This window comes from Triticum urartu, chromosome 7A, assembly GCF_056163025.1.
Source record: "Triticum urartu cultivar PI428250 chromosome 7A, HENAU_Tu73, whole genome shotgun sequence".
Classification (NCBI taxonomy): Eukaryota; Viridiplantae; Streptophyta; class Magnoliopsida; order Poales; family Poaceae; genus Triticum; species Triticum urartu.
The window spans coordinates 57,091,891-57,163,979 of NC_141879.1; the positions used below are offsets into that span (position 1 = coordinate 57,091,891).

A 72,089-nucleotide genomic window follows, 5' to 3' on the forward strand; every position below is an offset into this window, starting at 1 on the left:
TTTCTCTTCTTTCTTTTTTCTCAAGGAAAGGAAGGTTCCCCTCGCTCACAAGTTTTCCGGGGGGAAAGAAGAAGATAATGGTATGGACCAGGCGTCGTTCAAGAAAGTTTTGCATTACCGGGAAGCAGACAACAGAAAAGCTAAGTTGCCAAAGTTTGAGCAATTAGATTTTTTAAAAATTTTAAAGTTATCACCCTTGAACGACCGCACTTTGTATGGAAAACCTGTGTGCGGAGGAACCAACTCGTAGCTAGTTGCGCCCTTACTTTGTTTCGAGTCCGCTCAACAACTTAAGTGAGCTGCAACTAGTTGCGACAAGGTTTCTTGTCGGTAGCGGCACCGCCAGCAGGCTGCTGACGTCCCGCACTCAGCGCTCGCGGCTCAGGTGCCTGCACCGACAAGTTCCCTAAAAGCATAGGGTAAAAAGACATACAAAGGGAGGAATCAAGTAAAGGGAATGACATTGCAATCATTACCCAGAATAAAGTTATATTACAAAGATAGCTTGTCGCAGCTCTAACAGATTGTTTTCATAACATGATAAACAGCGACAAGGAAATAAGAAATGGGCGGCCTAATCTACGCGATCGCCCTCGATCCTCTTGATCCCGCTCACCTTGTCCACAATGGGTGCGACAAGGGCCTTGAGCGCCTCCAGATCAGCATCCGGCGGCAGGGTCTTGAGGACGTTGGTGAGGTTGAGGCCCGGGTTGCGAAAGACCACCTTCACCAGCACCTTCTGGAGGGCTCCCGCGCAGATCTTGCGCGACTCGTCGGCCAGCTGCTTTGGGATCCTCTCCCGGAGTCGCTGGAGGGCCGTCACCACGCCCTTGAAGAATAAGACGAGCTTGGTGCTGGGTTGGAGGTTCTCGTCGGAGGGATACCCGAGGTCCTCCATCCCCAGCTGCGCCAGCTCCTTGTCAATATCTGCGGCAGCACTCACGAGGCTCTCCGTCCAGTGCTCCATATTCTCCCTGAAGGCATTCTGGGTGGCGGCAACGCTTTCCAACAGCGCCTTGTCGGCCTTGATCTCTTCTTTCAAGGCCGCCTCCTGCTTCTTGGCGCCGTCCAGTGTCTTGGTCAAAGTGGTCAGCTTCAACTCAAGATTCGCGTTGGAGTCCTTGGCGGCACTGAGCTCTTTGCCCTTCTCGGCGAGATCGGCCTCTAGCTGCGCCACCTTTGTCTCCAACTCCTTCTTGGCGGCCTCGGCGGCTGCGGCAGCATCCTCCGCCTGCTTAAGGGCTCCGCCGAGTTTTTCCTCGCGCACGGCAAGCTCCTCCTCGTGGGCGTCAAGATTGACCTTCCGCTGCGCCAGCTCGCCCTCCTCCGCGGATAGCTTCACAGCGGCAAGCCGCTGCTGCTCTTCGACTTCGGCCTTCTCGAGGAGGAAGGCCTTCTGCGCTTCGTCGAGTTGCTCCCACTCCTCTACCAAGGACCGACGAGCTTCCTGGTGGAAGCCCCCGAGCTCTTTCGCGCGCTTCTCGATATCTGCTCCCGCCTTCGCGACAAGTGCCTCGCGGGATTCCAGCTTGGCTTGCCGCGCGCGGTAGAGCGACACTAACTTCCGCAGCAGCCGCTCTTCTTCGGGCTCGTTGCTGCTGCTGCTTGGCGCGTCAACCAGCGTCAGCCCCGCGGAGGCGAGCACCTCCCCGTCGAAGATCTCCCCCTCGACCGGCGCCCTGGAGCTTGACACCCAGGGGAGGTTGATGAAGACGCCTTCGCCGGCCTTCAGGTAGACGCCTGGCTGGGGCTCTTCGGAGCCTGGCGCTGCGGCAGCGGCGGACGGGTCGGCGGTCGGTGTAGCGCCTGGCGCTCCTGCGGCCTCAGGGCCGTCAGTGCGATCGCCAAACTCCTCGCCAGTTGCTGCGGCGGCAGCCTTGGCGGCCTCTGCGCCGGCGGGATCGTCAGCGCCGGCCGCTTCTTCGGCGGCAACCTCGGTCTCCATCGGCTCCACAGCAGATGGGTCTGGCAGCCGGAAAGGGGAGAAGAGTCAAGCAAATATTCAACAAGAAGAACCCAAGGAAAGTTTCGAAGCAAGAGGAGTACCTGTGCCGGGTTCTGCAGTCGTGGTCTCCACCGTCGGGGGGCCGCAGGCGCTCTCCCTTGCCGGAGACTTCTCCCTTACCGGGAAGCCCTCCCTTGCCGGAGAATTCTCCCTTGTCAGGGGATTCTCCCTTGGCTCCTGGTGGGGCTGCTCTGCTCCTACACAAATCAGCAATCAAATATCAGCAAAGACAGAGTATCCATGCGCACCTCACAAGCGGAAAGCAAACCATATACTTACGCTGGGGGCTGCTCTGGAGAAAAGTTGCCGGGTCCGGCAAGGTTGTCTCGGGCACACTTCCTGCTGTCACAGTTGGTTCGTCCTCGATGACAATCACCGGGACCTTGGCCCTCTTCGCTGCTCTCTGGGCCAAAGTCCTAAAGAGGAACAAGTTCAGAGAAAAGCAAATGAGATACCAGACAAACGTCAAGAATTGAAGAACAGCAAGTACAGCAAGAGAAGCTTACTCTTCTTCTTCTTCCTCGTCGGAGCTGAACGCGGAGAAGTCGAAGTCCGGCGCGCGCCCGGCGCGAGGAGGCAGAGGAGAAGCTTCCCTTGGCCGCTTGGCGGGAGCAGTGGCGGCGGTCTGAGATGACCCCGCTCCAGCTATCGTCGTGGCATGAGAAGCGGCAGGAACAGAAGCGGTGGTCCGGGAGGGCCCCGCTCCAGTTTTCGTCGCAGTGTGAGATGCTCCCGTGGCAACAGTGTTTGCCGCGGTGGAGCGTGTCACGCGGCGCGGCGACTGTTGACCCGCTTGCCGCTCCGCTACATCCCCGGCCTTGCGGAGACGCCTTCTTGGTGGAGATGGAGGCTCTGCTTGCGGCGAGCTGTCCGAAGATGAAGTGGAAGACGAGTTGATCTCCAGCGAGCCGCTCGTATCCTTGGCGGGCTCGCTCGACTCGACGTTCTGCCTGGCAAGCTCTTTCTCGCCGGCAGGCTCCCTTTGCTCGGCACGGCTTGCCGCCTCTGCTGCATCTGCCTCCTCCACGGTGAATCCAAATTCGCCCGCGGCTGCGGCTGCCGCCGCCTCTTCCAGCCTAGTGGCGATGAGTGCCATCTCCGCATCGGTGGTGTTGCGGGTGAGGCCGTCCTTCTCGTCGGAGCGGATCAGCACTTCTACCAAGTCATCGAAGAACTGCTGCACGACGTCGTCTGCAGGCTCCTGCCAAGTTGGCAAAATTCCATGCGAGTCGCACTCCGGCATCATTGCACGGATGCGGTCGAGAGAGGAATTGTTGCACAACGGAACGACACCCCCCGGCAACCTGAACACTTCGGGATGTTGGGGGTCATACTTGAACAGTTCTTGGAGCATCGCGTTGAGCTCCAGAACAATAAAGTTGTAGTTGAGGCCCGGCCGCAGCCTCATGATATCCGCCGCATTCTTGAACTCCCAAGTGGGTCTCCCCCGTTCCTGCAGGGGGGCGATGCGGCGGCGAAGAAAATCTGCGCCAACGGCGCCTACAGTGAGCCCGGCAAGCCTGAGGCGCAGGATCCGGGTGACAGCAATCTTCAGCCTGTCGTCTTCCGGGGCAACGTCACTCCAATCGCTGCCGCGTGCTACTGGGGTTTGGCGCCGGGTGGTGAATGGCTGCGGGTTCTCCTCGTCAATCCAGCACCAGTCTGCCCTCCACTCCTCCCACTTGCCGCGGAATTCTCCCTCCAGATAAGTTTCCTTCTTGCCGGCCCTTGAGATCCAGGCGATTCCGCCGAATAGAGGCTCTCCTCTCTCTACTCGGGGTATGAAGAAGTGGCGAAAGAGGGCTACATTGGGATGGACTCCGACAAAGTTTTCGCAGAGATGTGCGAAAACTGCCATGGTCAGAACGGCATTGGGGGTGAAGTCAAGGAGGTGGAATCCATAGGTATTCATGATGTCGCAAAAGAATTCAGAGAAAGGCGGGCAGAGCCCGCAGTAGAAGAACAAAGCGAAGAAAGGGTATCCATTTGGAGCCTTCTTCCAAGCGGCGGCGGGGAGTACCTTCATGCGCGGATGCGCTCGTGTCTCCGCCGACCAGAAGAGGTAGTAGTTCTCCCTCAGCTCCTTCGCGGCAAGCTTGGGGGGGAGACTGCCCGCTCCTTCCGCAGCGCCGCAAGCCGCTGCGCCTCGGTCGACTTCACGACCTTCCCCTTGTCGGCTTTTGGAGCCATGGCGAAAGTAGTGGAGGAGGTCGGCGGCGTTGGTGATGCTGGTGGCGATGGGGGGCGGAGCGCTGCTCTCTTTCGGCTTTGGGAAGACGAGGGAGCGGCGGAGATTTCTGAGATTGGAAGCAGCAACGGGCGAATGGGCGGACTGCCCCTGTTTCCCCTGCTTATAAAGAGGGAGGGGGCGGACGTTCCGCATTTCCGAATAAAGTAACCACCCACCATCCCTCCCACGACGCCGCATTCAACGCGTGCCGTTCGGGGAGGGCGCGGTGGATACGGAGAAAGATATGGCGTAACCTAGGCCGCGCGTGCCCATGCCCTATTTTGGGCCTGGCCCAACAGCGCTCGGCACCGTGTATGGCCCAGGCCCGGGGGCTCCTGTCGGTGTACTAGAGTAGGGGTACCCTAGTATCCCGAACTTGTGCACGGGCAGTCGCAGCATCCCGCGGCAAGGCTTGCCGGGTGACCGCCAAGGTCCTCCGTGGTTCCTTTGGAGCCGTTCAAGAACAAAGTATCCAAGTCAAGACCCCGGCAAGAGGAGCTTGCCGGGAAGGCTAACCAAGGCACTTCAAGACCCCGGCAAGAGGAGCTTGCCGGGAAGGCCACCCAAGGCATCTCAAGGAACTTGCCGCGGCGCGCCATGCGTCCCGGCAAGGCCCGGTGAGCGACAAGCTCCCGGACGCGACAAGACAACGACCGCAGCAAGGCGCTTGCCACGGCAAGTCACCACTCCGTGCCCGCGCTCCAGCACATCCACAAACGTGTCGCTCTGGGACCCTTCCCAGCGTACGTGGCGGGAGGCTGTGCAGCCAGCGGTGAGCAGTGGCAAGCGGCGCTGACAAGATTGCCGTCGTGGCGAGCGGTGGCGTCCCTGACGGTCCCTTTTACACTGTTTAGGCGAGGCAGACGGGCATTTAAGGCCCTTGTCCCCTGCCGTCAGGGTTAGGTATGATACACTGTAGCAGGTAGCTGTACCAACCGCATCACCTTTCCCTTTTTGCCCTTGTCTACGTTGCCACCTGTCGGTGACCCCTTGAGCATATAAAAGGAGGCCCATGCGCAACATAGAGGGGGGTTTGAACACTCACGCTCGGTCTCGTTAACTGCTGGTGTGTACTGTAGCACTCCGCGCTCCCGAGCAAGAACTCAATACAAACCACAAAGTAGGAGTAGGGTTTTACGCATCCGTGCGGCCCGAACCTGGGTAACTGCTCGTGTGTTTCACCTCGATCCGCTCTTTGCACGACCTCCGCCCCCGCCGAACCGAAAGGGACTCGGCCCGCCGGTCCCATAGGTGTTCGTGGATCAGTCCCCCGACACTCATTGATATCATGCTTAGGTGGAATAGATCTAAGTTTCAAAGAATCAACATCAAGAGCAATTCTATCAACGTTCCTAGAAAAATCATCAATCTTAAGCAATTTTTCTTCAATCATAGCATTAAAATTCTTTTGCGAAGAAATAAATTCTTTAATATTAGATTCAAAATCAGAGGGCATCTTATTATAATTTCCATAAGAATTGTTGTAGGAATTACCATAATTATTAGAGGGATTACTAGGATAAGGCCTAGGATTGAAATTTCCTCTATACGCGTTGTTACCAAAATTGTTCCTACCAACAAAATTCACATCCATAGATTCATTATTATTCTCAATCAAAGTAGACAAGGGCACATCATTAGGATCAGAAGAAACACTCTTATTAGCAAATAATTTCATAAGTTCATCCATCTTTCCACTCAAAACATTAATTTCTTCTATCGCATGCACCTTTTTAGTAGTAGATCTTTCAGTATGCCATTGAGAATAATTAACCATAATATTATCTAGGAGTTTAGTAGCTTCTCCTAAAGTGATTTCCATAAAAGTGCCTCCCGCGGCCGAATCTAAAAGATTTCTAGAAGGAAAATTCAATCCGGCATAAATTTTTTGTATAATCATCCACAAATTTAAAACATGAGTAGGGCAATTACGTATCATTAATTTCATTCTCTCCCAAGCTTGTGCAACATGTTCATGATCAATTTGTTTAAAATTCATAATATCGTTTCTAAGAGAGATGATCTTAGCGAGAGGAAAATACTTAGAGATGAAAGCATCTTTGCACTTGTTCCATGAATCAATACTATTTTTAGGCAAAGATGAAAACCAAACTTTAGCACGATCTCTAAGTGAAAAAGGAAATAGCTTCAATTTAACAATATCATTATCGACATCTTTTTTCTTTTGCATGTCACACAAATCAACGAAGCTATTAAGATGGGTAGCGGCATCTTCACTAGGAAGGCCGGAGAACGGATCTTTCATGACAAGATTCAACAAAGCAGTATTAATTTCACAAGATTCAGCATCGGTAAGAGGAGAAATCGGAGTGCTATGGAAATCATTGTTGTTGGTATTGGTGAAGTCACACAATTTAGTATTATCTTGAGCCATCGTGACAAACAAGCAATCCAAAACACAAGCAAACAAAAAGCAAACGGGCAAAAGAGGCAAATAGAGAGAGATAGGATAGAGAGAGAGAGAGGGCGAATAAAACGGCAAGGCTGAAGTGGGGGAGAGGAAAACGAGAGGCAAATGGCAAATAATGTAATGCGGGAGATAGGGATTGTGATGGGTACTTGGTATGTTGACTTTTGCGCAGACTCCCCGGCAACGGCGCCAGAAATTCTTCTTGCTACCTCTTGAGCACTGCATTGGATTTCCCCGAAGAGGAAGGGATGATGCAACAAATTAGCGTAAGTATTTCCCTCAGTTTTTGAGAACCAAGGTATCAATCTAGTAGGAGGCTACGCTCGAGTCCCTCGTACCTACACAAAAACAATAGCTCAACACAACCAACGCGCTTAGGGGTTGTCAATCCCTCCATGGTCACTTACGAAAGTGAGATCTGATAGAGATGATAAATAATATTTTTAGTATTTTTGGTATAGAGATGCAAAGTAAGAAGTAAAAGCAAAGTAAAAGCAAAGCAATAATAAAGTGATGGAGATTGATATGATGAGAAAGAGACCCGGGGGCCATAGGTTTCACTAGTGGCTTCTCTCAAGAGCATAAGTATTCTACGGTGGGTGAACAAATTACTGTTGAGCAATTGACAGAATTGAGCATAGTTATGAGAATATCTAGGTATGATCATGTATATAGGCATCACGTCCAAGACAAGTAGGCCGAAACGATTCTGCATCTACTACTATTACTCCACTCATCGACCGCTATCCAGCATGCATCTAGAGTATTAAGTTAAAAGCAGAGTAACGCCTTAAGCAAGATGACATGATGTAGAGGGATAGTTTCATGCAATATGATAAAAACCCCATCTTGTTATCCTCGATGGCAACAATACAATGCATGCCTTGCTGCCCCTTTTGTCACTGGGAAAGGACACCGCAAGATTGAACCCAAAGCTAAGCACTTCTCCCATGGCAAGAAAAACCAATCTAGTAGGCCAAACCAAATTGATAATTCGAAGAGACTTGCAAAGATAACCAATCATACATAAAAGAATTCAGAGAAGATTCAAATATTATTCATAGATAGACTGGATCATAAACCCACAATTCATCGGTCTCAACAAACACACCGCAAAAAGAAGATTACATCGAATAGATCTCCATGAGAGAGGGGGAGAACATTGTATTGAAATCCAAAAAGAGAGAAGAAGCCATCTAGCTACTAACTATGGACCCGTAGGTCTGAAGTAAACTACTCACACTTCATCGGAGGGGCTTGGATGATGATGTAGAAGCCCTCCGTGATCGATGCCCCCTCCGGCGGAGCTCCGGAACATGCCCCAAGATGGGATCTCGTGGATACAGAAAGTTGCGGCGGTGGAATTAGGTTTTTGGCTCCATCCCCGATCGTTTGTGGGTACGTGGATATATATAGGAGGAAGAAGTACGTCGGTGGAGCTTCGAGGGGCCCACGAGGCAGGGGGCGCGCCCTAGGGGGGGCGCCCTCCACCCTCTTGACCACCTCGTTGCTTTCTTGACGGAGGGTTCAAGTCTCCTGGATCTTATCTGATGAGAAAATCACGTTTCCGAAGGTTTCATTCCATTTGGACTCCGTTTGATATTCCTTTTCTTCGAAACCCTAAAACAGGCAAAAAATAGCAATTCTGGGCTGGGCCTCCGGTTAATAGGTTAGTCCCAAAAATAATATAAAAGTGGAAAATAAAGCCCAATAATGTCTAAAACAGTAGATAATATAGCATGGAGCAATCAAAAATTATAGATACGTTGGAGACGTATCAAACCTTCATATATATATATGTCCGAATCTAGTGACCCGTAAAGGTATGCGGTCACGACGTCCATCAATTGCATAGATAGACGATTTTGCACTGCCAAGGATATAAGATATCGAAAAGTGGTTGCACTCATTACTGGAGAATATGTTTCAGTGAAATCAATGCCGGGTTTCTGCGTGAAACCTTGTGCTACGAGCCTTGCTTTATATCTCACCACCTCATTGTTCTCATTCCGTTTCCGGAGAAAAACCCATTTGAATCCCACAGGGAAAACACTGGGAGGTGTAGGTATTGCTTCAGTGAATACCTTTCTTTTGTTAAGCGAGGCAATTTCTGCTTGGACTGCATCCTTCCATTTAGGCCAGTCAGAGCGCTTTTGGCACTCAACGATAGACCTTGGATCATGATCAGTGAGAAGGGTATCTGCAATCTTTTCAGCAAAAAATATGTCAATAGTCATAGTCTTATGGTCAAATTAGGTTTTTGGCTCTGTCCCCGATCGTTTGGGGGTACGTGGATATATATAGGAGGAAGAAGTACGTCGGTGGAGCTTCGAGGGGCCCACGAGGCATGGGGCACGCCCTAGGGGGGCGCCCTCCACCCTCATGACCACCTCGTGGCTTTCTTGACGGAGGGTCCAAGTCTCCTGGATCTTATCTGATGAGAAAATCATGTTTCCGAAGGTTTCATTCCGTTTGGACTCCGTTTGATATTCCTTTTCTTCGAAACCCTAAAACAGGCAAAAAAACAGCAATTCTGGGATGGACCTCCGGTTAAAAGGTTAGTCCCAAAAATAATATAAAAGTGGAAAATAAAGCCCAATAATGTCTAAAGCAGTAGATAATATAGCATGGAGCAATCAAAAATTATAGATACGTTGGAGACGTATCAAGCATCTCCAAGCTTAATTCCTGCTCGTCCTCGAGTAGGTAAATGATAAAAACAGAATTTTTGATGCGGAGTGCTACTTGGCATAATTTTAATGTAATTCTTCTTAATTGTGGTATGAATATTCAGATCCGAAAGATTGAAGACAAAAGTTCACATTGACATAAAAATGATAATACTTCAAGCATACTAACTAAGCAATTATGTCTTCTCAAAATAACATGGCCAAAGAAAGTTCATCCCTGCAAAATCATATAGTTTAGTCATGTTTCATTTTTGTCACACAAGAATGCTCTCATCATGCACAGCCCCAATGACAAGCCAAGCAATTGTTTCATACTTTAGTAATCTCAAACCTATAAACTTTCACGCAATATATGAGCGCGAGCCATGGACATAGCACTATGGGTGGAATAGAATATAATGAGGGGGGTTATGTGGAGAAGACAAAAAAGGAGAAAGTCTCACATCAACGAGGCTAATCGATGGGCTATGGAGATGCCCACCGATTGATGTTAATGCAAGGAGTAGGGATTGCCATGCAACGGATGCACTAGAGCTATAAATGTATGAAAGCTCAACAAAAGAAACTAGTGGATGTGCATCCAACTTGCTTGCTCACGAAGACCTAGGGCATTTGAGGAGGCCTGTTGTTGGAATATACAAGCCAAGTTCTATAATGAAAAATTCTCAGTAGTATATGAAAGTGATAATATGAGAGACTCTCTACTGTGAAGATCATGGTGCTACTTTGAAGCACAAGTGTGGTAAAAGGATAGTAATAGTGTCCCTTCTCTCTTTTTCTCTCATTTTTTTGGCCTTCTCTTTTTTTATGGCCTTTCCTTTTTGGGGGCCTTCTCTTTTTTTATGGCCTTTTTTATACCTCACTTGGGACAATGCTCTAATAATGATGATCATCACACTTCTATTTATTTACAACTCAATTATTACAACTCGATACTAGAACAAAGATGACTCTATATGAATGCCTCCGGCGGTGTACCGGGATATGCAATGAATCAAGAGTGACATGTATGAAAGAATTATGAACGGTGGCTTTGCCACAAATACTATGTCAACTACATGATCATGCTAAGCAATATGACAATGATGAATGTGTCATGATAAACGGAATGATGGAAAGTTGCATGGCAATATATCTCGGAATGGCTATGGAAATGCCATAATAGGTAGGTATGGTGGCTGTTTTGAGGAAGATATAAGGAGGTTTATGTGTGAAAGAGCATATCATATCACGGGGTTTGGATGCACCGGCGAAGTTTGCGCCAACTCTCAATGTGAGAAAGGGCAATGCACGGTACCGAAGAGGCTAGCAAGGATGGAAGGGTGAGAGTGCGTATAATCCATGGACTCAACATTAGTCATAAAGAACTCACATACTTATTGAAAAAATCTACAAGTCATCAAAAACCTCGGCACTACGCGCATGCTCCTAGGGGGGTAGATTGGTAGGAAAAGACCATCGCTCGTCCCAGACCGCCACTCATAAGGAAGACAATCAAATAACACCTCATGCTTCAAATTTGTTGCATAACGTTTACCATACGTGCATGCTACGGGACTTGCAAACTTCAACACAAGTACTTCTCAATTTCACAACTACTCAACTAGCATGACTTTGATATTATTACCTCCATATCTCAAAACAATCATCAAGCATCAAACTTTTCTTAGTATTCAACACACTCATACGAAAGTTTTATTATTAATCTTGCATACCAAGCATATTAGGATTTTAAGCAAATTACCATGCTATTAAGACTCTCAAAATAATCTAAGTGAAGCATGAGAGATCAATAGTTTCTATAAAAACAAATCCACCACCGTGCTCTAAAAGATATAAGTGAAGTACTAGAGCAAAACTATAAACCTCAAAAGATATAAGTGAAGCACATAGAGTATTCTATCAAATTCCAAATCATGTATGGTTCTCTCAAAAGGTGTGTACAGCAAGGATGATTGTGGCAAACTAATAAGCAAAGACTCAAATCATAAAAGACGCTCCAAGCAAAACACATATCATGTGGTGAATAAAAATATAGCTCCAAGTAAAGTTACCGATAGAAGTAGACGAAAGAGGGGATGCCTTCCGGGGCATCCCCTAGCTTTGGCTTTTAGGTGTCCTTGGATTATCTTGGGGGTGCCATGGGAATCCCCAAGCTTAGGCTCTTGCCACTTCTTGTTCCATAATCCATCAAATCTTTACCCAAAACTTGAAAACTTCACAACACAAAACTTAAAGTAGAAAATCTCGTGAGCTCCGTTAGCGAAAGAAAACAAAATACCACTTCAAGGTACTGTAATGAAATCATTCTTTATTTATATTGGTGTTATACCTACTGTATTCCAACTTCTCTATGGATTATAAACTATTTTACCATCCATAGATTCATAAAAATAAGCAAACAACACACAAAAACAGAATCTGTCAAAAACAGAACAGTCTGTAGTAATCTGTAGCTAGCGCAAGATATGGAACCCTAAAAATTCTAAAATAAATTGCTGGACGTGTTGAATTTATCTATTAATCATCTGAAAAAATAATTAACTAAATAACACTTTCCAAATAAAAATGACAGCAGTTCTCGTGAGCGCTAAAGTTTCTATTTTTTACAGCAAGTTCAACAAGACTTTCCCCAAGTCTTCCCAACGGTTCTACTTGGCACAAACACTAATTAAACACAAAAAACACAACCAAAACAGAGGATAAATAATTTATTTATTACTAAACAGGAACAAAAATCAAGGAATAAAAATAAAATTGGGTTGCCTCCCAACAAGCGCTATCGTTTAACGCCCCTAGCTAGGCATAACAAGCAAGAATAGATCTAGGTATTGCCATCTTTGGTAGGCAATCCATAAGTGGCTCTCATGATAGATTCATATGGTAATTTTATTTTATTTCTTGGGAATTGTTCCATGCCCTTTTTAATGGAAATTGAAATCTAGTATTCCCTTCCTTCATATCAATAATTGGACCAACCGTTCTAAGGAAAGGTCTACCAAGAATAATAGGGCAAGAAGGATTGCAATCTATATCAAGAACGATAAAATCTACGGGCACATAATTACTATTAGCAACAATAAGAACATCATTAATTCTTCCCATAGGTTCCTTAATAGTGGAATCCGCAAGATGCAAGTTTAGAGAGCAATCATCAAAATCACGGAAATCTAGCAAATCACACAAAGTTTTGGGAATAGTAGAGACACTAGCACCCAAATCACACAAAGCATAAAAATCATAATTTTTATTTTTAATTTTAATAGTAGGTTCCCACTCATCATAAAGTTTTCTAGGGATAGAAACTTCCAATTCAAGTTTTTCTTCATAAGATTGCATCAACGATATGTTTAGTGAACGCTTTATTTTGACTATAAGCGTGAGGAGAATTTAGCACGGATTGCAACAAGGAAATACAATCAATCAAGGAGCAATTTTCATAGTTAAATTCCTTGAAATCCATAATAGTGGGTTTAGCAACATCTAGGGTTTTAATTTCTTCAATCCCACTTTTATCAAATTTAGCATCAAGATAAACAAATTCCGAATTCTTAGAACGCTTTCTAGGTAAAGGTGGATCATATTCAGTCCCATCATTATCATAATTAATATTGCAAAACAAAGATTTAATAGGGGACACATCAATAACTTTTAGATCTTCATCATTATTTTCATAGTAACTAGAAGAACACGCTTTTATAAAGGCATCTTTCTTAGCACGCATCCTAGCGGTTCTTTCTTTGCACTCGTCAATGGAAATTCTCATGGCTTTGAGAGACTCATTGATATCATGCTTAGGTGGAATAGCTCTAAGTTTCAAAGAATCAACATCAAGAGCAATTCTATCAACGTTCCTAGCCAAATCATCAATCTTAAGCAATTTTTCTTCAATCATAGCATTAAAATTCTTTTGCAAAGAAATAAATTCTTTAATATTAGATTCAAAATCAGAGGGCATCTTATTATAATTTCCATAAGAATTGTTGTAGGAATTACCATAATTATTAGAGGGATTACTAGGATAAGGCCTAGGATTGAAATTTCCTCTATACGCGTTGTTACCAAAATTGTTCCTACCAACAAAATTCACATCCATAGATTCATTATTATTCTCAATCAAAGTAGACAAGGGCACATCATTAGGATCAGAAGAAACACTCTTATTAGCAAATAATTTCATAAGTTCATCCATCTTTCCACTCAAAACATTAATCTCTTCTATCGCATGCACCTTTTTAGTAGTAGATCTTTCAGTATGCCATTGAGAATAATTAACCATAATATTATCTAGGAGTTTAGTAGCTTCTCCTAAAGTGATTTCCATAAAAGTGCCTCCCGCGGCCGAATCTAAAAGATTTCTAGAAGGAAAATTCAATCCGGCATAAATTTTTTGTATAATCATCCACAAATTTAAAACATGAGTAGGGAAATTACGTATCATTAATTTCATTCTCTCCCAAGCTTGTGCAACATGTTCATGATCAAGTTGTTTAAAATTCATAATATCGTTTCTAAGAGAGATGATCTTAGCGGGAGGAAAATACTTAGAGATGAAAGCATCTTTGCACTTGTTCCATGAATCAATACTATTTTTAGGCAAAGATGAAAACCAAACTTTAGCACGATCTCTAAGTGAAAAAGGAAATAGCTTCAATTTAACAATATCATTATCGACATCTTTTTTCTTCTGCATGTCACACAAATCAACGAAGCTATTAAGATGGGTAGCGGCATCTTCACTAGGAAGGCCGGAGAACGGATCTTTCATGACAAGATTCAACAAAGCAGTATTAATTTCACAAGATTCAGCATCGGTAAGAGGAGCAATCCGAGTGCTATGGAAATCATTGTTGTTGGTATTGGTGAAGTCACACAATTTAGTATTATCTTGAGCCATCATGACAAACAAGCAATCCAACACACGAGCAAACAAAAAGCAAACGGGCAAAAGAGGCAAATAGAGAGAGAGGGCGAATAAAACGGCAAGGCTGAAGTGGGGGAGAGGAAAACGAGAGGCAAATGGCAAATAATGTAATGTGGGAGATAGGGATTGTGATGGGTACTTGGTATGTTGACTTTTGCGCAGACTCCCCAGCAACGGCACCAGAAATTCTTCTTGCTACCTCTTGAGCACTGCATTGGATTTCCCCGAAGAGGAAGGGATGATGCAGCAAATTAGCGTAAGTATTTCCCTCAGTTTTTTAGAACCAAGGTATCAATCCAGTAGGAGGCTACGCTCGAGTCCCTCGTACCTACACAAAAACAACAGCTCAATACAACCAACGCGCTTAGGGGTTGTCAATCCCTTCACGGTCACTTACGAAAGTGAGATCTGATAGAGATGATAAATAATATTTTTAGTATTTTTGGTATAGAGATGCAAAGTAAGAAGTAAAAGCAAAGTAAAAGCAAAGCAATAATAAAGTGATGGAGATTGATATGATGAGAAAGAGACCCGGGGGCCATAGGTTTCACTAGTGGCTTCTCTCAAGAGCATAAGTATTCTACAGTGGGTGAACAAATTACTGTTGAGCAATTGACAGAATTGAGCATAGTTATGAGAATATCTAGGTATGATCATGTATATAGGCATCATGTCCGAGACAAGTAGACCGAAACGATTCTGCATCTACTACTATTACTCCACTCATCGACCGCTATCCAGCATGCATCTAGAGTATTAAGTTAAAAACAGAGTAACGCCTTAAGCAAGATGACATGATGTAGAGGGATAGTTTCATGCAATATGATAAAAACCCCATCTTGTTATCCTCGATGGCAACAATACAATGCATGCCTTGCTGCCCCTTTTGTCACTGGGAAAGGACACCGCAAGATTGAACCCAAAGCTAAGCACTTCTCCCATGGCAAGAAAAACCAATCTAGTAGGCCAAACCAAACTGATAATTCGAAGAGACTTGCAAAGATAAGCAATCATACATAAAAGAATTCAGAGAAGATTCAAATATTATTCATAGATAGACTGGATCATAAACCCACAATTCATCGATCTCAACAAACACACCGCAAAAAGAAGATTACATCGAATAGATCTCCATGAGAGAGGGGGAGAACATTGTATTGAAATCCAAAAAGAGAGAAGAAGCCATCTAGCTACTAACTATGGACCCGTAGGTCTGAAGTAAACTACTCACACTTCATTGGAGGGGCTTGGATGATGATGTAGAAGCCCTCCGTGATCGATGCCCCCTCCGGCGGAGCTCCGGAACATGCCCCAAGATGGGATCTCGTGGATACAGAAAGTTGCGGCGGTGGAATTAGGTTTTTGGCTCCATCCCCGATCGTTTGTGGGTACGTGGATATATATAGGAGGAAGAAGTACGTCGGTGGAGCTTCGAGGGGCCCACGAGGCAGGGGGCGCGCCCTAGGGGGGGCGCCCTCCACCCTCTTGACCACCTCGTTGCTTTCTTGACGGAGGGTTCAAGTCTCCTGGATCTTATCTGATGAGAAAATCACGTTTCCGAAGGTTTCATTCCATTTGGACTCCGTTTGATATTCCTTTTCTTCGAAACCCTAAAACAGGCAAAAAATAGCAATTCTGGGCTGGGCCTCCGGTTAATAGGTTAGTCCCAAAAATAATATAAAAGTGGAAAATAAAGCCCAATAATGTCTAAAACAGTAGATAATATAGCATGGAGCAATCAAAAATTATAGATACGTTGGAGACGTATCAAACCTTCATATATATATATGTCCGAATCTAGTGACCCGTAAAGGTATGCGGTCAGGACGTCCATCAACTGCATAGATAGACGATTTTGCACTGCCAAGGATATAAGATATCGAAAAGTGGTTGCACTCATTACTGGAGAATATGTTTCAGTGATATCAATGCCGTGTTACTGCGTGAAACCTTGTGCTACGAGCCTTGCTTTATATCTCACCACCTCATTGTTCTCATTCCGTTTCCGGCGAAAAACCCATTTAAATCCCACAGGGAAAACACTGGGAGGTGTAGGTATTGCTTCAGTGAATATCTTTATTTTGTTAAGCAAGGCAATTTCTGCTTGGATTGCATCCTTCCATTTAGGCCAGTCGGAACGCTTTTGGCACTCAACGATAGACCTTGGATCATGATCAGTGAGAAGGGTATCTGCAATCTTTTCAGCAAAATATATGTCAACAGTCGTAGTCTTACGATCAAATGATTCTCCAGAATCAACATAGTTGATGGAAATTTCCTGCACCCCTAGTGACTCTTCGTGATTTCCCAATACGATCGAGTCTGGGTGTTCTGATGTCCCAGTCAGTTTGTGCACACTAGAACTGGGTTGTGGAGGTTGCCCTTCCACTCGGTGTATACTACCCATCAGGTGTTTGTCAATGCTGAGTTGACCTGCATTTACTGACTCCGAGGTTTTTCTCCTCGATTTCCTTTGCTGCTTTCTAAAAGCATGCTCCAGGTCAGAGGCCGTACTACTCCCCCTCTTTTTGGGAATAGGGAGTTGAGTGGTTTTTATTGGTACCTCCACTCTTTCTGGCGCATTTCTGGCCGGGTTTAAGGATTTTGTAACACCTTTCAAATCAGTAAACGAATCTGGCAGATTATTTGCAAGATGTTGCAAATTAATGATCTTCCGAACTTGAAGTTCGGTCTCATGGGTACGTGGCTCAGAGGATGAAATGGCAGGAGCATTCCAATTAATCAATTTCTGGGCATTCTTTCTGGTACTTGAAATCTCCCCTAATGCCAGAAAATGTTCCTCATTAAATATGCAATCAGTGTACGGGCTGTGAACAGATCCCCAGTTAGGGGTTCCAGGTACTTGATAATCGATGGCGATTTGTACCCCACATAGATCCCCAACTTCCTGTGTGGACCCATAGATGTCCGTTGTGGTGGTGAGATTGAGATGTATGCAGCACATCTGAACTTACGCAGATGGGAAATGCTTGGAGGATTTCCACGTACCAATTCCAGAGGGGAAGAACTGTGATATGCAGTTGGCCTCAATTGTATAAAGTCAGTAGCGTGTAAAACAGCGTGATCCCAACAAGAGGTTGGCAAGTTGCAATTCGTCAACAAAGGTCTTGCAATGAGTTTGATCCTCTTAATCAATGCTTCAGCCAAACCATTTTGTGTATGGACATATGGAACAAAGTGCTGAACTTCAATCCCCAAAGCCATGCAATAATCATTGAAAGCACGTGAGGAGAATTCTGCAGCATTGTCCATTCGAATTGACTTAATTCGACTTTTAGGATAATGGGCTTGCAACTTAATGACTTGCCTCATTATCTTGGCAAATGCATGGTTTCGTGTGGATAGAAGACACACATGTGACCATCGTGTAGATGCGTCAATCAGAACCATGAAATACCGGAAAGGTCCAGATAATGGGCTGAATGGGACCACAAATGTCTCCTTCAATACGTTCAAGGAACTGAAGTGGTTCAGCTTGTATTTTGAGGTGTGAGGGCCTCAAAATTAGCTTTCCCGTGGCACAAGATGTGCACACAAAATTAGAAGATTGAGAAAATTTTGACTCAAGCAAATTATGACAAATGGAATTGCTAGTAATTTTCTCATCATCCCTATTCCAGGATGGCCTAGGCGATCATGCCAGGTTTGGAATGCGTTAACATTCAGAAAAATTACTTTGTATGCAACATGTTCCACGGGTTTGATGTACGTATAGTACAAACCAGACGATAGAGAAGGAATTTTCTCATGTACCTTTTTGCCATATCCATCATCTTTAGTAAAGAGTAGATACTCCTCTTTGTTGTCTTCATGGGTTTCAATATGAAAACCATTCTTACGGATATCTCGATAACTGATCAGGGTACGTGATGAGTCGGGATACAATAAAGCATCCTCAATCGTCATTTTTGTACCGCTTGGGAGGGTGAATATGGCACGTCCAGTACCAACAATCATGGTATCGCGTCCAGCGATAGTTAGAATATCTCCATTCATCTTTTTCAGAGTTTGGAAATATTTCATCTCCCTCAGTATAGAGTTTGTAGTACCACTGTCCACAAGGCATAATTCCTCTTCCATCGGATTGTCCCCGTAGAAAACTATATAAAACAAAGAATTTTCAATAAGAAAACCTCATAGTAATATATAGAATACAATCTTTATTATATCAAATGTGCTGATACAATACAATATAAAGACAACAATAAACTTATGTGCTTATTACAATCATCAAAAATGGACACAATTAAGTAGATCACTAAGGAGATTGAGGGACTAGTCGAAGTCGCCAAACACGTTGTTTGCGGTGTAGTCAATCAACGTGTTCTCCATTTCAGCAGTATCCTCAGGCAGATAAGGAACCATGGCGTTGCTCGGTCCAGGAGGAACATCGTGCGAATCACCAGCTCCTTTTGCGCTATCTGGATGAAGGTTGAAGTTGGCTTCAAACCTTTTCCCTTGAGGTGCTTTGCGTCCCTGGGATTGCTGGTACAACATAACCAGATGCTTGGGCATTGTGCACTTTTCAGTAGAATGCGTGTAGCATCCACACTTGCTGCAAAGCTTAGATTTATCAAACATGGGCTTTGAAGTGCCTTTTCCCTTGCCTGGGTGTCTAGATCTCCTGTTCTCATTGCAGTTTCGCTTATGCTCGGAATTGGATTGTTTACCTCGAGAGGTACCATTAAACTTTTGTCTATTTGCAACATTCAGATGAACTTCAGGTAAAGGTTGTACCCCAACTGGGCGCTGAGAGCCATTCTTAGCGAGTAGCTCATCATGCTTTTCAGCCTGAAGTAACATGTGAATAAGCTCGGAATAGACAGTGTAGTTACGAGCACGGTATTGCTGTTGGAGGATCCTATCTGAAGGGAGCATAGTAGACAAAGTTTTCTCTATCTTCTCCCCCTCAGTAGGTTCCTTCTCACAAAAGCGCAGTTTGGAACATATCTTATGAACAGCATGATTGTACTCATCAATGGACTCGAAATCCTGAAGACGGAGATGAGTCCAATCATGGAGTGCTTCGGGCAGGACTACTGCCTTCTGCTGTTCATACCTCGTTTTGAGGGCCAGAAACAGAGTACTAGGAGATTCCTCCTGTAAATACTCAGACTTAAGATCTGGATGAATATGGTGCCTTATGACGAATAAGGCAGCATAGTTCTGTTGTTCTGACAGCGGCGTGGCCCCAGCCGGGAGAGGAGTCTCTGGGGGTTGTATTGCACGCGCTATCCCACGGGACGCAAGACTAATGTTGATGTCCATAGCCATGTAGGGTAATTGTGGCCATTGAGGGCAAGCTCCTCAAACTCTTTGGCAGTCATCTTCGCCTACATGGGAAACCAGATATAATTAATTTACGGGTGGTAAATTAAAAACCATCATGGTTGTGTAATAAGAATGCAAAAATTTGATACTCAAGTGTAAACTTGAAAAATTCTCAACCTCAATTGTGTGAACATAACACTTTGAAGATTACTTAGATCTCACAGTAATAGGCTACATCGTCATTACCTTGTGTATGCTACAATTCAGATATAAGGAATACACGTTGGAGGTAATCGTTTGTCGAGAATGACAAAGCGTAAACCTCATAGTAAGAGAGGATAGCCTGCAAATGAGCAGTAGATCACAACTCATTACCTTGTGATTCCAAATAAGATGAGGGAGAAATATTCAAAAATTTGCAAGTTTGATATGCGAGAGAAGATGATCTCAATCGCAAGTACATGTTCAAGAGAACTGGGTATGTGGTAAACACATAGAACATGCCATTCTTCCCAGATGAACTCCGGTACTTTATTTATATGCAATCCATTACATAATATAAACACACCTACTAATAATTACACAAGTCCTAACATAGCATAAATCTAGAACAGGACTAGAATGTAAGTAGTAGTCAATCTAAGTACTAAACATAGTCTAAAACTACACCATATACAATAATTAGTACTAAACTAATAAAAACAGAGATAAAAAATGAAGGAAGTGTGTCGGTCGCCTGGGCCTGGCCTGCCACCGCCGACCGAGGCCAGCCCGCAGCCGACCAAGGCCACACCGTATAAGAGGAAGCGAGGGGTGGGGCGGTTATGGATAAGGACCCGCCCCGACCCGCACCATGCTCGATCCCCCACCAGCACCTGCGCTCGCGAGGAGCAGGGAGCCTAGTCGCCAGTGATTGTGGCGAGCGCCGGCGCCTCCCCTCGCATCTTCAAGGTCTCAGCGACGCGACACCGACGAGGCCTCTTCATCTGAAGAGGAGACGACGACGGTGGAGGCCTGGCGCAGTGGAGTAGCGGTGAATCCGAGGTTCGCCGGAGCCCATGAGCCTGGGTGACGGCCGGGGCGGCGGTCGAGGGCTGCGACGACGCGCTCGAAGAGGCGGCCGAAGTGCCGCTCCGCGCGGCTACTCGAGCCCGCGGCAGTCTCCTGTTGAGGCGTGCCCCCGGTGGCGGCGGCGGCGCCCTCCATGCCGACTCCAAGGTGGACGACACCAGAGGCGCCGGATGGAGCGGAGATGAAGGCGAGCGCTTCCTATGCATTCACCGTCGAGCGCATCGGCACCGGGGCATAGCCAGGCGGGTGGAGGCTCGGGCCAGCGGCCACGGCATCAGGCGTCGGCGTTGATGGAGGGATCCATGCGGCCGGCGAAGGAGGTGGTGGAGGCGGAGACCCAGTGGGCAGGGCAGGCGCGGCAGCGGCCCCGTGCATCATGGGGGCGCTCGGGCCGGCCACCAGCCAAGGGTCGTACCCCATGGGCGCCTGGCCACGGGCGCGGGGAGCACCGCAGTGGGCGTGTCCAGGAGCACGGGGACCGTGTCCAAGGGCATGGTGAGCACCGCGACGGGCGCGTCCAGCGGCGCGGTGGCTGCCAGGGGCGGCACGTCCAGCGGCGTTGCGGCCGAACCGTCGGATGGCTCGCATCCGGCGACGGAAACGGCGGAGGCCACCAACTCCATGGAGGCGAAGGGCAATGAGGCGATAGCGACGACTGTCCTTGCGGATCAGACGGAGGAAGAAGGAGACGAGGCCTGTCATCTCACCGGCGGCGAGTGCTCCCTCTCTTCTACTTTCTCTGTTGTTTCTTCTCGCTCTCGCTGGTTGTCTACGTGCGTGATAACATGTTTTGGATCAGAATGATCGAATTCATTGATCGAAGGTTACAGACCGCCTTTTATACGTCCCGAAGAGACACGACGATCCCTCGAGGGGGCGTTGGTTCCAGGAGATCGAAGGAAGGCGTCGGTTGCGGGACAAACCGCAACAACGGTTTGGGCAAGGGGAGATTTTCCCCTAATTACATAATTAGTCTTAACACTGTACATGGCCTGATGGCCAAATGCTTGCCGGCGGCGCGACCTTCCTTGCCTTCGAATAAGTCGTGGTCTCCTGCAGGTCGCGTCATTGTCATCGTCGGATGCTTATAAAAATAGAAAATACATATTGTTGTTAAAGCATCTTCAACAGACGCACGATCTTAGCAGCGCGCTGGAAAAATCGCTTTTTTATGCGCGATCAGTCGGAATGGGTGCTCAGCAGACGCGCAAAAAACACGCGCGCAGTATAATTGATTCAACGCGCGGAGCAAAACGGCATCGCGCGCTGTTTATTTCGTGCGCCCGCTCCCGCGTGCTGGGCTACGATGACTCGCGTGCGACTTTCACCAACCGTCAGATCCAGGCGCTGGCGCCGCTGCCTGCACCTTCCCAATTTGCTACGGCGACCTGTCGGCGCTTCCCCCACCAATCCCCGCGCGCCGCCGCCGCTTCCTCCACCTCCTCTCATCGCCGCCGCCCCTCAAGCGCACCATTCCTCCGAGAACAGCGGCCGCCCCCCACTGTCGCTCGGCGCCCATAAGATGTTTGACAAAACGCTTGCAAGGTATGTATTGCTTCAACTTCACATTTTAGATGAATTTGATGCATGTTGTTTGTAGTTCTATAGATTAGTTTAAATTTAATATTGTAAATGAGTTCGTCTTATGATTCTTTCGATGAAGAATTTGATATTCAAGAGGAGGAGGACCTTGCAATGACCCTAGCTATTCACGTTAATAAAAAGCCGAAGCACGATGGTTCGATTATCGGTCGTCAGAAAAATTGGAGGGATAAGATCGATGCCGACAACAGATTGACGAGGCATTATTTTGTGGAGAGTCTCACATACCACGAGTCATACTTTCAGCATCGTTTTAGGATGAGCATCGAGTTGTTCAAACATTGCAGAGAAACTGACGAGCCATGATCGGTTTTTTTTCAACAGAGGAATGCCGCCGGAGAACTCGGTCATAGCACTTTTCAAATGGTGACAGCCACTTTGCGTATGTTGGCATACGATATAACAACTGATCTAGTTGATAACCACTTGGCCATGGGTGAGAGTCAAGCGATCATGTGTGTCAAGCGCTTCACAGTCAGAATTGTGCAAGTGGTTGGTCCAGAGTATGTGAGAGCTCCCAATGCTGAAGACACCGCAAGGCTTTTGGAGATGAACAATGCTCGCGGGTTCCCAGGTATGCTTGGCTCAATAGATTGCATGCATTGGAGTTGAAAGAACTGTCCTAGGGCATGGCATGGACAATTACACGACCAGAAAAAAGGTTCCACTATAATCCTTGAAGCAGTGGCCGATCAAGGGACTTGGATTTGACATGCTTTTTTTGAAATGCATGGATCTTTGAATGACATCAACGTTCTTAATCGGTCACCACTCATGAATAAGATTGCAAATGATAAAACTACACCGGTGGAGTTTGTAGCAAATGGCCATACATACAACTATGAATACTAACTTGCAGATGGCATCTACCCAAAGTGGCAAACGTTTGTGACACCGTCAAAAAAACCGAAAGGTAAAAAAAATATTGATTTTCACAATGCTCAGGCAGCGGCTAGGAAAGATGTGGAGAGAGCTTTTGGGAGTTTGCAAGCCCAATTTACTATTGTGAGAGGGCCGGCTAGATTTTGGGATCAAAAGATCCTTTGGTACATCATGAACGCTTGTGTGATCATGCATAACATGACATCGGGAATGAGCGTGGGCAAGATTTACGGGCCGTTTGGTTCTAGGACTAGCATTGCCATACTTTGCCACATATTTTTGCCAAACTTGCCTAAGGTTAGTTCATCAAAATGAGAGCCACAAGTTGGCAAGCTAAGAAAATCTTACCACACCTTTTGTGTGTATGCCATGTGGGGCCCAAGTGTGGCTTGAACCAAACACTCACCTAAGTTGGTTGAACTTGCCTAACCTTAGGTGTGCAATTTTTGGCAAAGTTAGTCACAAACCAAACAGCCCCTTAGACTATTCTCAATATGAGCTCTTGGGATGTCCCGTGCGAGTGCGGAGGAGGGCTGCGGGGTGGCCCCATTTGTTGTCTCCTATCATGTCATTCGACGTGTCGAAACGCATGATGATCTTTAAAAGGATCTAATCAAGGAGTAGCGGGCATGAAATGGCCGATAAAACTAGTGATGTTGTATGTTTGATGTTGTATTGTTGAACTATTAGTTGTATTGTTGAACTATTAGTTGTATTGGAACATAAACTATTTGTTTGAGTTATAATAAATTGAATTATTTATTGTTGATTTACTTTTCATGTGTTTGATCTTCTTGGTTCTGTTTTGAGTGCGAAATGTTGTTTGTGCTGGGCGCGAGCGCTGCATATGTACCACACGCACTGAAGCTGCTCGTGCGTGCCATCTTTTGCAGCGGTCACTGGAGCCAGCGCCATGCTGCACGCAAAAAAAAGAGAGGCTATTTCGACGCTGTAAAAAAGTTTTAGCGCGCCGCGCGGTTGCGCATCTGTTAGAAATGCTCATAGTTTCATATATAAAATGAATATGAATATTTCGCTAGCGCAAAGATGGAAAGACACGAAACACCTTTAGAGATGTGAACATTAGGAAGCAACTTTGAGAAATAATCTATTGAAATCTAGGAAAGAAAGCTGCCTGGATACAGCCTGAGAGGATGGGAAATTTTGCCTCGCCAGGCTTGCCTGCTGGCTGTGTGTTTGTTTCTTGTCCATCGCCTGGCCGTTGTAACTTGAGTGCTTAAAGTATTTTCAAAAAGGGCACCGTACAACTCCTAGGCTTTAATTACTTCCAGGCCGTTGTTGCAGCCCGCCAGGCGCTCGGAGACAGACGCCTGGATCAGGCTAATCGTTTTCTTTCTTTCTCTTTTTGCTAAGTGGACCAGGCTAATCACATACCTGGGAGCGGCCAGGCCAGGCAGGAATCGTTTTGACGAGGACATGAAGCAAACAGCTCACAAGCAGAATCCAGGCACCATCCAAGCTAGGCGTATGTTGGTGTGGACTCTTGAAGGAAACCAAACACCCCCTGAGATATGGTTCGGTTTCTAAGCAGTGTACAACACTATTTTTGTGAAACCTTGTCAAGTTTTTATGCAGCCTATTGATGTCATATAATGACACCATGCTAGGTTTCATATTTTCTAGACTTTTTCGCATTTTTGGTATTAAACATTCAATGAGCTCCATTTCAGGGTCAAGTCTTGGCACCTTGGTGTATGGAACTCCTTTTATTTTCTTGGGAACTGCCTAAACATAGAATAAAGAACACAAATACGATTTTCAACCCATTTTTTCATAATTTTCATGCATTTGAAGTTCAGTTTTGAATGATTCCGTTGAATGCCTATAAATGCACGTTATGGCTTAAATATAGCATACATACCCCATAAATGTCAACTTTTGACATGTAACATATGATGGTGTCTGTTGGTGTATCTTGACATGTCACATATGGTGGCTAGATATTTTGAGTCTTGTTTGCCATTGAGTCTACATGAACCGATGTGCATCTTAGAATGTGTTTGGTTCAGGATTTCGTAACTTAATCCGACTGCGATGGTAACATATAGTGTTAAATTATGTTTGGTTTCATTGCTCTAGTAGGCGCTTACTCGGTATAAATACAACCCAATACAAACTGATACACCAACAGCCCAGCGTAATCTGAAAACGATGCAACCCTATCACCTCTTCTTCACCCTACATCTCCACAAACAGTTCGTCCCTCACCAAACACACAAAATAATTAGTCCACACTTAGATCATCTATTCATTTATACTTAAGTAGTTGGTCCACACCACTTCATTTATATCAACATGCACATATGCCACCTCACCAACTTCACTACCTTTGTTTCTCTCAGCTTGCATGCATGAAAATAACTACTACTAGGTCGACAATTTGACCAACCTAATACAAGTCATATATTACAAAACATATACCAATATAAACTTTAGATGATCTATTTTCAAACGGTATAATTTTTGTGTTATATAGTTTATATTGGGTGATAAAATTGGGAACCTAGGTATACGCACAAGATTTGTAAACTAAAACGGAGGAAGTACATGTACTAATTCTGTCAACATATCAACTCCACTACTTTTTTTTCTTCCAACATGCATGAGAAAGAGTAGAAATGGTACTTGTATTCTATAAATATTTTATAAATTTATAATATCAAATACAATAAATTATGAGTATTTTAAAATCTTTAGTCCCATATTCAAATTCAAGACATCAAAATAATATGTTGAACCCGATTCCCACGTGTTCCCGCTGCAACGACAGGGTATCATCTAGTCAAAATAAAAGGCTCACCCAATAGCTGCATGGATAACAACAAGCATTAGTCAAGCACCATCATCCACATGAAGGAGCGAGCCCACAGACCGAGATTGAAGCACACACATTCAAAAATGTCTGGATTTATTCCCTGGCGCTTGCTCGCAAGCGCCGTGTTTGAGATGGTCTTTTTAGTATCAACTGATGGAGCTTCCCTTCTGTTGGGTAACGTAGCAGAATTTTAAAATTTTCTACGCATCATCAAGATCAATCTATGGAGTCATATAGCAACGAGGGAGAGAGGAGTGCATCTACATACCCTTGTAGATCGCGCACGGAAGCGTTCAAAAGAACGGAGTTGATGGAGTCGTACTCGTCGTGATCCAAATCACCGATGACCAAGTGCCGAACGGACAGCACCTCCGCGTTCAACACACGTACGGTCGGGAAGACGTCTCCTCCTTCTTGATCCAGCAAGGGGGGAGGAGAGGTTGATGAAGATCCAGCAGCACAACGACGTGGTGGTGGATGCAGCAGGATCCCGGCAGGGCTTCGCCAAGCGCAAGTAGGAGGAGAGGTGTAACGGAGGGAGAGGGAGGCGCCAAGAGCAAGGCTGTGCGGCTGCCCTCCCTCCCCCCTTCTTTATATAGGGGCCTTGGGGGGGCGCCGACCCTAGGAGATGGATCTCCAAGGGGGCGGCGGCCAAGGGGTGGCTTCCCCCCCCCCCCAAGCCAAGTGGGGGGCGCCCCCACCCCTAGGGTTTCCCAACCCTAGGCGCAGGGGAGGCCCAAGGGGGGCGCACCAGCCCACCAGGGAATGGTTCCCCTCCCACTTCAGCCCATGGGGCCCTCGGGATAGGTGGCCCCACCCGGTGGACCCCCGGGACCCTTCCGGTGGTCCCGGTACAATACCGGAGACCCCCGAAACCTTCCCGATGGCCGAAACTGGACTTCCTATATATAAATCTTTACCTCCGGACCATTCCGGAACTCCTCGTGACGTCCGGGATCTCATCCGGGACTCCGAACAACTTTCGGGTTACTGCATACTAATATCTCTACAACCCTAGCGTCACCGATCCTTAAGTGTGTAGACCCTACGGGTTCGGGAGACATGCAGACATGACCGAGACGCCTCTCCGGTCAATAACCAACAGCGGGATCTGGATACCCATGTTGGCTCCCACATGCTCCACGATGATCTCATCGGATGAACCACGATGTCGATAATTCAATCAATCTGTATACAATTCCCTTTGTCAATCGGTACGTTACTTGCCCGAGACTCGATCGTCGGTATCCCAATACCTCGTTCAATCTCGTTACCGGCAAGTCACTTTACTCGTGCCGTAATGCATGATCCCGTGAGCAACCACTTGGTCACATTAAGCTCATTATGATGATGCATTACCGAGTGGGCCCAGAGATACCTCTCCATCATACGGAGTGACAAATCCCAGTCTCGATTCGTGCCAACCCAACAGACACTTTCGGAGATACCTGTAGTGTACCTTTATAGTCACCCAGTTACGTTGTGACGTTTGGCACACCCAAGGCACTCATACGGTATCCGGGAGTTGCACAATCTCATGGTCTAAGGAAATGATACTTGACATTCGGAAAAGCTACAGCAAACGAACTACACGATCTTTGAGCTATGCTTAGGATTGGGTCTTGTCCATTACATCATTCTCCTACTGATGTGATCCCGTTATCAATGACATCCAATGTCCATAGTCAGGAAACCATGACTATCTTTTGATCAACGAGCTAGTCAACTAGAGGCTCACTAGGGACGTGTTGTGGTCTATGTATTCACACATGTATTACGATTTACGGATAACACAATTATAGCATGAACAATAGACAATTATCATGAACAAAGAAATATAATAATAACCATTTTATTATTGCCTCTAGGGCATATTTCCAACACCTTCAACTTTCATGCACTCCCTCTCACATGATTTGGCATGGTACCTTCTCTGCTAAATTGTGTAGATCCATTTCTTATACCTCATGTTTTCTTGTTTGAGTTCTTCACCATATTTGGGTCATTTGTAAAATTGGCTAGTTCTGAATTGTTCAAATTATGAACATGTTCTAGTAATTCTTGTTCATGATTCGATTAGTTGATTCTCCCCCATTTTTATGTGATTTTTTGGTTGCATCTTACCTTGTGATTGAAACATGTTGGAAGATGGCAGAGAATTATAGTTACAATGTTGAAACAAACATGTCGACTTTTACCCATTACGTTTACTTTAGCGGTGTTATTTCGCTACGTTTGCATTTACGTTACCTTTTTATAACCAAACACGTCCTTAATTAATGATATGTTTGCTTCGTGCATTCTGAAACGCGGTCTGTTCACGGTGTCATTTGATAAAGAAAGAACGTGTTTGGCATGGTCAGGCTGTAATTTGGTAGCTCTATTATCGATTAGCAGCTCAATATGAATCCCATTCCGCCCAGAAAACCTGCAATGGGATATTGATACCGCTCTCGCGTCTCAAACCATTCTCTCCTCAATGCCTTTTCCATGTTCTACTCCGAGCGTCACACCGAAACGATCAAAGTTTAATCATGGAAGACATGGACCACACGTAATTGGCGATGGATAGAGTATAGAACCACTATTACACTGGCACACATTTGTTCAAGACACGAGCACCATGGGTAATTCGTCCAGCAAGAAGCTAAAATCTAACCACATTATAATGTAAAATACATAATTTCCTATGAATACAGAACAATTCTCATAGAAAATGGACTTAACAAAGGGTTTTTATAACCATACACTATTTGCACATTATTTTGGGAATTTCCTTTTAAATCGAGCCGGGAGATATTGTTGGATTCTCAACACTATCCCCTTCCCACTCCCCCACAGCGACGGCCGACGGCCTCACCGCGGCGCAAAATCCCCCACCACCGCGAGGATGTTCCCGTGCCGGCCGCTGGTGTCCCCGCCGCTGCCGCGGGCCCTCGCCGCCGCGGCGCCCGTCTCCGTGCGGCGGCTGCCGTGGCCGTCGTCGTGGTCGCCGACGTCGCTGCGCGTGGTGCGGTGCATGGCCAAGGAGCGGCGGGTGCGGATGGTGGCGAAGCAGATCCAGCGGGAGCTGGCGGACATGCTGACCCGCGACCCCGTGATGCAGCGCGCCGTCCTCCCCGAGGCCGCCCTCGGCGCCGACCGCTACCTCTCCTCCCTCACCACCATCGCCGACGTCGAGCTCTCCAACGACCTGCAGGTAGACCCCGGCCGCTTGCTCGAAACGATGCGGCTGCGCCGCAATCTGGGACGGTGGGTTGCGGGGGTGATGCTGAGTTCCTTGTCTGTCTGCAGGTGTGCAAGGTGTATGTGTCCGTGTTTGGGGACGAGAGGGGGAAGAAGGTGGCCATGGCCGGGCTCAAGGACAAGACCAAGTACGTCAGGAGCCAGATTGGGAAGCGGATGAAGCTGCGCCTCACGCCCGAGATACGGTTCATCGAAGACGAGTCCATGGAGCGCGGAAGCAGGGTATGCCTGATTTTTTTTGTCAGACATTGGCGTGTTACGAAGTGCAATGTTTGTTCCTCTGTTGCCAAAAACATACAGTACCCATCTAGCTGCACCATCACCACGAGCTTTCACCCATTTTTCATTTTTGCACCAGTTCATGGTCAGACCTTATTCAGTATTCACTGCCTGCTAGTATTTGTTACTACTACCATCGTTGCTGCTGCAGAGCAGAGTTTTCGACACCATGTTTCTTTAAACTCGTTTACATGACCATTCGATACTTCCTTCTGCGATCGTTGTAAAACGTAGTGCGAAATACTTCTCTTAACTGATCTTTTCTCTTCCCTTGCAATTCACAAGCTGGTACTTGACAGTCGCTTGCTTCTCTGTTTACATTTTGTAGTGTATTTGCAGTTCAGTTTAGGTGAAAACTAGAATCATCATTTGCTTGTTATATGGATAAGAATCAGTGTATATGTTTTGTCGATACCTACATACTGGGCATTTTAATCTGCCGTAGGATCTACTATATTGTTAACACAAAGAATCATTACATGGACCATTTTTCATGTTTTTCTCATATGTACCAGGAAGATCTTTGTCTAACCGACTCACCTCTGCAGATTCTTACTATACTGGACAAACTAAAGGAGGAAAGGGAGCAGAGAGAAGGTAATGGTGAAGAAGAGGATGGAGAAGCTTCAGATATGGCAGAAGAAGAAGATGGTGACTGGGAGGGGGATGAGCCAGATGAGGAGGACATAATTTATGTAAAATAGCCCACCCCTTCTCAAATCTCGGTCACCATTCGATCAACTTCAGAGCTCATCAGGTCTGTTTCTTGCCCCGAACAAGCTCTTCAAGTATGGCAGGTTGCCATAGTATTTAGGTTAGTTCATGCAATGCGTATGTACAGCAGGGATACACTCCTGTGTGCTAACAAAAGTCATGGATGAGACACTAGGCGGGCAACTAAAAAGAAACTATTTTAACTTAAGCGGTAACTAGTTTTACAGTAAAAGCAATTTAATTACAAAAACTGGATTAGATCAACATGCTCCTAGTGCTATATTAAGCATGCCACTTTCGAAATGTCAACTTGCAGCATGTAATATGTTGTTACCTTGTTACTGCAGTTCAGTAAGTGACAAATGCGATATGTCCTGACGATGAGAACTTACCAAGTTTTTAGAAATATGATGATTGTCATTATCCATCTATGCAGTTCTTGTAGAGTTTAGTTCCACGTTCACCTCGTTGACAAAGCGCTCCATGGTATCTCACTGCTTGAAGAGCTTCGCAGAGACGTCTGCTGCCAATTAGAAGAATCAAGGCAATATCCATTCTTTCAAGACTGACGATATCTAAAGCCAATTTATAGGACGCGCTATCATCATACTATGTTCACCGGATCAGTATCTGACCATCAATAGGAGACAGTTTCCACTGATGTCCATCCTTGTCTGTATGCTAACTGGTCCCTGTTATGTTATGTCCACCTGTTGTGTGTCTGTTCATCTTAATGAACATGGAGCTAGGCAGTTGCCTTTCAGTTTTCAGTTCTCTATTTGGTCTTTTACATGTTTGTTTCAATTGTTTTCTGGTGCAAAGGCCAAAGGCAGATAGGCAATGTTGTCTGGTGGTTCCTTTTTGGTAGTGGTCCTGCAACTGTAAGATGCAAATGCCAAAGGCAGACAGGCAATGTTAAACTACTTTACCTTGAGCACTAGCTGAATTTACAGTAAAACCAATTTCCTTAAAGAAAACCTGGATTGGATCAACAGGTCCTTGGCATATCAAACGTGCCACTTTGGAAATGTCAGCCTGTAGCACATAATATGTTACCTTGTTACAGATGCGACATCTGGTGACGATGTGATGATGACAACTTATCAAGTGTTAGTGTTATAATTGGTGTTATCTATCTGTGCAGTTCCCCTGGAGTTTTGTTCCGTGTCCACCTCATCGACAAAGCGCTCCATGGTATCTCAACGCTCGAAAGCTGACAATATCTGAAGCGAATTCAGCGGGCATAATATCGGAGTTCCATGTTCACCAGATGAGTATCTGACCTGACCCTTAGTAGGAGACAGTTTCGCTGATGTCCATCCCGTTCTGTGTGCTAACCAGTCCCTTTTATGTCCACCTGCTGTGTCTATTCCTGTCGCTGATTGAACATGGAGGCACACGCCTTTCATTTTGTATTTGGTTTGGGAGCTGACTTGTACATCTCCCTTCAAAATGTTTTGTAGCACAAAGGCGGGTAGGTAACATTCACTGTTCATTCCCTTTTGGGTGGCGGTCCTGTCCTGTAAGATTCAGTACAACTTCAAGGTTCCTGTGATAAATTGAAAGGCCAAATTTTCTTCTCTCTTCTTCAAAATGCAGTGCGGGGTCTTAAATTTGGGCGAAAGGGGCAGTAGCTAGCTGCAAATTCAATGGACTCGTTATGATTTGCTGGTTACTCCCTCCGTAAATAAATATAAAAGCGTTTGGAGCTGATTATATGTTGGGCGCTTGAAAAAACTTTTTGTTTCAGTCATTTTGTTCTCGTCCGAAGATGTGCATCCTTTGCTATATTTTTTGCTCGACTTCATCGACGTGCTCTGGTCGGCGCACGGCGGCGATCGGATCATTGTGTTCACGACAAACCACCTCGACAAGCTTGAGGCCGCATTAATCCGGCGTTGGTGGCTGTGCATATGACACCCGCAGACGTCGCGGAGTGCCCGATAGCGTCCAAGTGTGACGAAGATGCTTGCATCAGCCGTCTCATGGACGAGCTGGAGAAGGAGGCCGATGACAACGAGAAGCATGATAAAAGAGGCGAAGGAGCATGCTCCACTGAAAAGGGCGAAGAAAGGATGCTCACTGCGAGATACGCGAGAGAGCGATGCAGTGGGCCGACCCATTATCTAGCATTCGTATTTTTCTGTATTGCTTTTTTTATTCCGGTTTTGGGAACCTTCTAGAAGATTCCTGAACTGGTTTTTTGTCCTGGTTTTATCGCTTTTTTGGTTTTTCATTTTTGTTTCTTCGTTTTCTATATTATTTCTTTTCCTGTTTATTTCATTCTTTTTGTTCCTTTTTCTGTTTCTTTTTTTATCCTTAAATTAATAAAATTCATAAAATGTTCCGAATTTAATTTTTTTTCAAACATAAAAAAATGTTCATGCTTTAAAGTTTATCCAAGATGTTGCCTTTTCAAAAATGTTCCCAACTTTTCAGAAATATTGGAGATTTCAATAAATAATTCCATTTCAAAATGTTCATGTTTCCAATTTTTTGGGAGTTTCAAAAAATGTTCACGTTTTTTTTAAATCACAAATTTCAAAAAATGTTCATGCTTTATAGTGTTGTTCAAGGGTTTAAAACAATGTTCCTGTTTTAATAATTGTTCAGAAATTTTCAAAAATGTTCTTATTTTAGAATTTGTTAAGGAGTTTAGAAAAAGTTCTAGTTTTAAAATAAATTGCACGTTCCAAATTTTGGTCTGGAATTTCAAAGAAATGTTCCAGTTTGAAAAAATGTTCGTATTTCCAAATTTTGTTCCAGAAGTTCAAAAAATGTTGGTGTTACATTATTTTGTGGAATTCAATAAATGTTCGCATTATTTAAAAAAATCAAGAGTCTTAGAAAAACGTGTTTCAGAAAAATTGTTCAGTCGTTAAAAAATCCCATGTTTTGAAAATGTGTGACTTTTTAAAAACTTGTTAACGAATTTGGAATGTGCTCGCATTTTTTCAAAAAAAAAGTTTAGTTTTTGAATTTTTTTAAACATATCGTCGCTGGTTTTGCTTCTTTAATTATTTCATGCAGTTCCATATAAAGCAACGTACGCTAGCTCCAGTGGTAATGGCACTTCTTCGGCCACAGGAGATTTTGGGTTGATTCTCACAAAGAGTCACATTTTTTTAGGTGTACTGCTATTCGCTAGCTTCGGCTGGCCCAGTTGCGGCGCCCACTGTGCGGCCTCTGGAAGACCAGGGCGAGAGCTCCTATTGGGCGCCTCATGCGCCTCTTCAGACTACTAGCGCCCACTGCGGCACGCTAGTGGGCCGTCCCATGAGCAATCTGGGCACGCTGTGCAGTGCAAAAATCCATTCATGTCGCGAAAAAACAACAAACAATGTTGCTCTCTTAAGGATTCAAACCTGCGCCAGCAGCTCCAGTTAATGGTTGGGTAACCACTTGACCTATTAACCACTAGCGAAATATTACAACGCGAAGGTTTTAAGAACTAAACTTTGGCCGCGCTATTTAGAAAAACGGGATTTCTTTTGAAAAGAAATGTGAACAAAATTTGGATGTCCCCAGATTTTAAAAAACATCACGAATTAGAAAAAGGTTCATATATTAAAACGCGTTCATGAATTCAGAACGTTCATAATACTGAAAAAAATCCATAGACTGTCAAAAAAGTTCACAAATTTGAAAAAAAGTTCATCGATTCTAAAAAAAGTTCGCAAGTTTGAAAAAAGTACATCGATTTTCAAAAAAAAATTCATCAACTCTGAAAAAAATGTTCATCAGATTTGAAAAGAAACATAGAATTTGAAAAAAGTTCACAAAAAAATTGAAAAAAGTTCATCGAATATGAGAAAAAGTTCATCGGATGTGAAAAAAGTTCATCAAATTTTAAAAACAGTTTGTGGAATTTGAAAGAGCTCATCAAAAATTTGAAAAAAGTTCGTCGAATATGAAAAAGTTCATCCAATTAGAAAAAAGTTCATCGATTTTGCAGAAAAAACTTATGAAGAAAGAAAGTTTCTCGAATTAGAAAAAGGAAAAGCAAAGAAGGACAGAAAAGAGAAAAAGGGAATGAGAAAGAAGAAAAAGGAAGAAACCATGGAATGAGCACAACTAGGGCAGTGGCTGGGTGGTTGTCGCGTCGTATTCTATCCCGCCGCGTTACATGTCTCCATACGAAGTTGTGCTTCTATTCTTTCTAGTCTTCCGCAGATGGGCTAGCGTTTTGTGTGGTGGGCAATTTCGTAATATTGGCGATGATTCTTAATTTTCTGGCTGTGACGATCATTACTAGTGAGCAATGTGTGACTGTTTTTGCCTCTATGGAGCTAGGATCGTTGCCAGGCTCACTGTCTCTATTGTGCTCACTATTACGTGCAATAAACTAAAGTCAGAAATACAAGCCGATATCCCGAAAATCCAGAGCCCGCGACGTGCACATCTGATCATGGATGAACAGTAAAATCTAATAAAATAGCATAGAAAATCAAACAAATCTGAAATTTTTACACATCAAAGATGAACAAGTTTCCTGTGGGTGTGCGACGTTTCATGGAAATGTGACATACGAGGAGCTTGAGACTGAAAACACAAGATCTGTGCTCCAAAATCAAAAAAAAATTGAACCTTTCTGAAAACTCTGTTGTTTTTTTCCAGAGCTTCTACGATGTCATATCACCACATATATTTGCACACACCTAGAGATCTTGTTCATCGCTTGCGCCAATAAAATTCAAGCTTTTTTATTTTATTTTTACTGTTCATCACCAGTAGCGGATGCTCCCGAGCACCAAAATGTCACCCTCCTGGTATACTCTATACTCATAAAATGCAAAGATTCGGTCTTTTTTTGCCTAGAGCTCCTCAAATGTCCAAACACCACGAGATTTTGCACACTCCCTGCGCACTGAAGCATCTTCGATGCCAGCAAGATTCAGTTTTTTAACTATATATTGAATGTACTACTGATCGTGTAGATGAGCCCATGGTGGAGTGACTACCAGCTTCACATGCACACATACTTACTGTTCATCGAGTGTAGATGAGCACACGGTGAGTAACTACGCCCCCTGTGTAAATGAATTATCCATACTCATATGTCTTTTCTCTACCATGTGTTTCTCATGTCTGGGCTTAGAAGTCACAGAAGATAGTTGGACGAACAGTGGTGGAGTGACTAAGCCGTCGGGCATGCCCTCGTCTCCCAGTTCTTGGGCCACCTGAGGTTAGATGGATAGCTCCTCCCCATCCCTTTCTTCCTATCGCTTCGGAAACCGTGATAGAAAATGGTTGATTACCTTCGATCCGGATTTGGATGTAGATAGTGGCTTTTTTTACTAAAGACCCTATTCAAGATATAGGTCGCCCCTTTCAAGACAGGGGGGCATGCCACCCTCATGATCTATTAAGTGCTTCCTTATCCTCTTAGTATCATCTCAAAGTACACATTCGACAGATCGTGACTTTCCCAGACCCTTTTCCGACATCCCTTGGTTCCTCATTGGTTACGATCCCGTAGTTCTTCTCGGGGTCTCTGAACTCCTCCGCTTCAATCTTTTTTTTGCAGGGAATCTCATCTGCGCCGGGGGTGTTTCCATTGGTACAGGCACTGAACCCAAACCAAGTTCAGCATTTGAACCAGGGCATGAGTCGGCCGTGCTTCTCAATTCCACAGAATTCCCCCATCCAGTCCACAAATCGCCATATTGGAGGAAAGGCGCTGCCTTGGCCTGCATCATCTGCAGACATCTCGCTTCTAGTGAACGCCCGTTTGTTTTTCTCTCCAAAAAATAGCGAGGCGAGGGATCGAACCCGCGACCCCCTGCGTGTGCTCAAGCGCCCAATCACCGCATGATGAGAGGGCTTTTGTGAATGTTTTGTGTTTAAAATGCCACATATTTTGCAATACCGGAAATCCCGATTTTTTTTTTCATTTTCTCTGGCAGTTTCTTTATAGCATGGCGATTTTTAAGAGGTTGCCTTTTTTATATGAGAGACGACAGTTTTATTTTCTATAGCATGGCATTTTTTATTTTTAATGGTATGGCAGTTTATATTAACAATAGGATGGCATTTCTATTAACAATAGAATGGCATTTTATCAATAATAGGATGGCACTTTTTATTATTAAGAGAAAACATTTTTATTTTTATCGGCATGGTACTTTTTATTACTAAGAGCATGGCATTTTTATTTAATAATAGGATGGCATTTTTATCAATAATAGGATGGCATTTTAATTATTGAGCGGATGGCATTTTTTGTTACAAATAGGATGGCATTTCTTAATGTTTGAGAGGATGACATATTTTTAATGGCATGACGTTTTTTTCGGGCTTATCCAGATAAAACTTTTTATCTAGAGGATGCAGTTTTATAATGACGCGCATCAATTTTTTCACAGCATGGCATTTTCTCAATTTAAAGATTTGTGTTTTTTTCAGGGTATAACCCGAGGATTGTAGTTTTAAAGTTTAGCATGACAATTATTATTTCTTGTAGTTCATACCGCCTTTTTAATCATACTCATTTTATTTTTATAATATTAGAGAGATGACATTTTTTCGTTAGTTTGGCAATTAGGTCTTCTTAGCCCATGTTCGGTAATCATCTGTTCCCGGAATCTGCGGAGCGGGAAAACCACAGCTCCTCCGATTTGAACTGCAGCTCCGCCAACTCCGCTCCCGGATTTGTGGAGTGGAGCTGTACCAAACAGGGCCTTAAGGTTCGCTGGAGGGTGCCTCCCCTAGCATAATGCACGTGTGCAGAGAACTTTGTGGCTTTCCAACACATGCTACTATTCATCCCAAAAGTTCATGACTTTGCTCTTTATGCACAGATCACATCTCAAGGTATTTCATTCTGAAATTATACACACATACTATTCATCCAATTATCGACTGGGCTATGTTTTCTTTCTTGCTTTGATTTTCGTTTGGTTTCCTCCAGGTTTTTCTGAACATATTCAAAAAACTGGAACCATTTTCAAACAATGATTGAACGCTAATCAAAAAACAAAATTATGAACAATTTTTTGAAAGTTCCAAACATGTTTAAAAAACCATGAACAATTTTTTAAGAATTTGGTATTTTAAGTAAAACTTCTTAACTTTTAAAAAATTCAAAACATTTTAAAAAGTCATTAGTGTTTCTAAAACCATGATCTTTTTTAAATGAACAAGAGAAGAAAAAAAAAGAAAAAGAAACCAGAAAACCAAGAAAAATCGAGATAGAGACCTGAATGAATTAGAAGCAAAGGAAAATGGGTTGACTGGCAATGTATAGGTCAGCCCATACGAGCGCCCCTTGTGCGTCAAATAGGAGCCACATGAAAATCATGGCATTGTGAAGAGCCATGACAGAGGTCTTTACGTCTTCCTCAATGTCTAACTCCGCTCACCTCAAAGGTCATCCTTCCGCGTCCACGGCCATTATTAGGCTAGCCATAGTGGGGTAACTTAGATAGTAACTTAACACACCCCAAAATAATTTTACTTATGTGACAAGTATTTAATGAGGTGAGAGGTGTTTGAAGTAACATAAATATGTTACTGTAACATAGCGCTTCCTGAGGTAAAATGAGTTTATAAGACAATAAATAAAAAAATCTATAACACTGCTACTATAATACTTTGCACTATAGAGATAGTAACTTAGACTAGTGTCATAGACTTGATAAAAAAAGTGGCGTGCACGCTTGGTGTCAAATGGATTTGTGGGCTAGCATGGCTAATTGGCTATAATAATCTAGGGATTTCCATTGGCCGGCAACACAATCCCAATAGGATTAGGAACCGCCAGGGTTACCTTGGCCACACCACAAACAAAACCAGTGGCCAATATAGAGGGGCACCTAATCACGCAACCATACGCGTGCTAAATTCACTGTGACACTGTTCACTATTTTCATACACTAGCGAAGCTCTTTGTCAATGGCTTCTCTTCTTCCATGGCTGCCATGGCTCGTCGTCCCCCTCCTATTCTTCTATCTACTCGACCTCCTCGCGCAGGCACGCCGTCGCGGTCTTCCTCCAGGCCCCCGCCCGCTACCGCTCATCGGGAGCCTCCACCTCCTGGGCGACCAGCCGCACCGCTCCCTCGCCCGCCTCGCAAGGACCCACGGCCCGCTCATGTCGCTCCGCCTGGGCGCGGTCACCACGGTGGTCGTCTCCTCCCCGGACGCCGCCCGCGAGTTCCTCCAGAAGCACGACGCCGTCTTCGCCACCCGGGCCGTGCAGGACGCGGTCGGCGCGCACGCCAGGAGCTCCGTGGCCTGGCTGCCCCACGCGCCGCGGTGGCGCTCGCTCCGCCGGATCATGGCCACGGAGCTGTTCGCGCCGCACCGGCTCGACGCGCTCCAGCGCCTCCGGGCCGAGAAGGTGCGGGAGCTCGCGGCGCACGTGGCCCGGCTGGCTCGCGACGGCGCGGCCGTGGACGTCGGCCGCGTGGCGTTCGCGACCAGCCTGAACCTACTGTCTCGCACCGTGTTCTCGACGGACGTGACCAGCCTCGACGACCACGGAGGGTCCAAGGGGTTCCAGGTGCTGGTGGCGGAGATCATGGAGGTGGCCGGCAGCCCGAACGTGTCGGACTTCTTCCCCGCGCTCGCGGCGGCCGACCTGCAGGGCCTGCGCCGGCAGTTAGCGCGGCTGTTCGCGCGTCTGCACCTGGTGTTCGACAAGGAGGTGGAGCAGAGACTGGGCCGCCGCGCGCGCGACGCCGCCGGCGAGCCCCGGAAGAAGACCGACGACAACGACGGCGGCGACTTCCTGGACGTGCTGCTGGATGTGGCGGAGCGGGACGACGGCCAGGCCGCGCTGCTGGATCGCGACGCGCTCCGGTCGCTGTTCTCGGTAAGTAACACATCATACCCATGTGCGTAAGGTTCCTTTGGTCGCTGTCTAGCAAGTTGCGATAAACAAATTACGCTCTACGACATCCGAAAGTGTGGTTCAAACTTATTTTTACGGCCGGGGCAAATCTTGTAGGAAGATTGTTATTTTTACCAGCATGCATGTATATCCATTTGGAAAAAATGGTCGTGGTTGAATATATGACCAAAAGTATAGCTTATCAAAATATTTATTTTGCCCATTCACGGTACAAATCGGGGTGCAGATTAGCGTCACTGCATCCTGATAATATTTATGATAATACTGATTGTTTCACAACACATGTATATGTCTTATTAGGACCTGTTTGCTGCTGGCAGTGACACAACCTCCAGCACAATAGAATGGGCTATGGCGGAGCTTCTTCAAAACCCATCATCAATGGCCAAAGTGCACGACGAACTTGCAAGAGTCATCGGCTCAGAGAGAGACATCGAAGAAGCTGACATCGACAAGTTGCCCTACCTCCAAGCTGTGATCAAAGAAACCTTCCGGCTGCACCCTCCCGCTCCATTGCTGCTACCGCGCCAAGCTCAGACGACCATAAGAATCGCGGGTTACACAATACCCAAAGGCGCACGTGTGCTGGTGAACGTGTGGGCGATGGGGCGGGACGAGGCTATCTGGTCTGAGCCTGAGAAGTTCATGCCGGAGAGGTTTCTCGGGAGGGCGGTGGACTATAGAGGCGGAGACTTTGAGCTGATCCCATTTGGTGCTGGGCGCCGGATGTGCCCAGGGATGCCGCTAGCGATCAGGATGGTGCATCTAGTTCTCGGGTCGTTGTTGCATCGGTTCGAGTGGAGGCTCCCGACGGAGGTGGAGAGGAGTGGGATTGATATGCGTGAGAAGTTTGGGGTGACACTCACGAAGGCCGTGCCTCTCCGTGCTATTGCTACACCAATGTTAGTGGATGACAACCGTTGATGATAACAATTGCTTTGCTTCTTCTTGTGCAAAATGTAGCACACACCAATGGACCGGATAATGAATATGTGTATCTTTATGTTCTATGGGCTCATGAGTCTTGTAGAGGATCCTTATGTGTCAGGGTGTCGTGTTAGTCCGTCGGTGCTTATAAACCTCCTTGTTTAGCTAAGTGGTCTTGCCTGTTTGTTTGGATTTTAGCCCAGTTTTCCGTTAATTAATCGAGCCGTCTCTTGTACCATTTCTCTCTACCCAATGAATATGGGTAGATAGACCTGCCGGTCCCGTCAGTTTGGGGTGTGTTGTGATGGTCTTTGGTTGATTTTTCGTTAATTATATGTTCAATTTTTTCTCCTTAATTAATAGATTGAGGCATGTTGAAATCCGGTTCAAAAGATATCAGTGATACCATGTGGTGGTGATTATATTTCCTTTTTGACTCTTCTTTTGCACTTTGTTTATCACGTGAAATGCGAAGCTCATGTATGATTTTTTGAACTAAAACCACGTCACTTATTTCCGAACAGAGGGAGTATTTGTTTCTTGTAGGACTTTGAATTCACTATAGGGAAAAACCAATGGCGCGCTAACATAGTTTTGGGGTTAATTTTGCAATGTGTTATGAAAAAAGGGTTATTCTGTATTCTTGTTATTTTTTCTGACTTGTTAAGCCACAATAGGAAGGAAAAGAAATGCACTAATCGTTCGCCCGAAATCACTAGTTGGGGAGTACTCGTTGCAAAGAGCATTCCAACCTTCCGAGGTTGTGACAAGTGGCGTGCTGCATGTGCGCTACTTGTCGCAACCTTGGAGTTTTTCCTTTTTTCGTAGATTCGTTATTCAAAACGTTTTATCTCTTAAACCGTGCGTCCAAATCTCGAACCGCTTTCACTGTTGGATTGCTCGCGTCGAGATTTTCAAAATTAGATCCCATGTTGATAGGTTTGATGAACTTTTTATTCACGAAAAAATCGGACGAAAAAACCGAACCGGGAGCACGGGTTTTTTTCCTTTTCAAAAAAGGCACGCCCGTGCCTCTCACAAAATCACAACTGTGCCTCTCGTGGAAGCAAAACCGTGATTCTCGCGGAAGAAAAAAAGAAGAAGGGAAAACATGTTATTTTTTTTCGTTTCCAAGGAGGCACGACCGTGACTCTCGTGAACGCACAACCGTGCCTCTCGCGGAAGCAAAACCGTGACTCCAGCGAAAGGAAAAAAAACAGAAAACATGTTTTTTCCCGTTTCCGAGAGGCACGGCCGTGACTCTCGCGAAAGCACAACCGTGCCTTCCGTGGAAGCAAAATCGTGACTCTCAAATAGAAAACGCATTTTTTTCGTTTCCGAGAGGCACCGCCATGACTCTCGCGAAAGCACAACCGTGACTCTCACAGAAGCAAAACTGTGAGTCTCGCGAAAAAAAAAACAGAAAACATGTTTTTTTTTCGTTTCCAAGAGGCACAGCCGTGACTCTCGCGAAAGCAAAACAACGCCTGTCGCGGAAGCAAAACTGTGACTCTCGCGCGAAAGGAGAAAAAAAGAAAACGCGTTTCTTCACGTTATTCTTTTTGATTTTTTTTACCCAAAAATTAAGAAAGACTGGTGAAAAACCAAAACGTCGAAAAACCCTGTTTGAAAAGCCGAAAACCCCTATGAAAAAATAAAGAAAAAACAAAATCCGAAAGAAATGCCCAAAGCGTGACACATGGCGAACGGGTGAGAACGCGTCAAGTGACGCTGATCGTTGTGAGGGTCCCAAAGAAGCGCTCGTCAACTAGTTGCTCCATCGTTTGCCACGTTAAGTCACTTCTTATAACTGGGCCGGCCAGGAGCACTAATGTTTCTTTTTGTAGGGAATGCCATGTTTGGAATTTACCAAGTGTCTTTAAATCGTTCAGTTCGAGTTGCGGCCGGCCCAGCAGGCCTGACCCCTTAATTTCGTTCGCCCTGCAAACTTTAATTAATATATAAATAATACCTCGTCCCCCTTTTTTTTTTGAGCATACTTCGTCCCCTTAAAAAAAGTAAATAATACCACATTGCCAGCTGAGTACGACGTACACCGGCATATATACGTAGCACCCGTCGTTGTACCTGCGGGGCGTCGTGGTGCACGCCTGTAACTCCAGCCTCGGAGGGCTAAAGGAGTTGGCGTGGGTGTTTGTTCAGTGGGCCTGAGTGGCATATTGTGGTTATTTCACTCTAATATATATTTCAGAAGTATTTAATTTAATTTAATTTAAAAGACAAAAAAGAAAAAAGAAAAGGCTCTTCAATGGTGGGCATGGCGACATCGCGCCGGTTCCATGGGAGTCCTCTTCTCCTCCTGGGCTGGGACGGCCTTGTGCTGCGGGGTCTACGACGCCTCCAGCCGTGGCCCAGTCGGATTGCTCACCGAACCTGCCCCCCATGCCAACTCTTCTCTTTTTTGGGGGAGCCAACTATTTTTTTTCCAATTAATTATTCTCCTTCACCGATCTTCAAATGCGATATATGTGAAAACTACTGTCATGCCTGCACATTTCTGCGGCGGATTTTTTCTTTGAGGCTTGATAAATGGGTCGTTATGTGTTTTCGTTATCCTGTAGTTTGGAAAAAAGTATACTCCCTCCATTCCTTTATACGAGGCCATTTTATATTTTTATATCTAACTTTGAAGATTAATTTTATCAACAAAAGGTGAGTTATATACCACGAAAAGTATGTCATCGAATGCACATTCCAAAGAACTTTCTAATAATATTTTTTATGACATATAATCCTTATTTTTTTTGACCAAAATTATAAGTCAAAGTTTGACACAAAAAGGTGAGTTATCCTGTAGTTTGGACGGCCTTGTGCTGCGGGGTCTACGACGCCTCCAGCCGTGGCCCAGTCGGATTGCTCACCGAACCTGCCCCCCATGCCAACTCTTCTCTTTTTTGGGGGAGCCAACTATTTTTTTTCCAATTAATTATTCTCCTTCACCGATCTTCAAATGCGATATATGTGAAAACTACTGTCATGCCTGCACATTTCTGCGGCGGATTTTTTCTTTGAGGCTTGATAAATGGGTCGTTATGTGTTTTCGTTATCCTGTAGTTTGGAAAAAAGTATACTCCCTCCATTCCTTTATACGAGGCCATTTTATATTTTTATATCTAACTTTGAAGATTAATTTTATCAACAAAAGGTGAGTTATATACCACGAAAAGTATGTCATCGAATGCACATTCCAAAGAACTTTCTAATAATATTTTTTATGACATATAATCCTTATTTTTTTTGACCAAAATTATAAGTCAAAGTTTGACACAAAAAGGTGAGTTATCCTGTAGTTTGGACGGCCTTGTGCTGCGGGGTCTACGACGCCTCCAGCCGTGGCCCAGTCGGATTGCTCACCGAACCTGCCCCCCATGCCAACTCTTCTCTTTTTTGGGGGAGCCAACTATTTTTTTTCCAATTAATTATTCTCCTTCACCGATCTTCAAATGCGATATATGTGAAAACTACTGTCATGCCTGCACATTTCTGCGGCGGATTTTTTCTTTGAGGCTTGATAAATGGGTCGTTATGTGTTTTCGTTATCCTGTAGTTTGGAAAAAAGTATACTCCCTCCATTCCTTTATACGAGGCCATTTTATATTTTTATATCTAACTTTGAAGATTAATTTTATCAACAAAAGGTGAGTTATATACCACGAAAAGTATGTCATCGAATGCACATTCCAAAGAACTTTCTAATAATATTTTTTATGACATATAATCCTTATTTTTTTTGACCAAAATTATAAGTCAAAGTTTGACACAAAAAGGTGAGTTATCCTGTAGTTTGGACGGCCTTGTGCTGCGGGGTCTACGACGCCTCCAGCCGTGGCCCAGTCGGATTGCTCACCGAACCTGCCCCCCATGCCAACTCTTCTCTTTTTTGGGGGAGCCAACTATTTTTTTTCCAATTAATTATTCTCCTTCACCGATCTTCAAATGCGATATATGTGAAAACTACTGTCATGCCTGCACATTTCTGCGGCGGATTTTTTCTTTGAGGCTTGATAAATGGGTCGTTATGTGTTTTCGTTATCCTGTAGTTTGGAAAAAAGTATACTCCCTCCATTCCTTTATACGAGGCCATTTTATATTTTTATATCTAACTTTGAAGATTAATTTTATCAACAAAAGGTGAGTTATATACCACGAAAAGTATGTCATCGAATGCACATTCCAAAGAACTTTCTAATAATATTTTTTATGACATATAATCCTTATTTTTTTTGACCAAAATTATAAGTCAAAGTTTGACACAAAAAGGTGAGTTATCCTGTAGTTTGGACGGCCTTGTGCTGCGGGGTCTACGACGCCTCCAGCCGTGGCCCAGTCGGATTGCTCACCGAACCTGCCCCCCATGCCAACTCTTCTCTTTTTTGGGGGAGCCAACTATTTTTTTTCCAATTAATTATTCTCCTTCACCGATCTTCAAATGCGATATATGTGAAAACTACTGTCATGCCTGCACATTTCTGCGGCGGATTTTTTCTTTGAGGCTTGATAAATGGGTCGTTATGTGTTTTCGTTATCCTGTAGTTTGGAAAAAAGTATACTCCCTCCATTCCTTTATACGAGGCCATTTTATATTTTTATATCTAACTTTGAAGATTAATTTTATCAACAAAAGGTGAGTTATATACCACGAAAAGTATGTCATCGAATGCACATTCCAAAGAACTTTCTAATAATATTTTTTATGACATATAATCCTTATTTTTTTTGACCAAAATTATAAGTCAAAGTTTGACACAAAAAGGTGAGTTATCCTGTAGTTTGGACGGCCTTGTGCTGCGGGGTCTACGACGCCTCCAGCCGTGGCCCAGTCGGATTGCTCACCGAACCTGCCCCCCATGCCAACTCTTCTCTTTTTTGGGGGAGCCAACTATTTTTTTTCCAATTAATTATTCTCCTTCACCGATCTTCAAATGCGATATATGTGAAAACTACTGTCATGCCTGCACATTTCTGCGGCGGATTTTTTCTTTGAGGCTTGATAAATGGGTCGTTATGTGTTTTCGTTATCCTGTAGTTTGGAAAAAAGTATACTCCCTCCATTCCTTTATACGAGGCCATTTTATATTTTTATATCTAACTTTGAAGATTAATTTTATCAACAAAAGGTGAGTTATATACCACGAAAAGTATGTCATCGAATGCACATTCCAAAGAACTTTCTAATAATATTTTTTATGACATATAATCCTTATTTTTTTTGACCAAAATTATAAGTCAAAGTTTGACACAAAAAGGTGAGTTATCCTGTAGTTTGGACGGCCTTGTGCTGCGGGGTCTACGACGCCTCCAGCCGTGGCCCAGTCGGATTGCTCACCGAACCTGCCCCCCATGCCAACTCTTCTCTTTTTTGGGGGAGCCAACTATTTTTTTTCCAATTAATTATTCTCCTTCACCGATCTTCAAATGCGATATATGTGAAAACTACTGTCATGCCTGCACATTTCTGCGGCGGATTTTTTCTTTGAGGCTTGATAAATGGGTCGTTATGTGTTTTCGTTATCCTGTAGTTTGGAAAAAAGTATACTCCCTCCATTCCTTTATACGAGGCCATTTTATATTTTTATATCTAACTTTGAAGATTAATTTTATCAACAAAAGGTGAGTTATATACCACGAAAAGTATGTCATCGAATGCACATTCCAAAGAACTTTCTAATAATATTTTTTATGACATATAATCCTTATTTTTTTTGACCAAAATTATAAGTCAAAGTTTGACACAAAAAGGTGAGTTATCCTGTAGTTTGGACGGCCTTGTGCTGCGGGGTCTACGACGCCTCCAGCCGTGGCCCAGTCGGATTGCTCACCGAACCTGCCCCCCATGCCAACTCTTCTCTTTTTTGGGGGAGCCAACTATTTTTTTTCCAATTAATTATTCTCCTTCACCGATCTTCAAATGCGATATATGTGAAAACTACTGTCATGCCTGCACATTTCTGCGGCGGATTTTTTCTTTGAGGCTTGATAAATGGGTCGTTATGTGTTTTCGTTATCCTGTAGTTTGGAAAAAAGTATACTCCCTCCATTCCTTTATACGAGGCCATTTTATATTTTTATATCTAACTTTGAAGATTAATTTTATCAACAAAAGGTGAGTTATATACCACGAAAAGTATGTCATCGAATGCACATTCCAAAGAACTTTCTAATAATATTTTTTATGACATATAATCCTTATTTTTTTTGACCAAAATTATAAGTCAAAGTTTGACACAAAAAGGTGAGTTATCCTGTAGTTTGGACGGCCTTGTGCTGCGGGGTCTACGACGCCTCCAGCCGTGGCCCAGTCGGATTGCTCACCGAACCTGCCCCCCATGCCAACTCTTCTCTTTTTTGGGGGAGCCAACTATTTTTTTTCCAATTAATTATTCTCCTTCACCGATCTTCAAATGCGATATATGTGAAAACTACTGTCATGCCTGCACATTTCTGCGGCGGATTTTTTCTTTGAGGCTTGATAAATGGGTCGTTATGTGTTTTCGTTATCCTGTAGTTTGGAAAAAAGTATACTCCCTCCATTCCTTTATACGAGGCCATTTTATATTTTTATATCTAACTTTGAAGATTAATTTTATCAACAAAAGGTGAGTTATATACCACGAAAAGTATGTCATCGAATGCACATTCCAAAGAACTTTCTAATAATATTTTTTATGACATATAATCCTTATTTTTTTTGACCAAAATTATAAGTCAAAGTTTGACACAAAAAGGTGAGTTATCCTGTAGTTTGGACGGCCTTGTGCTGCGGGGTCTACGACGCCTCCAGCCGTGGCCCAGTCGGATTGCTCACCGAACCTGCCCCCCATGCCAACTCTTCTCTTTTTTGGGGGAGCCAACTATTTTTTTTCCAATTAATTATTCTCCTTCACCGATCTTCAAATGCGATATATGTGAAAACTACTGTCATGCCTGCACATTTCTGCGGCGGATTTTTTCTTTGAGGCTTGATAAATGGGTCGTTATGTGTTTTCGTTATCCTGTAGTTTGGAAAAAAGTATACTCCCTCCATTCCTTTATACGAGGCCATTTTATATTTTTATATCTAACTTTGAAGATTAATTTTATCAACAAAAGGTGAGTTATATACCACGAAAAGTATGTCATCGAATGCACATTCCAAAGAACTTTCTAATAATATTTTTTATGACATATAATCCTTATTTTTTTTGACCAAAATTATAAGTCAAAGTTTGACACAAAAAGGTGAGTTATCCTGTAGTTTGGACGGCCTTGTGCTGCGGGGTCTACGACGCCTCCAGCCGTGGCCCAGTCGGATTGCTCACCGAACCTGCCCCCCATGCCAACTCTTCTCTTTTTTGGGGGAGCCAACTATTTTTTTTCCAATTAATTATTCTCCTTCACCGATCTTCAAATGCGATATATGTGAAAACTACTGTCATGCCTGCACATTTCTGCGGCGGATTTTTTCTTTGAGGCTTGATAAATGGGTCGTTATGTGTTTTCGTTATCCTGTAGTTTGGAAAAAAGTATACTCCCTCCATTCCTTTATACGAGGCCATTTTATATTTTTATATCTAACTTTGAAGATTAATTTTATCAACAAAAGGTGAGTTATATACCACGAAAAGTATGTCATCGAATGCACATTCCAAAGAACTTTCTAATAATATTTTTTATGACATATAATCCTTATTTTTTTTGACCAAAATTATAAGTCAAAGTTTGACACAAAAAGGTGAGTTATCCTGTAGTTTGGACGGCCTTGTGCTGCGGGGTCTACGACGCCTCCAGCCGTGGCCCAGTCGGATTGCTCACCGAACCTGCCCCCCATGCCAACTCTTCTCTTTTTTGGGGGAGCCAACTATTTTTTTTCCAATTAATTATTCTCCTTCACCGATCTTCAAATGCGATATATGTGAAAACTACTGTCATGCCTGCACATTTCTGCGGCGGATTTTTTCTTTGAGGCTTGATAAATGGGTCGTTATGTGTTTTCGTTATCCTGTAGTTTGGAAAAAAGTATACTCCCTCCATTCCTTTATACGAGGCCATTTTATATTTTTATATCTAACTTTGAAGATTAATTTTATCAACAAAAGGTGAGTTATATACCACGAAAAGTATGTCATCGAATGCACATTCCAAAGAACTTTCTAATAATATTTTTTATGACATATAATCCTTATTTTTTTTGACCAAAATTATAAGTCAAAGTTTGACACAAAAAGGTGAGTTATCCTGTAGTTTGGACGGCCTTGTGCTGCGGGGTCTACGACGCCTCCAGCCGTGGCCCAGTCGGATTGCTCACCGAACCTGCCCCCCATGCCAACTCTTCTCTTTTTTGGGGGAGCCAACTATTTTTTTTCCAATTAATTATTCTCCTTCACCGATCTTCAAATGCGATATATGTGAAAACTACTGTCATGCCTGCACATTTCTGCGGCGGATTTTTTCTTTGAGGCTTGATAAATGGGTCGTTATGTGTTTTCGTTATCCTGTAGTTTGGAAAAAAGTATACTCCCTCCATTCCTTTATACGAGGCCATTTTATATTTTTATATCTAACTTTGAAGATTAATTTTATCAACAAAAGGTGAGTTATATACCACGAAAAGTATGTCATCGAATGCACATTCCAAAGAACTTTCTAATAATATTTTTTATGACATATAATCCTTATTTTTTTTGACCAAAATTATAAGTCAAAGTTTGACACAAAAAGGTGAGTTATCCTGTAGTTTGGACGGCCTTGTGCTGCGGGGTCTACGACGCCTCCAGCCGTGGCCCAGTCGGATTGCTCACCGAACCTGCCCCCCATGCCAACTCTTCTCTTTTTTGGGGGAGCCAACTATTTTTTTTCCAATTAATTATTCTCCTTCACCGATCTTCAAATGCGATATATGTGAAAACTACTGTCATGCCTGCACATTTCTGCGGCGGATTTTTTCTTTGAGGCTTGATAAATGGGTCGTTATGTGTTTTCGTTATCCTGTAGTTTGGAAAAAAGTATACTCCCTCCATTCCTTTATACGAGGCCATTTTATATTTTTATATCTAACTTTGAAGATTAATTTTATCAACAAAAGGTGAGTTATATACCACGAAAAGTATGTCATCGAATGCACATTCCAAAGAACTTTCTAATAATATTTTTTATGACATATAATCCTTATTTTTTTTGACCAAAATTATAAGTCAAAGTTTGACACAAAAAGGTGAGTTATCCTGTAGTTTGGACGGCCTTGTGCTGCGGGGTCTACGACGCCTCCAGCCGTGGCCCAGTCGGATTGCTCACCGAACCTGCCCCCCATGCCAACTCTTCTCTTTTTTGGGGGAGCCAACTATTTTTTTTCCAATTAATTATTCTCCTTCACCGATCTTCAAATGCGATATATGTGAAAACTACTGTCATGCCTGCACATTTCTGCGGCGGATTTTTTCTTTGAGGCTTGATAAATGGGTCGTTATGTGTTTTCGTTATCCTGTAGTTTGGAAAAAAGTATACTCCCTCCATTCCTTTATACGAGGCCATTTTATATTTTTATATCTAACTTTGAAGATTAATTTTATCAACAAAAGGTGAGTTATATACCACGAAAAGTATGTCATCGAATGCACATTCCAAAGAACTTTCTAATAATATTTTTTATGACATATAATCCTTATTTTTTTTGACCAAAATTATAAGTCAAAGTTTGACACAAAAAAGGAAGTGGCCTTGTATAAGGGAATGGAGGGAGTACATGCTGCAATTGGGAAAAAAATTATATGCTGCAGTTGTAATCCCGATCCAGGGTGCTCACTTACACGCCTTCCATGCGGTGTTATCCGCCTTTGTGAATCACTGTGACACTATCATGCATCGAGGTTTCCTGTTTTCCGACCATTTCTTCAACCAATATAGTCATGAGGACGCACATATCCACATCCAGATCTAATTATTCTGCATATATCCATTGATCATCTTTATGCTGATGATTAATCTCTCTGTTTAAGCGGTGCACTACCTCAACACAGTTGAAAGAAAAATTATTAGCTCAACATGTCACCCTAATCCGCCTATAGGTCCTACTGCAGGCATAATTTCAAATGGGACAACGCAATGTAATTCCACCATCCATGGCTACAACCGGCCACAAGGACGATGATCCGATGACACTCGTGCAGGGTAGTACGACACAAACGAATTTGCCATCGCCGACGATTTCGGCATCCGCCACAACCACGAACGAATAGGTCCAGCCCTCTGGGTAGGACTCAGATTCCGCTTCCTCGTGGCATCTACCGTTCTTTCAAACCGAGTAGGTGGAACTCATATCTGTCATCATCGTCGCCATCGCAGCCGCAACGACGACAACTGCAGCAGGTACACGAAAGATGTGGATGTCGTGGGTGAACATGGCGTAGGAGAACAACTCGTTACCGCAGTTGACGATTACATGGAGAGGAGGAGGCGCGGCCAAGGGCGAAGCTGAGAAGGAGGCGCCGGTTAGGGTGATTGCTCTAGATTGATTAAATTGGCAGTTATGAAACAATTCATTCTTGTTAATTATGGTGGTTGATAAAAACCGTGTGGACTATAGTTGGTGAGAAGAAATAGAAAGAAAATTGTGGGGTGGAGGGTAGGAAAATAATCGATGGAGGAGGAACGTGCTGGGAGGGAAAGAGGGAAGACGACGGGAATGGCGGGACGCGGTCTGATCGACAGGAAAGGGAACACTACACATTTTGAAATAGTATATAGAGAATTCGGAACGATGTGTTTGTGTTTGATTCCAAGTGTATGTATGGTGAGTGCCAGCGGGAGACTAAGTGGTAGGGTATTTTAAGATTGAGAATTAAAATTTGTCCATCAATGTGTTTGTGTTTTGCCCAAGCTCTTCGTGTTGTCGAGGCATTGGTAAGAACGACATTGTAGATAAGGTTGCAAACAAGTCGCTTTCGAGTGAGTTGGAGTGGGCTCAACTCAATTTATACTAAAATTTTACCGAGCACAAACGAACCTCAAGGTCGAATAGTAGAAAGTGGCTCGTGTTCAGCTTGTAGCGATCTCCAGCGGATTTCAAGCTAGTTTGAAGCTAAATAAGATGATGTTTCTAAACAAGCTAAAGAAGATGATTTTTTAGTAATCCAAGGCAACACTTTAAAGAAAATTGGCGACAAAACAACATAAGGAACCACTATAAAATTTCCTCAAGGTGACTTATTCTCTCATAAATGAAGACAACACTTAGCAAGAGAAGAAAACAAATCTGTTTCTGTCCTAAAATTTGTCCATCGATGCGTCACTCCTTAAAAATTTGTCTTTACCGAGCTTCTTCATCTCTGCCGAGTATTTTTTTCGAAACGGAGGCATAAGATTTGCCTCATCCATTAAATAAGAAGAGAGTTTAGAGTGTTACAGGTGACCACCCACATACACGGCATGACAATTACTCACGCAAAATAATTAGCCCTAACTTTTTAGCACCCGCGGTAACCCAAAGCTTGGCCTCCTCTAGGATGATGTTAAGGAGAATGGGCGGCGGCGCACACTTGTGTCGGAACACCCGAGCATTTCGTTCGTTCCAAATAGTCCAAGACACAAGCATAGTGAGGGAGGCCATGGCTTGTCTGTTGGGGTTATGATTGTCGATTCTCTTATCCCACCATTCATTGACGGAGTCTGCAAGGTGCCAATTGGAGGTGTCCATGTGAGCAAGACCAAGCTTCTGAATGATTAATCTCCAAAGCCTAAGCGTGTAGCGACACTTGAAGAAAAGATGTGCACCCGTTTCTTGTTCTCTTCTGCGTAGCTGGCAAAGGCCACAGTTTGCCCAACCACGCTTTTTCAACCGGCCGGTGGTCCAAATCCTATTTTGTAATGCCAACCAAGCAAAAAACTTCACTTTTGGAGGTGCCCATACTTTCCAAACCATGAGATCCATGGGGGATAGAGCCAAGCCAAGAAATTGAGCTTTGTACGCTGTTGACGTTGTGTAGATCCCATCATTGGAGTGCTTCCAAACAATATCATCTTTGATCTGCTCGTTAAGGTGGAAATCATGCACACGCATCCATAAGGTGAAAAATTCCCGGATGTGGTCGATGGAGATTATGGTGTCAGGCTTGATCTTGAGGATCCATGCATTCCCATTGAGGGCCTCACGCACCTTCCATTTTTTTCTCCTCGAAGCATCAAAGATAAGCGGTGCAATGTCCTTTGGCTTGCGACCAAGGAGCCAAGGGGAGTCCCAAAAAGGCGTTTTGGCACCATCCCCAATGATGATAGTAGTAGAGGCATAGAAGAACTCGCGGTCGTCGTCGGTGCAAGGGTTGCCAAGACCCACTGAGGGAGCCCTGGATTAGGGGGTGTTCGGGTAGCCGGACTATACCTTCAGCCGGACTCCTGGATTATGAAGATACAAGATTGAAGACTTCGTCCCGTGTCCGGAGGGGACTTTCCTTGGCGTGAAAGGCAAGCTTGGCGATGCGGATATTCAATATCTCCTACCATTGTAACCGACTCTATGTAACCCTAACCCTATCCGGTGTCTATATAAACCAGAGGGGTTGTAGTCCGTAGGACAGAATCAACTCCATACACAATCATACCATAGGCTAGCTTCTAGGGTTTAGCCTCCTTTATCTCGTGGTAGATCTATTCTTGTACTACCCATATCATCAATTTTAATCAAGCAGGAGTAGGGTTTTACCTCCATCGAGAGGGCCCGAACCTGGGTAAAACAAAGTGTCCCCAGTCTCCTGTTACCATCCGGCCTAGACGCACAGTTCGGGACCCCTACCCGAGATCCGCCGGTTTTGACACCGACATTGGTGCTTTCATTGAGAGTTCCTCTGTGTCGTCGCCTTTAGGCCCGATGGCTCCTTCGATCTTCAACAACGATGCGGTCCAGGGTGAGACTTTTCTCCCCGGACAGATCTTCGTCTTCGGCGGCTTCGCACTGTGGGCCAATTCGCTTGGCCACCTTGAGCAGATCGAAAGCTACGCCCCTGGCCGTCAGGTCAGGTTTGGAAGCCTAAACTACACGGCTGACATCCACGGGGACTTGATCTTTGACGGATTCGAGCCACAGCCAAGCGTGCCGCGCTATCTCCACGGGCATGATATAGCTCTGCTGCCGAACAACGCTTCGGAGGCCGCACACGCACCGGTTTCGACCATTGATTCGGAACCTACTGCACCGACAGAGGATCAGCGGTTGGACGCTGCCTCAGGGGCTGCGATCTCAGAGGCGATCGAGCCGAACTCCAGCTCCGCACTCCGCGTGGCCCGTGACTCCGAGGAGCCGAATTCCTCTTCGAACTCCGAGCCCCCCCCCCCCCCCGCACCCCTGCCAATCGAATCCGATTGGGCGCCGGTAATGGAGTTCACCGCCGCGGACATCTTTCAGCATTCGCCTTTTGGCGACATCCTGAATTCCCTTAAGTCTCTCTCTTTATCAGGAGAGCCCTGGCCGAACTACGGTCAGCAAGGTTGGGACACGGACGGTGAGGAAACTCAAAACCCACCCACCACCCACTTTGTAGCCACTGTCGATGATTTAACCGACATACTAGACTTCGGCTCCGAAGACATCGACGGCATGGACGACGATATAGGAGACGAACAGGAACCAGCACCTGTAGGGCGCTGGAACGCCACCTCGTCATATGACATATACATGGTGGATACTCCAAAAGACGGAGATGGCGACGGAACAATGGGGGATGACGCCCCCAAGAAACAGCCAAAGCGCCGACGTCAGCGGCGCCGCTCTAAATCCCGCCAAAGCACAAACGGTGATTCCGGCACGGGAGATAATACTACCCCGGATAACGCCAAAGAACACCCACCCCAGCAAGATTCGACACAGGAAGATGGAAAAGTCAACCCTCATGAGAGAGCGGCAGACCGAGAGGTCGAGGATGATAATTATACTCCTCCCTCCGAAGACGAGGCAAGCCTCGATGACGACGAATTCGTCATACCATCAGACCCTGCCGAACCAGAGCATTTTAAACGCAGGCTTTTAGCCACGGCAAGCAGCCTCAAGAAAAAGCAGCAACAGCTTAGAGCTGCCCAAGAATTGCTAGCTTACAGATGGACTGAAGACCTTGCGGCCGAAGAGTATGAACTTGAACGCCCCTCCAAGAGTTACCCGAAGCGCAGGTCACTACCCCGATCAGAAGAGGAAGAACCTACATCACCAGCGCACGACATGGCAGACCGGCCACCTCGTGGCCGCGACAGAGAGGCCTCTCAGCCCCCGACCCAAGCCATGCCCCGACGCCACACAACTAAGGCACGGGAAAATGCGCCCGACCTGCGAGAGATACTGGAGGACAAGGCAAGACAGACAAGATCGATCTACGGATCACGCAGGCACCATACGGCACGTGACAATGATCCATACGCCGGATACAACAAATCCGGCCAGGCCGAACACAACAGACATAGCTCTTCTGAGCTGCGTCGTGATATAGCCCAGTACAGAGGCGCCGCACACCCGCTATGCTTCACGAATGAAGTAATGGATCATAAAATCCCAGAGGGCTTTAAACCCGTAAACATCGAATCATACGATGGCACCACAGACCCGGCGGTATGGATTGAGGATTATCTCCTTCACATCCACATGGCACGCGGCGATGATCTCCACGCCATCAAGTACCTCCTGCTCAAACTTAAAGGACCGGCTCGGCATTGGCTTAACAGCTTGCTAGCAGACTCGATCAGTTCTTGGGAGGACCTGGAAGCCGCATTCCTCAACAACTTTCAGGGCACTTACGTGCGACCGCCGGACGCCGACGACTTAAGCCACATAATTCAGCAGCCAGAAGAATCAGCCAGACAATTCTAGACACGGTTCCTAACTAAGAAAAACCAGATAGTCGACTGTCCGGACGCAGAGGCCCTAGCAGCCTTCAAACATAACATCCGCGACGAGTGGCTCGCCCGGCACCTGGGACAGGAAAAGCCGAAATCCATGGCAGCCCTCACGACACTCATGACCCGCTTTTGCGCGGGAGAAGACAGCTGGCTAGCTCGCAGTAACAACCTATCAAAGAACCCTGGTAATTCGGATACCAAGAACAAAAGTGGCAGGACACGTCAGAACAACCAAAAGCGCCGCGTTAACAGCGACAGCAATGAAGACACGGCAGTCAATGCCGGATTCAGAGGCTATAAATCCGGTCAGCGGAAAAAGCCATTCAAAAAGAATACTCAGGGCCCGTCCAGTTTGGACCGAATACTCGATCACTTGTGCCAGATACATGGCACCCCCGAAAAGCCAGCCAATCACACCAACAGGGATTGTTGGGTGTTCAAGCAGGCAGGCAAGTTAAGAGCCGAAAACAGAGACAAGGGGCTGCACAACGACGACGAGGAGCCCAAGCTGCCGAACAACAATGGACAGAAGGGCTTTCCCCCACAAGTGCGAACGGTGAACATGATATACGCAACCCACATTCCCAAGCAGGAGCGGAAGCGTGCGCTACGGGACGTATACGCGATGGAGCCAGTCGCCCCAAAGTTCAACCCATGGTCCTCCTGCCCGATCACTTTTGATCGAAGGGACCATCCCACTAGCATCCGTCACGGCGGCTTCGCCGCATTGGTTCTTGACCCAATCATCGACGGATTTCACCTCACAAGAGTCCTCATGGACGGCGGCAGTAGCCTGAACCTGCTTTATCAGGACACAGTGCGGAAAATGGGCATAGATCCCTCAAGGATCAAACCCACAAGAACGACCTTTAAAGGCGTCATACCAGGTGTAGAAGCCAACTGTACAGGCTCAGTAACACTTGACGTGGTCTTCGGATCCCCGGACAATTTCCGAAGCGAAGAGTTAATCTTCGATATAGTCCCGTTTCGCAGTGGCTATCACGCCCTGCTGGGACGAACCGCATTCGCAAAATTCAATGCGGTGCCGCACTACGCATATCTCAAACTCAAGATGCCAGGCCCTCGAGGAGTAATCACGGTCAACGGCAACACCGAACGCTCTCTTCGTACAGAGGAGCATACGGCGGCTCTGGCAGCGGAGGTACAAAGTAGCCTTCTTCGGCAATTCTCCAGTCTGGCCATTAAAAAGCCAGACACTGCCAAGCGCGCCCGGAGTAACCTACAGCAGGACCGCCTGGCACACTCTGAGCAAGCGTAGCAATGCGGCCCCAACCCCAGCTTTCGCGACCTAGCAAAACCAGTACCTCGCGTACATAACTACGCCCTTGAAATACCATGGGCACAGGGGAAGGGGCAAAATAACGGCACGCCCAGCATACGGCGTAAAACGTACCAGGGGCTGCCGGATTCCTTTTTTAATTTTTTCTTACTTTTAGGACTCCATACTTCAGACGACCTGTTCGGTAATTAGATTGCCACACAAACGATGCAAGACCAAGGAAGGCAGACAAGCCATGCCGCATCATGGAACTCCCAGGTGGTCTCTATTACGAGCGATATACCTACTTTATATATAATTCCGCGGCCTGCCCCTGGTCAGGACATACTGAATAGTCCAATATCTTTTGCTTACCGCACAATCTGTATCGTTCAGCTCTGATAAATAGCCTCTCCATAAACAATGCCTAGCTTTTTGTCTATTTTTTGCATTACTCTTTTCATATATATGCTCATTAATGACCTGTCGCGCTCGTACATTGTGGTACGACAAGTACGCCAGGGGCTTCAGTACCCTTTAATATGGTGTGAGAAGTCCGTACACTTTAACAAGTGCGGCACCCCAAACTTATAGCACTATATGCATCGGCTCCGAATCATGATTTGGGTCAATCGTTGGGTTTGCCCGGCTCCTATGTTTTGGTGCCTTACGTTCCGCTATATCGGCTAAGGTAGCACTAGGAGAACCACTGCGATTGTGCCCCGGTTGAGCTGGGTTAAGCACCTCAGTGGAGAAAGCTAAAATTGACTGTCATGATGAGGCGAGAGACCGGTCGCTATTCGAGAGGTTTTTCGAGTCCCTAAAGGCTTATGCCGCTTCGAGCGAGGAGCTGGATGACCCCAGCCTAGGCGTGGATAGCGCCCTGAATTCGGTCTTCCGAACTAGGGGCTTCGCCGAAATTTAAAATTATAACGTTCTATGGCTAAGTGAGAGTGTTCAAGCATTATAGTCCGATTGCCTGGTTCGTCGTGCTGCGCGCCTCCCTCAAAGGACCCAACCATGGGAAAAAGAGCGCCCAGATTTATCACCGAACACCCCAGCACTCGTGGCATGGGGGCAGAAGCCGACAACTGGCCATCTCTCAATTTTTGATAAACGGCCGCACAGAAAATAATATTTTAAATTCAATAAGCATTGCTTAGCGCATATGAACAAGTTTTCAGCGCACAGGATAAACATGAGCGAATTCATTCAAAAATTACATCCTTGGTGCACTCATCTCCCACAAGGCGGGCACCCGCAAGAACATCCTTATAGCAGTTCTCCGGCTTGCGATGCTCCTTCCCCGGCGGCGGCCCGTCCGTCACAAGCTTCTCGCCGTCCAGCTTACCCCAGTGCACCTTTACACGGGCAAGGGCCCTACGGGCACCTTCGATGCAGACAGAGCGCTTGATGACCCCGAGCCTTGGACAGGCCTCCACCAGCCGCCGCACCAGCCCGAAGTAGCTCCCAGGCAGGGCCTCTCCGGGCCATAGCCGAACTATGAAGCCCTTCATGGCTTGTTCGGCCGCCTTGTTGAGTTCGACCAGCTGTTTCAGCTGGTCGCTCAAGGGCACAGGGTGTCCGGCCTCAGCATAGTGATGTTGGGGAACGTTGCAGAAAACAAAAAAAATTCTACGGTTTCACCAAGATCCATCTATGAGTTCATCTAGCAACGAGTGATCGGATGCATCTACATACCTTTGTAGATCGTGAGCGGAAGCGTTCAAAGAATGGGGATGAAGTAGTCGAACACGACGTGATCCAAATCACCGGAGATCCTAGCACCGAACGGACGGCACCTCCGCGTTCAACACACGTATGGTCAGCGTAACGTCTCCTTCTTCTTGATCCAGCAAGAGGGAAGGAGAGGTTGAGGAAGATGGCTCCAGCAGCAGCACGACAGCGTGGTGATGATGGAGCTGCAGTACTCCATCAGGGCTTCGCCAAGCGCTATGGAAGAGGAGGGGTGTTGGAGAGGGAGAAGGAGGCAACCAAAGGCATGGGAGAAAAGCCCTCCTTCCCTCACTATATATAGGAGGGCCAAAGGGGGGGGGGCGCCGGCCCTAGGAGATCCAATCTCCTAGGGTGGGGCGGCAGCCAAGGGGGGTTTCCCTCCCCCCAAGGCACCTAGGAGGTGCCTTCCCCTCCTAGGACTCTTTCCCCTTGTAACCCTAGGCGCATGGGCCTCTTGGGGCTGGTTCCCTTGGCCCATGTAGGCCAAGGCGCACCCCCTACAGCCCATGTGCCCCCCCGGGACAGGTGGCCCCACCCGGTGGACCCCCGGGACCCTTCCGGTGGTCCTGGTACAATATCGATTACCCCGAAACTTGTCCCGATGGCCGAAACAGGACTTCCCATATATAAATCTTTACCTCCAGACCATTCCGGAACTCCTCGTGACGTCCGGGATCTCATCCGGGACTCCGAACAACATTCGGGTTAATGCATATACATATCCCTACAACCCTAGCGTCACCGAACCTTAAGTGTGTAGACCCTACGGGTTCGGGAGACATGTAGACATGACTGAGACGACTCTCCGGTCAATAACCAACAGCGGGATCTGGATACCCATGTTGGCTCCCACATGCTCCACGATGATCTCATCGGATGAACCACGATGTCGAGGATTCAAGCAACCCCGTATGCAATTCCCTTTGTCAATCGGTATGTTACTTGCCCGAGATTCGATCGTCGGTATCCCAATACCTCGTTCAATCTCGTTACCGGCAAGTCACTTTACTCGTACCGTAATGCATGATCCCGTGACCAGACACTTGGTCACTTTGAGATCATTATGATGATGCATTACCGAGTGGGCCCAGTGATACCTCTCCGTCATACGGAGTGACAAATCCCAGTCTCGATCCGTGTCAACCCAACAGACACTTTCGGAAATACCTGTAGTGCACCTTTATAGTCACCCAGTTACGTTGTGACGTTTGGTACACCCAAAGCACTCCTACGGTATCCGGGAGTTACACAATCTCATGGTCTAAGGAAAAGATACTTGACATTGGAAAAGCTCTAGCAAACGAACTACACGATCTTGCGCTATGCTTAGGATTGGGTCTTGTCCATCACATCATTCTCCTAATGATGTGATCCCGTTATCAATGACATCCAATGTCCATAGCCAGGAAACCATGACTATCTGTTGATCAACGAGCTAGTCAACTAGAGGCTTACTAGGGACATGATGGTGTCTATTATTCACACATGTATTACGATTTCCGGATAATACAATTATAGCATGAATAAAGACAATTATCATGAACAAAGAAATATAATAATAATGCTTTTATTATTGCCTCTAGGGCATATTTCCAACAGTCTCCCACTTGCACTAGAGTCAATAATCTAGTTACATTGTGATGAATCGAACACCCATGGAATTCTGGTGTTGATCATGTTTTGCCCTAGGGAGAGGTTTAGTCAACGGATCTGCTACATTCAGGTCCGTATGTACTTTACAAATCTCTATGTCTCCATCTTGAACATTTTCACGAATGGAGTTGAAGCGACGCTTGATGTGCCTTGTCTTCTTGTGAAACCTGGGCTCCTTGGCAAGTGCAATAGCTCTAGTGTTGTCACAAAAGAGTTTGATTGGCCCCGACGCATTGGGTATGACTCCTAGGTCGGTGATGAACTCCTTCACCCATATTGCTTCATGTGCTGCCTCCGAGGCTGCCATGTACTCCGCTTCACATGTAGATCCCGCCACGACGCTTTGCTTGCAGCTGCACCAGCTCACTGCTCCACCATTCAACATATACACGTATCCGGTTTGTGACTTAGAGTCATCCAGATCTGTGTCGAAGCTAGCGTCGACGTAACGCTTTACGACGAGCTCTTCGTCACCTCCATAAACGAGAAACATGTCCTTTGTCCTTTTCAGGTACTTCAGGTTATTCTTGACCGCTGTCCAGTGTTCCTTGCCGGGATTACTTTGGTACCTTCCTACCAAACTTACGGCAAGGTTTACATCAGGTCCGGTACACAGCATGGCATACATAATAGATCCTATGGCTGAAGCATAGGGGATGACACTCATCTCTTCTTTATCTTTTGCCGTGGTCGGGCATTGAGCCGAGCTCAATCTCACACCTTGCAAAACAGGCAAGAACCCTTTCTTGGACTGATCCATTTTGAACTTCTTCAAAATCTTATCAAGGTATGTGCTTTGTGAAAGACCTATGAGGCGTCTTGATCTATCTCTATAGATCTTGATGCCTAATATATAAGCAGCTTCTCCAAGGTCCTTCATTGAAAAACTCTTATTCAAGTAGGCCTTGATGCTGTCCAAGAGTTCTATATCATTTCCCATCAAAAGTATGTCATCCACATATAGTATGAGAAATGCTACAGAGCTCCCACTCACTTTCTTGTAAACGCAGGCTTCTCCATAAGTCTGCGTAAACCCAAACGCTTTGATCATCTCATCAAAGCGAATGTTCCAACTCCGAGATGCTTGCACCAGCCCATAAATCGAGCGTTGGAGCTTGCACACCTTGTTAGCATTCTTAGGATCGACAAAACCTTCCGGCTGCATCATATACAACTCTTCCTTAAGGAAACCATTAAGGAATGCCGTTTTGACGTCCATTTGCCATATCTCATAATCGTAGAATGCGGCAATTTCTAACATGATTCGGACGGACTTTAGCTTCGCTACCGGTGAGAAAGTCTCATCGTAGTCAACTCCTTGAACTTGTCGATAACCCTTAGCGACAAGCCGAGCTTTATAGATGGTCACATTACCATCCGCGTCTATCTTCTTCTTAAAGATCCATTTATTTTCTATGGCTCGCCGCTCAATGGGCAAGTCAGTCAAAGTCCATACTTCGTTTTCATACATGGATCCTATCTCGGATTTCATGGCTTCTAGCCATTTGTCGGAATCCGGGCCCGCCATCGCTTCTTCATAGTTTGAAGGTTCACTGTTGTCTAACAACATGATTTCCAAGACAGGGTTGCCGTACCACTCTGGTGCGGAACGTGTCCTTGTGGACCTTCGAATTTCAGCAGGAGCTTGATCAGAAGTATCTTGATCATTATCATTAACCTCCTCTCTAGTCGGTGCAGGAACCTCAGGAACATTTTCTTGAGTTGCGCCATTTTCCGGTTCAAGAGGTAATACTTCATCAAGTTCTACTTTCCTCCCACTTACTTCTTTCAAGAGAAACTCTTTCTCCAGAAAGAGTCCGTTCTTAGCAACAAATATCTTGCCTTCGGATCTTTGGTAGAAGGTATACCCAATGGTTTCCTTAGGGTATCCTATGAAGACGCATTTTTCCGACTTGGGTTCGAGCTTTTCAGGTTGAAGTTTCTTGACATAAGCATCGCATCCCCAAACTTTTAGAAACGACAGTTTAGGTTTCTTGCCAAACCATAATTCATACGGTGTCGTCTCAACGGATTTAGACGGAGCTCTATTTAAAGTGAATGTAGCTGTCTCTAGAGCGTATCCCCAAAATGATAGCGGTAAATCGGTAAGAGACATCATAGACCGCACCATATCCAATAGAGTGCGATTACGACGTTTGGACACACCGTTACGCTGAGGTGTTCCAGGCGGCGTGAGTTGTGAAACGATTCCACATTTCCTTAAGTGTGTGCCAAATTCGTGACTCAAGTATTCTCCTCCACGATCTGATCGTAGAAACTTGATTTTCCTGTCACGTTGATTCTCAACCTCACTCTGAAATTCCTTGAACTTTTCAAAGGTTTCAGACTTGTGTTTCATTAAGTAGACATACCCATATCTACTTAAGTCATCAGTGAGGGTGAGAACATAACGATAGCCACCGCGAGCCTCAACACTCATTGGACCGCACACATCAGTATGTATGATTTCCAATAAGTTGGTTGCTCGCTCCATTGTTCCTGAGAACGGAGTCTTGGTCATCTTACCCATGAGGCATGGCTCGCATGTGTCAAATGATTCATAATCAAGAGACTCTAAAAGTCCATTTGCATGGAGCTTCTTCATGCGTTTGACACCTATGTGACCAAGGCGGCAGTGCCACAAGTATGTGGGACTATCATTATCAACCTTACATCTTTTGGTACTCACACTATGAATATGTGTAGCATTACGCTCGAGATTCATTAAGAATAAACCATTGACCATCGGAGCATGACCATAGAACATATCTCTCATATAAATAGAACAACCATTATTCTCGGATTTAAATGAGTAGCCATCTCGTATTAAACGAGATCCTGATACAATGTTCATGCTCAAACTTGGCACTAAATAACAATTATTGAGGTTTATAACTAATCCCGTAGGTAAATGTAGAGGTAGCGTGCCGACGGCGATCACATCGACCTTGGAACCATTCCCGACGCGCATCGTCACCTCGTCCTTCGCCAGTCTCCGTTTATTCCGCAGCTCCTGCTGTGAGTTACAAATATGAGCAACGGCACCGGTGATATACCTTTGGTGTTGCCGGCCTTCTTGTCCGCTAAGTATTTGGGGCAGTTCCGTTTCCAGTGACCCTTCCCTTTGCAATAAAAGCACTCCGTCTCAGGCTTGGGTCCATTCTTTGACTTCTTCCCGGCAGCTTTCTTGCCAGGCGCGGCAACTTCCTTGCCGTCCTTCTTGGAGTTCTTTTTACCCTTGCCCTTCTTGAAATTAGTGGTTTTATTTACCATCAACACTTGATGTTCCTTCTTGACTTCTACCTCTGCTGATTTCAGCATTGCAAATACTTCAGGAATGGTCTTTTCCATCCCCTGCATATTGAAGTTCATCACAAAGCTCTTGTAGCTTGGTGGAAGCGACTGGAGGATTCTGTCAATGACCGCGTCATCCAGGAGATTAACTCCCAGCTGAGTCAAGCGGTTATGTAACCCAGACATAGTGAGTATGTGCTCACTGACAGAACTATTTTCCTCCATCTTACAGCTGAAGAATTTGTCGGAGACTTCATATCTCTCGACCCGGGCATGAGCTTGGAAAACCATTTTCAGCTCTTCGAACATCTCATATGCTCCATGTCTCTCAAAACGCTTTTGGAGACCCGGCTCTAAGCTGTAAAGCATGCCGCACTGAACGAGGGAGTAGTCATCAGCACGTGTCTGCCAAGCGTTCATAACGTCTTGGTTCTGTGGGACGGGTGGATCACCTAGCGGTGCTTGTAGGACATAATCTTTCTTGGCAGCTAACGTGTAGTTGCTGCCATCGTCTTTCAGTTTGGTTTCCTCTAGGAACACGTTGAAGTTGAGGACTACGTTGGCCATTTGATCTACAAGACATATTGTAAAGTTTTAGACTAAGTTCATGATAATTAAGTTCATCTAATCAAATTATTAATGAACTCCCACTCAGATTAGACATCCCTCTAGTCATCTAAGTGTTACACGATCCGAGTCGACTAGGCCGTGTCCGATCGTCACGTGAGATGGACTAGTCATCGTCGGTGAACATCTTCATGTTGATCGTATCTTCCATATGACTCGTGTTCGACCTTTCGGTCTCTGTGTTCTGAGGCCATGTCTGTACATGCTAGGCTCGTCAAGTTAACCCTAAGTGTTTTGCATGTGTAAAACTGTCTTACACCCGTTGTATGTGAATGTAAGGATCTATCACGACGAACTTTAGCAACGGTGCACAGTTAGGGGAGAACACTTCTTGAAATTGTTGTAAGGGATCATCTTATTTACTACCGTCGTTCTAAGTAAACAAGATGCAAAACATGATAAACATCAAATGCAATCAAATAATAATAGTGACATGATATGGCCAATATCACATAGCTCCTTTGATCTTCATCTTGGGGCTCCATGATCATCTTGTCACCGGCATGACACCATGATCTCCATCATTGTGTCTCCATGAAGTTGCTCGCCAACTATTACTTTTACTACTATGGCTAACGCGTTTAGCAATAAAGTAAAGTAATTTACATGGCGTTTCTCAATGACTCGCAGGTCATACAAAAATAAAGACAACTTCTATGGCTCCTGCCGGTTGTCATACTCATCGACATGCAAGTCGTGATTCTTATTACAATAGCATGAACAACTCATACATCACATATATATCATTCATCATTCATCACAACTTTGGCCATATCATATCACAAAGCACTTGCTGCAAAAACAAGTTAGACGTCCTCTAATTGTTGTTGCAAGTTTTACGTGGCTGAAGTAGGGTTCTAGCAAGAACGTTTTCTTACCTACGTGAAAGCCACAACGTGATTTGTCAACTTCTATTTACCCTTCATAAGGACCCTGTTCATCGAATCCGCTCCAACTAAAGTAGGAGAGACAGACACCCGCCAGCCACCTTATGCAACTTGTGCATGTTAGTCGGTGGAACCGGTCTCACGTAAGCGTACGTGTAAGGTTGGTCCGGGCCGCTTCATCCCACAATACCGTTGAAGCAAGATAAGACTAGTAGCGGCAAGAAAGTTGACAACATCTACGCCCACAACAAATTGTGTTCTACTCGCGCAAGAAGAACTACGCATAGACCTAGCTCTGATACCACTGTTGGGGAACGTTGCAGAAAACAAAAAAAATTCTACGGTTTCACCAAGATCCATCTATGAGTTCATCTAGCAACGAGTGATCGGATGCATCTACATACCTTTGTAGATCGCGAGCGGAAGCGTTCAAAGAACGGGGATGAAGTAGTCGAACACCGAACGAACGGCACCTCCGCGTTCAACACACGTACGGTCAGCGTAACGTCTCCTTCTTCTTGATCCAGCAAGAGGGAAGGAGAGGTTGAGGAAGATGGCTCTAGCAGCAGCACGACGGCGTGGTGATGATGGAGCTGCAGTACTCCGTCAGGGCTTCGCCAAGCGCTATGGAGGAGGAGGGGTGTTGGAGAGGGAGAAGGAGGCAACCAAAGGCATGGGAGAAAAGCCCTCCTTCCCTCACTATATATAGGAGGGCCAAAGGGGGGGGCGCCGGCCCTAGGAGATCCAATCTCCTAGGGTGGGGCGGCGGCCAAGGGGGGTTTCCCTCCCCCCCAAGGCACCTAGGAGGTGCCTTCCCCTCCTAGGACTCTTTCCCCTTGTAACCCTAGGCGCATGGGCCTCTTGGGGCTGGTGCCCTTGGCCCATGTAGGCCAAGGCGCACCCCCTACAGCCCATGTGGCCCCCCGGGACAGGTGGCCCCACCCGGTGGACCCCCGGGACCCTTCCGGTGGTGCCGGTACAATACCGATTACCCCGAAACTTGTCCCGATGGCCGAAACAGGACTTCCCATATATAAATCTTTACCTCCGGACCATTCCGGAACTCCTCGTGACGTCCGGAATCTCATCCGGGACTCCGAACAACATTCGGGTTACTGCATATACATATCCCTACAACCCTAGCGTCACCGAACCTTAAGTGTGTAGACCCTACGGGTTCAGGAGACATGTAGACATGACCGAGACGACTCTCCGGTCAATAACCAACAGCGGGATCTGGATACCCATGTTGGCTCCCACATGCTCCACGATGATCTCATCGGATGAACCACGATGTCGAGGATTCAAGCAACCCCGTATGCAATTCCCTTTGTCAATCGGTATGTTACTTGCCCGAGATTCGATCGTCGGTATCCCAATACCTCGTTCAATCTCGTTACCGGCAAGTCACTTTACTCATACCGTAATGCATGATCCCGTGACCAGACACTTGGTCACTTTGATCTCATTATGATGATGCATTACCGAGTGGGCCCAGTGATACCTCTCCGTCATACGGAGTGACAAATCCCAGTCTCGATCCGTGTCAACCCAACAGACACTTTCGGAAATACCTGTAGTGCACCTTTATAGTCACCCAGTTACGCTGTGATGTTTGGTACACCCAAAGCACTCCTACGGTATCCGGGAGTTACATGATCTCATGGTCTAAGGAAAAGATACTTGACATTGGAAAAGCTCTAGCAAACGAACTACACGATCTTGCGCTATGCTTAGGATTGGGTCTTGTCCATCACATCATTCTCCTAATGATGTGATCCCGTTATCAATGACATCCAATGTCCATAGCCAGGAAACCATGACTATCTGTTGATCAACGAGCTAGTCAACTAGAGGCTTACTAGGGACATGATGGTGTCTGTTATTCACACATGTATTACGATTTCCGGATAATACAATTATAGCATGAATAAAGACAATTATCATGAACAAAGAAATATAATAATAATGCTTTTATTATTGCCTCTAGGGCATATTTCCAACAAGTGAGACCAGAACACCTTCTCCGTCGAGCTGCCCTCTTCAGCTCGGTAGAATGCGGCGGCATCAGATACGCTGCGGGGAAGATCTGCGAATGCCCCTGGAGAACTCCGGATTCGGGTAAGTAACAAGTAGTTTACTTTTATATTTCTGCTTTGCATAAAGAATGCCTTACCCGCTGCTATCTTTTTAAAATCCTCCAATTCTCGGAGGGCCTTTTGGGCTTCGGCCTTGGCAGACTTGGTAGTCTCGAGGGCCGTCGCGAGCTCGGACGCTTGGGTCTTCGACTCAAGCTCCAAACTCTCATGTTTTTTCATGAGAGCCTGAAGCTCTTGCTGCATCTCGCCGACCTGAGACCCAAGTTTCTCTCGCTCGGTGCGCTCCACGGCCGTTTTCTTTTCGGCCTCGGACAGCGCCTGCTTGAGGGTCGCCACCTCAGTCGTGGCCCCTACAATAAGCAGTTCAATCCTGTTATTTTTTGCAATCACGCCTCCCTATAGGCATCTTTTTATAAGGTATTTCCTACCTTCTTTCTCCTCGAGCTCCTGCTTGGCAAGGCCGAGCTCTTGCTCGGACCGCTCGAGTCCCTGTTTTAGGGTATCCACCTCCGCAGTCAGTGCAGCGGTGGCTAGCAGCGAAGCCTACATACGCATATTGACTCTTTATTGTTAGACTCCTGCGAAATTTGATAGATCCTCTATTCGGTTTTCCTTTCCGGACACCAAACAGAGCATCAGGGGCTACTGTCTATGCGGTAATATTTTTACATATTTTTACTTACCTCGAAGCCTGTTAGGAGGCCAGCGCAAGCTTCATTCAGCCCGCTCTTGGCGGTCTGAACCTTCCGGATCACCGTACTCATAATAGTACGGTGCTCCTCGTCGATGGAGGCGCCTTCAAGCACCTCCAGCAGATTGTCCGGCGCCTCCGGTTGGACGGAGGCTGCCGGCTCAGAAGGCTTGCTCCTCTTGGAAGGAGTTCGCCTGCCGCGGTCCGGAATTGTTGAAGATTCCGGCACGGTGTCCGGCTTAAAGCCGGACTTGGAGCCCTGAGGGGTCTTATCCCCTTCACTCATGGGGTCCGGGAGGTCGCCTTGCGGCCCCTCCGGGACCACCTCCTCCTGCCCCGAGGCTCGTTGCGATGCCACTTCGGCGTCATCCGCAGTGCGGGGGGAGACAGCGGGCGGAACAGAGTTCATGTCCGATGAATCCAGGGAGCCGCTCGACGAATCATTGAGTGCGGCTCGGGGCGGGCTGCATGATTACATTCGACATTAGGGAAAGCTGCGCAATAAAGGAACATCATGAGTTACTCTGATACCCGAACTTACGATTTCACCGGATGCTTGGTCCTGTCCGGCCACTCCTCTTCGCCCTCTTCGGCGTCAGGGGTGTAGTTCGGCGGAGGGATCTTCCTTTTCCTGGACCCCTCGGTCTCCCCCGTTGGGGCGGCCTTCCTCTTCTCTCCTCCCTCCACTGGAGGGGGAGAGTTTTCTTCTTCCTCCTCCTCGTTCTCGCGGGAGGAGGGCACGTTGCGGGCACTCTTTTGAGTCCCCATGGTCTTCTTCTTCTTGGCCTTCTTCTCTGGCACCACATAAGGCGCCGGGGCCAGCAGCTTCACCAGTAAAGCTGGGCTGTATCTTCGGGCAGCGGAGCCGGACAGTTAATCGGCTCGGCTACCGCCCGCCAAGCCTGTCAAAGGTAAGGGAGTTCAGATCCCGCATAGTGTCAAACTATGAAAAAAGGCTTAAACATCCTGTGAAGGGTGTAGATGGCATACCTTGCTAGCGTGACGCTGCGAGCTGTATCCGCGGTCCTCGGAAGCGGATGCGGGAGCCTCGGCGCCCTTGAATAGCACCTTCCAGGCGTCTTCATACGTCGTGTCGAATAGCCTGTTGAGGGATTGGTGCTACGCCGGGTCGAACTCCCACAGATTGAAATCCCGTTGTTGGCACGGGAGGATCCGGCGGACGAGCATAACCTGGATTATATTAACTAGCCGGACTGGCTTGTTCACCAGGGACCGGATGCATGTTTGCAATCCGGTCACCTCTTTTTCGTCACCCCACGACAGGCCCGTCTCTTTCCAGGACACAAGCCGCGTGGGGGGTCCGGATTGGAACTCGGGGGCCGCGGTCCATTCTGGATCGCGTGGCTCGGTGATGTAGAACCACCCGGATTGCCATCCCTTTAGGGTCTCCATGAAAGAGCCCTCAAACCATAGGGCGTTGGCCATCTTGCCCGCCATAGCGCCTCCGCACTCTGCCTGGCTGCCGCGCACCACCTTGGGCTTGACGTTGAAAGTCTTGAGCCAGAGGCCGAAATGGGGGGGAACGCGGAGGAAAGCCTCGCACACGACGATAAACGCCGAGATGTTGAGGATGAAGTTCGGAGCCAGATCGTGGAAATCTAGGCCGTAGTAGAACATGAGCCCCCGGACGAATGGGTGGAGTGGAAAACCCAGTCCGCGGAGGAAGTGGAGGAGAAAAACCACCTCTCATGGGGCCTTGGGGTGGGGATGAGCTGCCCCTCCTCGGGAAGCCGGTACGCGATGTCCTTGGACAAATACCCGGCCTTCCTTAGCTTCTTGATTTTTCCCTCCGTAACAGAGGAGACCATCCATTTGGCTCCCGCTCCGGACATTACTGGAGAAGGTTGAGGTGGGAAGTGCGGGCTTGAGCGCTGGAGCTCGGGTGCGCGAGAGATGGATAGGCAAGGGAGGAAGAAGGCGTAGGTGAAAAGGGTGGATTCTTATCCCCTTATATAGGCGGATGCGGTTATGCGTCCCCACCTACCTAATAAAACTCGCTTGCCTCCTGAGCGTCGTGATAAATGGCGCGATTGGGTTACCCACGTCCGTATTGATGAGAATCCCGTAAAAAGGGTACACGATCTCTGCTTTGACAAGACGTGCCAAGGAAACCGCCTCGCAAAACATGCTGAGGTGGAAAAATAAAAACGATTCGAGTAAGGGACTTGGCTGTATTGTGATGGCGCACTGCAGGATACGTCAGCAGATTTGATTTGTGCTAATATTATTCTCTTTATCGCAATATGTGGAAACTCATTTTACAGAGCCGGACACTACTCTTGGTGATTACAATCTTTTGTGAAGGACTGGGAGGAGGAACCCGCCTTGCAATGCCGAAGCCAATTTGCGCGCGGACTCGTCGTCATTGAAGCCTGGTTCAGGGGCTACTGAGGGAGTCCTGGATTAGGGGGTGTTCGGGTAGCCGGACTATACCTTCAGCCGGACTCATGGATTATGAAGATACAAGATTGAAGACTTCGTCCCGTGTCCGGAGGGGACTTTCCTTGGCGTGAAAGGCAAGCTTGGCGATGCGGATATTCAAGATCTCCTACCATTGTAACCGACTCTATGTAACCCTAACCCTATCCGGTGTCTATATAAACCGGAGGGGTTGTAGTCCGTAAGACAGAATCAACTCCATACACAATCATACCATAGGCTAGCTTCTAGGGTTTAGCCTCCTTGATCTCATGGTAGATCTACTCTTGTACTATCCATATCATCAATATTAATCAAGCAGGAGTAGGGTTTTACCTCCATCGAGAGGGCCCGAACCTGGGTAAAACAAAGTGTCCCCAGTCTCCTGTTACCATCCGGCCTAGATGCACAGTTCGGGACCCCCTACCCGAGATCCTCCGGTTTTGACACCGACACCCACCCATGACTTGTGAGGTTCCTTCCATTCATACCAAAGCCATCGAAGACATAGAGCACAAGCAAATTTGTCGGTGTTGAGCACTCCTAAACCCCCATACTCCTTTGGTCGACAAACCGTTTCCCAATTTACCATGCACTTGGCCCCGGTCGTCTTGTCCGAGCCGGACCAAAGAAAGGCCCTCTCAAGCTTGTTAAGGCTATCAAGAGTGCTTGACGGAACAATTAGTGGCGTGATGGAGAACACCGCTTGAGATGAAATGACCGACTTGACGAGGGTTGTGCGGTCGATGGCGGTGATATTCTGACCTTCCCAAGTGACCAATTTGCCGGCTGCCTTGTCTTCAAGATATTGGAAATCCACCCTCTTGAGTTGCCACACAGAGAGCGGTAGACCAATATATTTCATGGGGAAAGACGCCCGAGCTACCAGCACGCTTTCAAGGATGTGCTCGATATTAAGATGATTGCATCGGATAGGCACAACCGAGCTTTTCTAGAAGTTTGTGCGAAGACCCGTCACCTCTCCAAAGCATCTCATGATCGAGGCGAGGTTGTCAATGTCCCTCTTGACTGGAGCCACAAAGACCGCCGCATCGTCCGCATATAGTGAAGTTCGCATGAAGGACCCACGTCCACGAATTTTATGAAGGAGACCTTTCCGAGTGGCCAAGTCAAGAATCTGGTGTAGGGGATCAATTGTGAGGATGAATAAGAGGGGCGAGAGGGGGTCCCCTGTCGAAACCCCTGGCCGTGCCTGATAGGGGGGCCGGGCAATCCGTTAAGCATGATGCGCGAGGATGATGAGGATAGAAGCGCGGCAATCCAATCCCGAAATTTGGGGGGGACCCCAGTCGTTGTAGAAGGTCAAGGATATAGCCCCACTTGACCGAGTCAAAAGCCTTTTTAATGTCAAGTTTGAAAAGAAGGGCGGGGGTCTTGCTCTTGTGAAGCCGCCTCGCAAAATTCCGAACGTACATGAAGTTGTCATGAATGCTTCTCCTTTTGATGAATGCACTTTGGGCGTTGGAGATGAGGTCGTCCATGTGGGGGGCTAACTGAAGCGATAGAATCTTAGCAATGATTTTGGCGATGGCATGGATGAGGCTATATAGTCAGAAATGCCTTCCACACCCTCCTTTTTGGGTAAGAGAACAACATTGGCGAAGTTGAGCCATTGCAGGTTGGAGGTGTGTAGGGAATTGAAGCGTTGGATAACCCTCATAATATCATGCTTGATAACTCCCCGACACTTTTTAAAAAAAGTGCCCGTGAAGCCATCCGGACCGGGCGCCTTATCACAAGGCATATCCTTTATGGCCACCCAAACCTCCTCCTCGGTGATTGTATCAGCAAGGTCGTGCAAATCATGGGGCTCGGTGCCAAGCTCCTCCCAGTTAAAATCCATGTTGCTCGAATCCCCTCTACCCATGACCTCAGAGAAGTGGCCATGAATGATCTCCTTTTCCCCTTGCCCGGTTACCCAACCATGCCCGTGCTTGATCCGATGGATGTGATTTTTCCGTCTTCGTGCATTTATGCGGCGGTGGAAGAATTTTGTGTTTGCATCACCCTCTTTCAAATTTGTAATCCTGGCGCTTTGGCTCTTCCTAGCCCTCTCAAACACCGCCAACTAATCACCCCCCGCTTGAGCCTAGAGCGGAGGTCTCGCTCCTCGGGGGAGAGGGGCCTCTCCTCTTGAGCAATGTCAAGGCGGAGAATCACAAGAAGGGCCGCGTGAAACTGGACCTTTGCCCTGGAGAACAACCTCCTGCTCCACTCCATGAGACGAAGCGATGTTTTCTTTAGCTTGTGATGAAGGACTTGATAAGGCTCCGTGTGGTCCACCCGCTCGTCCCAAGCCTTTTGAACCACTTCGTTGAAGCCGGGCAAGGATACCCATAAATTCTCAAATTTGAAAGACCGTGGCCTCCTAGGACCCTTGTCATCCGCCAGTAGTAGGGGGCAATGATCGGAGAGCGAAGACAACAAGGCATGAAGCACATGTGTGTTGAATGCTGCATCCCAAACCGCATTGCAAAAGAAGGAGTCTAGCTTGCAGACGGTCGGATTCTCC

At 46.0% G+C, this 72,089-nt stretch overlaps 2 protein-coding genes and 2 pseudogenes across 3 annotated transcripts; 2 read left to right on the plus strand and 2 right to left on the minus strand.

Moving 5' to 3' along the window:
- Nucleotides 1–18,576: 18,576 nt before the first annotated feature.
- LOC147957698 (uncharacterized) lies at nucleotides 18,577–19,628 on the minus strand (annotated as a pseudogene).
- An 898-nt stretch (nucleotides 19,629–20,526) lies between these two features.
- On the minus strand, nucleotides 20,527–21,345 carry LOC147957699 (uncharacterized; annotated as a pseudogene).
- Nucleotides 21,346–28,759: 7,414 nt separating this feature from the next.
- Nucleotides 28,760–31,782, plus strand: LOC125520546 (putative ribosome-binding factor A, chloroplastic). Of its 2 annotated transcripts, none has more exons than XM_048685500.2 (4): nucleotides 28,760–29,162; nucleotides 29,258–29,431; nucleotides 30,037–30,245; nucleotides 31,347–31,782. In XM_048685500.2, exons 1-3 carry the CDS (start codon nucleotides 28,854–28,856, stop codon nucleotides 30,190–30,192), a joined length of 639 nt encoding a protein of 212 aa, XP_048541457.2. In that variant the 5' UTR covers nucleotides 28,760–28,853; the 3' UTR covers nucleotides 30,193–30,245; nucleotides 31,347–31,782. The 2 variants fall into 2 exon arrangements, with proteins under 2 accessions (XP_048541457.2, XP_048541456.2); XM_048685499.2 differs by lacking the exon at nucleotides 31,347–31,782 and adding an exon at nucleotides 30,639–30,972 and having other exon boundaries at nucleotides 28,761–29,162.
- A 6,176-nt stretch (nucleotides 31,783–37,958) lies between these two features.
- LOC125521894 (geraniol 8-hydroxylase) lies at nucleotides 37,959–40,196 on the plus strand. Its single transcript, XM_048686955.2, has 2 exons — nucleotides 37,959–39,016; nucleotides 39,356–40,196. The coding sequence occupies exons 1-2, from the start codon at nucleotides 38,096–38,098 to the stop codon at nucleotides 39,977–39,979; spliced, it is 1,545 nt and encodes a 514-aa protein (XP_048542912.2). The 5' UTR covers nucleotides 37,959–38,095; the 3' UTR covers nucleotides 39,980–40,196.
- The last annotated feature ends 31,893 nt before the right edge of the window (nucleotides 40,197–72,089 follow it).

Bases quoted from the DNA above. Each gene is read 5' to 3' on its own strand.
- LOC125520546 (XM_048685500.2), top strand. From the start codon at position 28,854: ATGTTCCCGTGCCGGCCGCTGGTGTCCCCGCCGCTGCCGCGGGCCCTC. The intron at 29,163-29,257 runs GTAGACCCCGGC...GTCTGTCTGCAG, and splicing joins AGCTCTCCAACGACCTGCAG to GTGTGCAAGGTGTATGTGTC. The intron at 29,432-30,036 runs GTATGCCTGATT...TCACCTCTGCAG, and splicing joins CCATGGAGCGCGGAAGCAGG to ATTCTTACTATACTGGACAA.
- LOC125521894 (XM_048686955.2), top strand. From the start codon at position 38,096: ATGGCTTCTCTTCTTCCATGGCTGCCATGGCTCGTCGTCCCCCTCCTA. The intron at 39,017-39,355 runs GTAAGTAACACA...ATGTCTTATTAG, and splicing joins CGCTCCGGTCGCTGTTCTCG to GACCTGTTTGCTGCTGGCAG.